Source organism: Melopsittacus undulatus, chromosome 2 (genome assembly GCF_012275295.1).
Source record: "Melopsittacus undulatus isolate bMelUnd1 chromosome 2, bMelUnd1.mat.Z, whole genome shotgun sequence".
In the NCBI taxonomy this organism is placed as follows: Eukaryota; Metazoa; Chordata; class Aves; order Psittaciformes; family Psittaculidae; genus Melopsittacus; species Melopsittacus undulatus.
Window position 1 is genome coordinate 43490933 of NC_047528.1, and position 72089 is coordinate 43563021.

At 39.2% G+C, this 72089-nt stretch overlaps 1 protein-coding gene across 2 annotated transcripts; it reads left to right on the forward strand.

Moving 5' to 3' along the window:
* The first annotated feature begins 6780 nt into the window (after positions 1 to 6780).
* NDFIP2 (Nedd4 family interacting protein 2) lies at positions 6781 to 53164 on the forward strand. Of its 2 annotated transcripts, XM_034074552.1 has the most exons (9): positions 6781 to 6893; positions 24915 to 25074; positions 26513 to 26640; positions 29941 to 30000; positions 33223 to 33310; positions 43098 to 43222; positions 45784 to 45850; positions 49354 to 49459; positions 51305 to 53164. In XM_034074552.1, exons 1-8 carry the CDS (start codon positions 6858 to 6860, stop codon positions 49455 to 49457), a joined length of 768 nt encoding a protein of 255 aa, XP_033930443.1. In that variant the 5' UTR covers positions 6781 to 6857; the 3' UTR covers positions 49458 to 49459; positions 51305 to 53164. The 2 variants fall into 2 exon arrangements, with proteins under 2 accessions (XP_033930443.1, XP_033930444.1); XM_034074553.1 differs by lacking the exon at positions 29941 to 30000.
* The last annotated feature ends 18925 nt before the right edge of the window (positions 53165 to 72089 follow it).

The window sequence follows — 72089 nt, forward strand, 5'->3', positions numbered from 1 at the left end:
AGGCTGAGTTAGCACTGCAGCTGCCTAGGTCTGGTTGACGATATGGTGGTTAATGGCATAGCAATGCTCTGTTTTTGTTTATATTCTGACTTAAGTTCAAAGGAAACTAAGCTAGCATTACAAGGAATCACTGCAACAGCATGACACTGTGTGGTTTTTACTGCAGTTGTATTGCAAACACAGAATAAAAGGGTGGTTCCTAATCCAAGGGGTTTATTATTTATGCAGAGCTTTATTTTATATACAAGAAAATCAATTTGGGCATAAAGCCTGCTCAGCAGCTGTATATATATAGGAAACATATATAATTATGAGCATGCTGAAAGTTATTTAGAACAAAACCATTATCAGTACTCTGCAGGACAGTGTCACAAGACATCTAATTTGAATTATCAGCATAATTTTGATACTGAAAAGATAATTTTTATTTTATAGCTTTCTCAAATAGATTTTTTGTGTTGTGTTATAAGCATTAGGAGAAATGCCAATACATCAGACTTACTGACCTAGCAGTAATTTACCTTGAACATATACTCAGCTTCTCTCTGTTCCCGTAGAACGGAGACCATGCATTACAGTTACTATTTTAAAGCAGTACTGGCACTACGAGAGCACAGAATTACTTCTGCATCTATTACTTGATCTTTCCTCTTCTAGTTGATTAAAAAAATGATTTTCAGATGACATCCAGTCCTTAACTGTTTGGTTTTTTTTTTTTTGTGTACAACCAATTTAAAAACAAAGTCACTTTCAGATTAATGGCTGAACAAATGTTTGAATAATCATTTTCCTAAGAAATACACATTAATCTTTCTGCTTAATCATATCTTATTGATAAGCAAAAAAACCCAAAACAATTATTGCCAAGATCAGAGGGGAAATGTTTTGTCCAAATAGGACTTCATAACGTGTTGCTTCTTGCATCACCCATCTGTATTGGCTTTCCATGCACAAACCCTATTGCTGCTGGTATTTTCTGCCATTTCCTCAGTTTATTTATTTTTTCCAAAAGACCTCAAGGGTTTGCGGATTTTTTTGTTGTTGTTTTCTAACTGGAAGTATTTTCTCACAAATTTCCCACATTCCTTCACAGTTTGGTGTGTATTTGCATTCTATAGATGCATTTCTGCTCTACTGTCATAAGTTTTATCGACTCTGCCTTCTCCTGCACATTCCATTCTACCCTATTTGTTAAATGGAAATTTCAAAGCCATATGGGAATTTTTTTTGTTTGTTAAACACTGTTTATTTCCATAGCAGCACATGTTGGCTATTGTCAAGACTATGTTTTTAACATCAGTTCTGTATCTGAAAAACTATACCATATAAGTTTTACAGAATTGCAATTGCTTCTTGGTTTTGTTGTTTGTTGGTTTTTTCAGGTAGTGCCCAACATTGGTGTTTGTTACATACAAGTATTCAGATTATTACGTTTTATTACAAGGCATTTTCAAAAAAAAAGTTATAAACTTACAGACTTTAAAGAAAGGAGATAGTTTTAAAGAGAACAACTTCAAACTGGCACACACTCATGTGTTTATGCCTGGGATTCTCCTGCTTTGTACTGACTTCTCTCAAAGACCACATGCCTCTCCAAAGAGGTAGGACTTAGCAGGTCTTTCCTACTTAGTGTCAAGACACTTCCCTGTCATCTGTGTGAAATGGTGTCAACCTTTGCATCCATTCTTCACAGCAACATGCAGTCTGGATCACATTATGTGGAAATATGAGTTTTTAAGAAAAATCTACTCTGAGAGACAAGCACATGCTGCCTCAGCATTTATTTATGGGCTCTGTACCATTTCCTCTAGATTCACAGCTTACTCTGCAACGCTGGCTAAGCACTTGTCTTCCAGTAGCAGCTCACATGCTCTTTTTTTTTGCAAAACCACCAAGCTACACTGAAGAAGCTGAGCATGCTGCTGCTAATGTCACCACTAGCTCCCTGAATTTGCCTTAAGTGTAGCTATGTCTGCCAGATAATGTTCCTTCATGTCCCTGGTCTCCTGCTTTACATCAAAAGTTATTAATGTAGGTTGTAAGAGAGGCAACAGAGACAGCGATCTGACCAAGCTACTGATCTAGACAAAGTGCAGCTACGCACTATGATGTGCTTGTCAGAATATACCTGAACTAGTTTCAAACTGTCTCTGTGACTAACAGGAAATAGCTGTGGCAGAACAGAGATCCACACAGACTGCAAAATCAGCCCTAGACCAAGGCAAATATTTGAGCGGTTTCCCACCCTGAGCTCTGTGTTGCAGCAATGACATTTAAAGCTGGTTCAGGTATATCAGCATGGTATTTGGGCATATCCAAGGACCAGATTTATAAGACTACGCACATGTACATACACACTGAACAAAGATATCTGATGACAATATAATTAAAAGTCTGTATTCAGCTATGAAATCTTAAAAGTAGTCCAGTATTCCTATTAATGATGCCTCTGGCATTGCCTATGTTGCCTAAAAAAGGTGAGAAAAAGATGAAGCAAAGCAAGCCAACCTCCTGCTGTTTCTTTCTAAAAGTTCAGTCCCAGTTGTTTCTTTAAGCCAACTTCCTGCTTAAAGTAGCTATCTAAACCCATGCAGAGATCAGGTATCTTGTGCAGTTTACATAACCAAGAACATGGAGTTAAAGAGTTTATAAACTGAGTTTGAAAACAGTGAGGTAAACAAATACACTCAGTAAATTCAGAGCCTGGTTTCATGTCAGTCAATGAATAAATTAGGTACATTAATTACATTAAGATTTACATTTGGAAAAATTTGTTTATATACCACTGAATTACATGTACTTGAGGTTTGAAAACCAATGCTTACAATACAAAACAAAGCTATCCTGAAAAAAAACCTGAAACCTTTTCTTTCTTAAGTATTTGAATAGACATTATATAGAAGCTTTTATTCTAAATGATTTACAAAGACAGCAGAATAAGGCCCTAAGCGTAATATTTACTTAAAAGAGTACAGAACTGTAGAATAACAGAAATATGCAGTATGTTTTTTTGTGTGTTTATTATGATAAAATGAACCTAGTTCTGGAATCTAACTAAATTCCATCAGAAACCTTAAAAAATTTAATAGGCTTATACAGGTGAAAAAATCTAAAGTTCAGTATAGTTCTTATTTGCTGGCCATTGTCTCAATAATGAATGAAAAACAAGTTTAAAATTGCTAAGTCTTCTACTGCTGGCTTGCGTACACTTATGTTCAGACTTGTCCGAGTTCAGATGACATCCTTCAAGTCAACTTTCCACAGATCTGAGTTGCAACAGCTATTACTACCAAGATTCTCTTCTTGGCTTGTTTTTGTAGTGGAGCAAAGTTGAAACTGTTGGAAACTTGCTGACCAACAGCAATTAAGTTTCTTGTTTTGTAAAACAAATCTGAAGCAATACTTTCTTTTAAATGCCATTTTGATACTTTTTTGTTTACAGGCTATTTAGAACACTATTTATGTTTCCTTAAATACAGATATTTTACAATAAACAATTTACTGTGTGATTACAGTGCTAACCATTACTGTCACGGCAGGCCTTTACGGTTTAAGAAGGTCAAACTGAAAAATTAAATCTTAAAACTAGTATTGAAGTGTTTTAGTCAACATGGGTTACTCTTTCAACAAGTCCTAACAGTTTGAAATACACATTCAGTTCTCACATTATATATATTTTGTACAGGTGAGTACAGGAGAGACATAGACACACTGGAGAGGGTCCAAAAAAGGGTCACCAAGGCAATGAAGGAACCAGAGCATCTCTCCTGTGAGGAAAGTCTCTGAGACCTGGGGCTCTTACCCTGGAGAAGGCTCAGGGGGGGTCTTATCAATGTATATAAACACATGAAGGGAGGGTGCAAAGAGGATGCAGCCAGGCACTTCTAGGTGCAGACACAGGAGCAGAGGCAATGGACAAAATCTGAAACATAGGAGGTTCCCTCTGAACATCAGGAAAAGTGAGTTTTGTTTTTTTTTTTTACTGTAAGAATGATTGAGCACTGGGACAGGTTGCCCAGAGAGCTTCTCATGTCTTCATCCTTGGAAATATTCAAAAGCCGATGGTCTTGGGCTTCCTGAGCAGGGAAGTTAGGCCAGAGGACATCAAGAAGTCCTTCCAACCTCAACTGTTTTATGATTCAAAGATGCCTTAGTGCTTACCATTACTTTGCATTATAGGTTAATATTGTGCCATAGTCACAACCTCTGGAACCGGACAGCTAAATTAAAATATAGAAATAGCACTGTTTTGAAAATACAAGGATCTGGCAGAAATTCAGGTCATCCTTTTTCAGCCTTCTACCTTCATAATGACACAGCCTCCTACCCAGTTAAAAAAAAAAAAAAAAAAGAAAAAAAAAACTACAATGCTCCAGAAAGAATAAGAACTAAAAGATGGACATACTTAAAGCCTAAATTAGTCACATTGTCTGTTTGGAGGATGTCTCATAAGTACACTTCCTGAAGATAACATTCCTGAAGAAAAAGAAGCTGGGTCCTTGAGTATCTCCTAAGCTGTATCACCCATTCAAAATTTGTCCCCAGGTAAGGAACTCCTTCTCCACCACACACCTTTATTACTTGTACTAAACCTACCCCTGCCTCAACTGACTCTTTTCCTAAGCTCTATGGAGTATTTTCTAGTTTCCCTGTTACAGATACTGTTTCTTGGCTACTGGCTTTTCTTCCATTAAAAGTGATTTGCACATGCTCAAAACTGAAAGTTACACCTCAATAAATGCCTGCACAATTGTATTCTAACATTTACAGACTGCAGTGCTATTTGGCTGCTATTAACAGGGGCCCAAGTTGGAGTTTCTAGGACAGTGTGCTCCACAGAGCTGAGATACAAAAAACCACTTGCAAAAACCATGGATGTGAGGTGACATCTTCAACCTTTGAGATCAACACTCTATTTCTGATTTGAACACCACTTTCCTGGGCTCAGATGTCACATGCAACACTTCAGAAATAGTTTACTTTGGGGAAGTTTGTTTCTAACAATATAGGAGATACTATAAGTTAAACCTATTACACAAATGGTCCAAATTCCATTTCCCATGAAATCTGGTCATATAATTAAAGACACTTTCCTTCTATTTGGTAACTGAAGCACAGTGCAGTACTCTGTACAAACTATTCTTAACCTCAGCATGACCTCTACTAATAACTGTTCCTTTTAAACCTGAATAATTAAACACAGAAACTTTCATTATGTAGAGAAGAGGAAACAGGAGGAAATCCTGATAGGAAAATAATAATATTAATCCATTTCTAACCTATATTTCTCTGCCAACTTTGATTCCTAACTGATAGGGCTTTTGATGCGTAAGCACAGTTCTTGTATTAGGCACATAATAAATACAAGCAACAAGAGTAGGCCTGAACTTCCCAAACTTGTTTTGTTTGGGTAGTTTCAGTAACTGCTGCATTAGCCAGATACGGGCTGCAAGCACACACAGAAAGCCTCATGCTTCTGCCTCCTCCTCCTCCCTCAGAATCCTGCATGCATTCACCCGCACCCTGTCTAGAAACAAAAGCGCAAGCTGGCTCCTCAGTTCTCTGCCCTCCTACTCTCACACACTGGAACTCTACTCCACAACTCTGAGCCCTCACCCAGATTACCTGTAATAACTGCCTGCACAAAAACACTTACCCTGCTGCACAGGTCAGCTTCCATACTGGCAAGCAGTGTATATGAAGGTGCTGATCTGGGCCGTGGGATGAAGTTTTGCATGTGAGACACCAGTGACAGCAGGAAGCTGCTTTTGTGCGAGCATTTACCTGGCAGATCAGTTATACTCCAGCTGCAGTTATACTGCAGCTACAGCTATTGCTGAATTGTTTCATATCACAGTTGCATGTCTGAGTTTTGGAAGCTAGGGACAAGTCAATCTCATATGATCTGCCAATATAGGTAGTGTTTTTCACTGGTTTAGCCCAGGTCATAAACATATAAGCATTCATGATTTTATGGAAGAAGCAAGAAGTCACATTTTCTTGTCAAACAACAGTGTTTCGTCTTCAACAGGACAGCAAAAGGGCTCATGACTCGTAATTACTTTAGGTAGTTACCCATTTAAAATCAGTACTATCAATACCCCCGATCCCTAAGATGTCTTCTGTGGCATTATCCTACTTCTTGTCCCAGGAAGGCGTCTAAGCAAGGTACGGGGTTTGGGACACAACAGCCTCATGGGATCGTACTGCGTAGGCAAGTGAAAGGGCTGATGCCCAGTCATGAGGTAGGCAGCACGTACACCACCCAGGAAGAGGTCGAGGGCAGCCGCCGGCACGGCCAGAGGGCTCAGCGCCTCACAGCTCAGCTCAGCACAGCACAGTGTGCACGCCCGCGGCAGAGCCAGAGCCTCCAACAGTCCCAGGCCTAAGGGATCGAGAGGAGGCACGAAGCCCCAGTGCCCTCAGCAGCGGCAGTGAAGACGGCGATGCCCACAGACGAGCGAGCGAAGGGAACACGGGTACAGGAATGACCTCGGGGCGGCAGACAGAAGAGCAAGAGTGCTGCAAAGACGAACACAACTCCCGAACCCCCCCCCTACTCCCAGGCCGAGCTCGCAGCCACCTGCGCGCATACGCGGCACGCAGCGTCGTGACGTCACACGTGCGGTGTGCATCCGCCGGCAGCTCCCCTGTCTGGGGGTGAGGGATGCGCCGGCTCCGCCCCCGGGGCGGGCAGAGGGGCGGCCGCAGCGGGGCTGGCCGGGCCAGGGCAGGGCCGGGCCGGGGAGGTGGCAGCTCCGGGGGAGCGGGCGGGGGAGGGGCCGAGGAACGCGACGAGGCGCGGGGACGGTGGGAGCAGCCGCGGCCGTGACGGTTCGTGTCGGCGGGCGGACAGGATGGATCACCACCAGCCCGCCAGCCGTTACCAAGTGGTGAGTGCGGCGTCCCTGGCAAGGCCCCGCTGGCCTTCCCCCGTATCCTCGGGTCGGGCTGGGGAGGGCGGCGCGGGAGGGGGAGATCGGGGTCTCCTTCCGCCACCCCTGGTTCCTGGCTCTCAGGCGTGGGGCTTTGTCGGGGAACGCCTGGCGCTTCTCCAGCTACGGCCCAACCCGAGAGCGGCCCAGTCCCCTCCCCGGGCGGCGGCGGCCCGACGCTGACAGCCGGGCCTTGCCCGGGTGGCGCGGCCCCGGTGGCCTTTCCCCTCCACCTTCCTCCCGAGGCTCCCGGCCTCTGAGGAGGCGTCGAGCCAGCCCTGGCTCCGCCGCTGGCCTGCACTAGAAACCGGCTTCGCCCGTTCCCTCCCCCTCCCTCTGGCCGCCCCTCGGCGGTTGGTCCCGGTCTGGGGGCGGCGGGTTTTGCCCCGCCGGTGTCGGGGGAGTGGCGGGCCTCTGGGAGAGCTCAGTCCGAGCAGGACAACGGCTCGCGTTTGCCCCCTGCGCAGCAGGGGAAGGGCAGGGTTCGCTCTGCCGGTGAGCCAGTGCGTGCCTGCGAGCCGAGCGGCGGTTCTGCTCTGGGACCTGGTTACTCTTCATAGCTCCTGGGTGCCTGGCACAGGGACAGCGGGTGATGCGTGTACGTATGTTGTCATCTTTAAGCCGTATGTGTTTGTGTACACAAACACGTGTACGTTGGTTTACTTTAGGTGAAGTGGAGGGGTTGTGAAATGCAGGAGACTGGTCTTCAGTAACTGGCTGTGTGCGTGTATATATGCACACGCACAGACGCAAGTCTTGCTGTAAAGAACAGTCCTCAGTGCTTTGCGGTCCATTGCGTTCGATTTCAATGTCCGTGCTTTTCTTCCTGAATTCTGGTACAATAATAATAATTTAGGATGCAAAGGTTGTCCTTCTGCCCGAATTGAGTGTACTGCTTGTTTCTAACAGCCATTAGTTTAACATTGGTTATTTTAGTCTTACAGTCATTAATTTAATGTCAGTTATACTCAAAATATGTAAGCTTTTTTGATTACTGGTCACAAAAAAATCATTTGGGTACAGTCAGACTCCTTAGAGGTTTCAATTTTATCTTTCAGTCCCTTGTGCTTCATGGCTTTGCTGTGTGTGTAAGGGTATACAGTAGAAGTCTGAAATCTCCGCTGATGTCTGTAATTCAGATTTCTACTGCAGTCTTCTGCTAAATCCTGTTTTACAGCTTGAGCAGTCCATGGAAGTCATTGCATTGACTTCTGTGCATGTATAGAGCTAAATACTGGTTCTTATATTCAGATTGTTCCTAGGTTATGATCTGAAAAAAATAAAAAAAGAGTAAATCCATTGTAATGGGTTTGGAATATTTGTTTTGGTAGGTTTACAGTGTGGTAAATCTTTGTGCTTTTGCATGATGATATACTGCGACTATTGTGTAGCTGATGATCACCCTACAGCTTCTCAGGCGTGACGTATGATTTGAGGACGCTAGTCAGTCTCCAAGTGCTTTATGGGTCAGTGCTTTTCAGCATGGTACTCTTCATGCACTATGCTACCATAACTTGGAATCAGCAGAAGTCCTAAGGTCACTCCACCTCCTTTGCAGCGGAGAATGGTAAATGCTGGCAGAGCTTTTTCTTAAGAGCTTACAAATGCTGTCTTCCCTGAGGCCTGAAATAACCTGCATATGACTTAGAAGGCCTTAAGACTATATGCTATTACACTTCAGACAGATACAAGGAAAATTTTAATTACGTTACCCAAAGGAGTGGGAAAAAATATGGTAAGATGAAGCAAAGAAATAATTTGCCTGTGTACTGTTTTTATGTCACATTTCATTTGGAACATCTAGCGATGGTGCTGGTGCCCAATTTTGGTGTGGCCTTCCAAAAGGGTTTATCTTACTATTTGAAGATAGAAGTTGGCCTACTCAGTTGCTTGTGAATGTTAAACTTTGCGGTCAATTTGTGTCATTGGATTTTGTTATGGAAGTGTTCCGTAAAGGCTTAGTAATTAGAGCATGTTAATTTCCATTGAATTTGTTTTAAATCACAGTGAAAGTGCTGACTTAGCCTCTGATTTACTCCAGATTTTAAAATACCATCTTACTGATTCCTGTTCCATAGGAAAGAGTGTGGTGTTTAATCTTCTGTCATAGCTGGCTTGCAGACATTGAGATTTTTGTGATGTTACTGACTTTGTGTGTTGGGTCAGAGAATGGAAGGAGTAAGGCAATTGTAGATAGAGTTGATTAGCACCTGATTATTCAAGTGTGTGATATTGTTATGATGCATTTGCTTCCATAATGGCTGTGATAGGTAGGAAGCAATAGATTATTGCAGATTGTTATGGAAGTGTCCTAATTTTTAAGGACAAAATACAGAAGAAAAATAGGACTTAATGTGTTTAATACTGGTGTTGTGAATGGTCCACCCCCCTAGTGCTGTTTACAAATTCTGGGTGCTGCTATGCTCACTCTATGTCTTTTTTTTGGTTGTTTTCTCATTAATGATAACAAATGCCTTCCCTCCCTCCCCCGCAATTTTGCCTTTACTTCTCACTGGTCTGTTTTACTTTATTCAGGGCAAGTCCTCTTCTAAATGGAATTATAGGCAATAGTACGTTATTATCAAAAGAATAAAAGAATTACTTACTGACTTGCATATCTGTTCCTGGCAGTGACAGTAGCACTTAGTGGGGTTGAAGAGCCATCTCACTGCTGCCTCTTTTTATTTGTGGTTTCTTCAAGCAACTTAAAGACTTTTCAGAATAGCAGACAATTAGCTTTGAGCTTTAGCACAACTGGCCAGTTTTATGGCTTCTTATGAAACAGAAAATGTCTAATCATAAAGCTAACACTCAGCTTCTCTTGCATTTTATCTCTGTCAGAAATAGCGCTAAAGCTTTGTTCTGCATTTTACTCTTCCTTGCATGCCTGTGATTTATTTAAAGAGCAGTATAAAAGTGTTGAAACCAGGCAACTGTTGGGAAGCTGGTACTTGGGTCTGCAGCAAAGTGTTGTGAGCAGAGAGCAGGAATTAGGTAACTGCCTTCCACGGACATGTGTGATCTGTACTTCTTTCTACCCCTCCTTCCTCGTCCCCTCTTCATAGGGCAAAAAGACAGCTAATTGATGGGTAAGAATTTGTCATGCTTCCCTGAAGGAATATGACACCACAAGTAAATTAGCCAACCTTTGTTTTCTTGCTTTACTTCCGTTTTTTTTGCCCTTAGTCACTTGCATGCTGCAGTCCTTTTGGTAAACGTGTCTTAAATTTTACATTCGTTCCAGGTGTAGTCAGCTCAGTTGTGTCATTTCCTTATTGTGTTTTTTTCGTCCCCTGTTCTGCTTTTTGGGTAAGGGAGCTGAGGCGTGAACTTTAGAAAAATTCACATAAAAATTCTTCAGTGCTCGTTCCTCTTATTCATTTTAGCTTCCAGCTTTTTGTTGTCTGACCTTCATTTGTGTATTATTATCTTGTCTAAAATGTCTGCTCCTAGTCCACTTTGTTTACAGAAATAGTGTTTTGAATCATGCTTTGTGAATTCTGTACTGGGAGCAAAAGAAAAAAAAGCAGCCGTTTTCTGCAGTGCATAAAACTTGGTAAGCAACTAAGTATTAGAAGTCAAGATTGCTTTTTTTTTTTTCTTCTGTGAAATGTGATTTTCCAGTTAACTGAGTCACGAGGAAAGACTTCACGTGCATATGAGGGATTTAGACACAGAAATAATATTGAATACTCCAGGATTTACATGCTGAACAGCTTAAGAATTATAGTCACCTTGCTGCTCCTCCCAGATTTTCCTGATTAAAGCTTTGGGTTATCAGTGTGGGGTCAGGTAGGCATCAGTCTTTGATTTATGGGGTGGTCAGAGCTAGGTAGGTAAGTGGTAGAATGGGTAGGTAGCAAACTGGGACAGATGAAGCCAAAGACAGCAGTCCACACATGTCGATTTAGCAGTCACTGAACTTGCCATGCCAGTGTAGCAACTGGGTTTGGTGGGATTTGTAAGTGATGTGTGATGTGCAGTCTTGTATGAATGTAAGTTGTGTTGCTGGGCTTGAGAGGTGAAAATTGGCACTGTAAACACTTTATTCCAGTAAATTTGCCTTCATGCTGCATGTTGTGAATAGTTTTACAGTTTAAAAAAGCTTAATTTTCTGTATCTCTGAACTCCATTGTCATTGACTCTACTCTTGCAGTGTTACCTGATTAGAAACCTTCATCAAAGTCGTCTTTGTAGATCTCAAAAACATGAAAGTCAGCCTACACAGGAAATGTGCACAAAGAGCAATCTCTTCCTCCTTCTTTCTTTTCATGGGACTGGCCTTAATAGTGATTGGCAAATAAAATAAATACTGTTTATTGTACACCCTTGGTATAAGACCGCCGTAGAATATATCTACCAGGCTTTATAGAGTAATTATTGTCTTTGGAGAACTCTTACGTAATCTGTGTTACTAAACAGATCGAGCTAGCTTACCTTAGGGAAATTCTGTTGCTTTCCACAGATGCGGTGGTGATGCTGTAACTGGAAGATAAAATCAGCATCCAGGGGACTATGCTTATAATACTGAAAAGTACTATGTAAAGATGCATGAAGTGATAAGTGTTACTGTTGCTTGCTTGTAACATTGCACTGATATATCTAGTGATATGAAGTTCTTAATTGTTGAAGATAAAATTTTGTCGTGTGCTGGCTTTTTGCACGTGAAACACCTAGTATAGGCCTTTATAGTTTAGAAGGGCAAATGAGGGTCTTCTGAAATGAGGTAAATGTTACTTTCAAATAACAGGCTCTCCTTGAAGCTTAATGGATTTCTTTTAATTTAATGATAAACATTTAAGATTTTGTATCTCTGTAACATTTTTATTTGTGACAAATTTTTCTATTAAACATAATGGATTTTTTTCTTGACAGAGTAGCTTTACTAGTTTTATAAATGCTTTTCCCTATTTTATATGAAGAATCTTGCCACAAATGAGGAAGACATTACAATTGTTGAGGTACGTTTGCCTATACAGTAGTAATGCAGTTAGTTCTTAAAAACTAGTATATTTTACTTTTTTTTCTACCTTTTCTTTAAGTTTCAAAGCACTTTCACGCTTTATGCGAACAAAGAAATAAATCTCCGATCTCTTTTTATGTGTCTCCTAAGTGAAGGTGATCAGTTACTATTCTTCCTGTCTATTCGTGCAAAGTGTTTGACACTGTCCCACACAACATCCTTGCCTCTAAATTGGAGAGACATCAATTTGATAGGTGGATCACTCAGTGGATAAAGAACTGGCTGGATGGCTGCATGCAAAGAGTTATGGCCAATGGCTCATTGTCCAGCTGGAGACCAGTAATGAGTGGTGTCCCTCAGGGATCGGTGCTGGGACAGGTCTTGTTTAACATCTTTGTCTGTGACATGGACAGTGGGATTGAGTGTGCCCTCAGCAAGTTTGCCGATGACACCAAGCTGTGTGGTTCTGTTGATACGCTGGAGGGAAGGAATGCCATCCAGGGGGACCTTGACACACTTGTGAGGTGGGCTGATGCCAACCTGATGAAGTTTAACCATGCCAAGTGCAAGGTCCTGCACCTGGGTGGGAGCAATCCCAGGCACAGCTACAGGTTGGGCAGAGAAGAGATTCAGAGCAGCCCTGAAGAGATTCAGAGCAGCCCTGAAGAGAAGGACTTGGGGATGTTGGTCAATGAGAAAATGAACATGAGCTGGCTTCAGTGTGTGCTTACAGCCCAGAAACCAAACCGTATTCTGGGCTGCATCAAAAGGAGCATGACCAGCAGGTCAAAGGAGGTGATCCTGCCCCTCTACTCTGTTCTCGTGAGACCTCACCTGGAGTATTGTGTGCAGTTCTGGTGCCCTCAACATTAAAAGGACATGGAACTGTTGGAACAAGTCCAGAGGAGGGCTATAAGGATGATCAGGACTTTGGATCACCTCCCATAGGAAGACAGGCTGAGAAAGTTGGGACTGTTCATCCTGGAGAAGGCTGTGGGGAGAACTCATAACAGCTTTCCAGTACCTGAAGAGGGGGTATAAGGATGCTGGGCAGGGACTGGTCGTTAGGGACTGTAGTGATAGGACAAGGGGTAATGGGTTAAAACATAAACGGGGGAAGTTTAGACTGGATATAAGGAAGAAATTCTTTACTGTTAGGGTGGTGATGCACTGGATTGGGTTGCCCAGGGAGGTTGTGAGTTCTCCATCCCTGGCAGTGGTCAAGGCCAGGTTGGACAGAGCCTTGGGTGACACGGTTTAGTGTGAGGTGTCCCTGCCCATGGCAGGGGTGTTGGAACTATATGATCTTGAGGTCCTTTCCAACCCTAACTATTCTATGATTCAATTCCAGCCCATTGTAAATTAGTGGTTTAACTTTGTGTATTGCTATCACTGTCTCAGTTTTGGATCTGTTTTGGGGGGCTCTGGATATAACACCCAGATCTGCAACTGATTTGCAGGAAGAAATGCTGGCTCACTTGTATGAGACGAGTAACAGAAGCTGCGGTAGCTTTCTGGTTCTTTATGTGGGCACAGGTTGTGGCATGTGGGCAGTTTCTCTTTGGTGTGGGCACAGAGGGACCTGAGATAGTTTAGATACAAAATGGTTATGTAGGGCACCACTTCTACTATACTGAACAAAATAAAATGAGTAGTGAAACCCAGTAAAATGTACCTGTGTTACTGCACTTGGGTATTTCTCCAAAGGTCTTGGTAGGACAAAATTTAAGGTTGAATCTTTGTGAAGGTAGTACAGGAGGACAGGGTAGGAACAGAACTGTCTTTTCTGGTGGAAGCAAGCTGTTGTGTTTGAGCCTATCTTGTGAAACTGGGATTTTTAGGTTCTCAAAAAGAGGCACAAAACCAGAAGTTACCTGATATATGCAGTGGCAGTAACTCATGTGTTGTAAAAGGACAGCTTCTGGCTGTGGCATGCATACATGCCACACCTAGTAAGTCTTCTAATCCTGTTAAAAAGGGCTGAAGTTTAGTAACAGGAATAAAATGCCTTCAAATAGCAGGGTTCTTAGCAGAAGTTATCTGTGATGTAGCCAAGCTAGATGTGGCTTTCATGCTACTTGGAAAAAAAGGGAAATTCTGAGCTTGTTCCTATCTGAAAACTGTGTGAGGAGCCACCTTAGGATAACCTCAGAAATGAAGACTGTGTTAATACATAATACTAGTAGCAGTCTTATCAATGAGGAAAATATGGTACTTCTGACAAAACTGCTAATTATAGGCTTATTTTGAAACTTTCTTCCCAGTGACAGTGTTGGCAAAACAAGGAAGATGTGACAACTGGTAATGTCATCTCATCTAACACTGTGAGACCTCAGTGCTCAGTTTACAGTTGTAGATTTGAATGTTGTGTTGAGCTTCATAGCCTCAAACCTCTTTCTGTACTTCACGTGCATCTTCTGCTTTGGAGAGGGGAATAAACAAATTGATGTGTACCATTACACCTACACTAGGTAAACCCTTTTCAAACAGAGAAGAAAAATAATGCTGAGAAATGATAAAGAAAGCAATGAAAAAATTGGCAGGTTGTTAGATTGGAGAGGCACTGCCAACTCTTCCTACTGAAACTGAGCTACTGCGCAACCAAGGCTGTGGGCTTGAGCTGCCTCAGGCTTAGGTTTCCCACTTCCTGGACAAGTACTGTCATAGCTACCTGGTTTTAGTAAAATGGGTACCCCCTTGGCCAGCTGTGTTTTTAGTGAAAATGATTAACTTCTGTTTTGTGCTCAAGTAATTTCAGACTTGTAAAGCCAGGGCTCACAGCACATGTCAGGATGTGGATGCCTTGCAACTTTGAGTTTTACAGTGAAAGTGGAAAGTACATTTCCATTTTAACATTTAACAGTTTATTCCACTTAAGCATAATTTCCATTATCACAGGCTAAGAGTAGCCCAAAACTGATATAGTCTAATTTATTGCTTGTTCACCCTGTAGCCAAAATATTAGATACTGAGTCACTCCCCAGTCGTGTGTCAGACTGTGTGTCCTCTGGCTGTGCTTGGAACAGACAGAAGGATTTAGAAAACAAGCCTCCAAACTTTGGGTGATAGACATGAAAAAATCTGGTCGATAACATGTGTATTACTTTATTTCTGTTTGTAATCCCATTTTTCTGTTTACTGAGTTACTGATCAAGGTGCTTGGCTGAGATTCATCACCTTCCTTCTTGTAAAATGTGGCTTTCTAGTAAAGAAAAACAAAACAAAACAAAAACCCAAAATGGTAACCTAACATATTCATAGTTTGTCCATTTCAGACTTTAGATAGTTTAGCCTTTAGCCATTTTACCTTGAGATAGTAATTCTATTAATGTTGCCTCATAGTGGGAGGGGTAAGAATCATGTCCTTGCTAAAGATGGATTTTTGAATTATTGAATGTGGTTTTTGCTTTTCCCTGATTAATCTGAAAAGATCATAGAATCCTAGAACAGTTTGGTTTGGAAGGGACCTTAAAGATCATCTGGTTGCAATCTCCAGTGTTGTGTTAGGGCAGCCTTGAGGAAATGTTATTGATAATAGGATGCTGACAGTATCACTTATCTCCTTATTGCAGGAAATAAGATGGGTCTTCTTCTTTGTGTGTTTTTTGTTTGTGGGTTTTGGGTTGGTTTTGTGTGAAGTAGCACAAGCTTGTGTTTAAGCACTGCTTTGATAATGATTAGTGTAGTTAACACTTGCCAACTTTGAGGAGTGAGTGATGCCTATGGTAAAGGATGAGACAACTGGGACAAAGAGTCCTGACTGGTACTGAGGCCAGTTGCCCATTCCAATTATAGTACTTGGAATCAATTGTCATATTTTGTAATTTAAGGGAAACAGTATGTAAGGTATTTTTAAGGCATGTACTGAAGCATTAAGGCTCTTAATTGAAACTCCAGAGTTGTGGTCATAAAATTGACTTCTATCAAATGTGTAGAATAAATTATTAGGAAAAAGACTTGCACAAGCTTAAAGAACTGTTCCAAATTCTAGAGTGAGAATGCATAATTTGAACAAATGAGCTGAAGCCATGCAGTTCTGGGCCTCAGCTGACGGTGAATGGTGTGGCCCATGTTCCTTTCTTACGTAAGTCAGTTCTTGCTTCTAATTGTGTTTTTAAATACTCCCTATGGTTTAGAGGTAGCACTGATTGGTCATTTTGTGCACTCTTCCAAAGAGGTGATCTTCCTGGACTGCTGCTTTTTCTGTTGTTTTGGTTTTGTTTAGCTGCTTGCTGGAAAGTGCCTTCTTCCAAAAGTGTGCATCATCTGTCTAGCAACTGAGAGGTTCAGAGAGTTGTCCTTTGGGCCACAGACTTTGTAGGTTTGCTTTAAAATACTTGCTTGGCACTCTTAACAGTAGGCTTGGAAAAATTTGATACTATCTGTTGAGACATACACATATATTCTTTAAAGAAAGGGCCCTTAATGTTCATTGCTGTTGTGTGAGTTGTATTTGTCTTTGCTACTAAACTTTGTTAAAGCTATGAGTCCCATAGTGGAAGGAAGAGAAAGAAGGCAAATCAAAAAGAGAATTCTTTCCATCAGAGCCTCTTCTTATGCATGTGATGCACAGTAAATGTGCTCAGCTGGTGTTGTGTATGTGTGTAGGTTTTTTAAGCCTTTGAAATTTCTGTCTATTTCTGTAAATTGAGGAGCTTCAGTACACTGTTTCCAGCTACGAAGAAAATAAGTTATACTGAGAAATTCAGGCATGATTGACCTACTAATAAGAGTGTATTTTGTCTTACTGATTTATAATATCTACTGATTTATTTAATGTTACATTTTGGGCTCCTCTGTACTGTGAAGTGGGAAACTGTTCTTCACTAGCTTTATTCACAGACGCAAGCAGTAAAGCTTTGTGTTGTCAATGAAGTTGAGACATTTGAAGTTTTTCTTGACGTTTTCATGCAGAATTTTTAAGGACATTTACTTATTATCTGATACAGGAGGCACAAACTTGAGTCCTTTCCTATCTGCTTCTCTTAAGTCAGGGACTTGAGGTAAAACTGTATGTTGCTTCTGCATTTCAGTTTCCATGATATTTCTCCAGGAAGAAGCTCCTCTTTTTTCTTTATCCCTCCCTTGTGAAATGATTTTGCTATTTTTAGCATCCTCCTGCGCTGTCTTAGTTAGGGAGTTCTGTGCATGAGCCCTCCTACTGTACTTGGGCCTTTAAGTGAAACATGCATAATGTATTTAGAGAAATATTCAGCCTTTCCAATCAACATTGAATTTTTCAGCCCAGATCGGTGTCGACTGAAATGGAAGCTGGAACTAACTGTTGAATATTGAGTTGCTCTTCTCCACTTCCTAATTTTACAGGTTTTCCTATCCTGCTACTTTTAAAGTTTACATGTTTTGTATGTTCTGTGCAACTTTAGAGTGACTGAGATCTATGTTCTGTACTGATTCTCTAAATCTGCTGGTAAGTGAAGATATGACCTTTTGACTTGAAGTTCTTGGAGCTGTCACTGCTGGTTAGCTGAAGCTGTTAGTTAGTGGCAGCTGCCAAGCAAATCCTGATGCAGCATTATCTGTCATCAGGAAGATAGTGGGAATAGACATGAAGCATTACAGTATGAAACCTGGAACCTGCCTGCATTTTGGGCACTATATGCAGTTTTGGTCTCTTACAGGAGGAGCTACAGAAGGTAAAGAGAAGCAGACTTCTGACAAATTATGTCTGAAATATGTGGTGGGTGTTGGAAGTGATCATCATTTACAGAGTCACCAAGGCAGTGGATAAAGCAGTTGTGGAGCTGTTCACCAAATTGTTAAAACAAATACTAAAACTGGAGAGTGCTTAGTGAAGCTTGGTTTAAGTAACAGAAAAGAAAGTGCACAAGGAGAAGCTAACATACATGGTTTGTTAATACACAAGATAATTGAGGCAGATAGTACTAGCAGATTCAGGAACATAAATTCAAGCACATGAGATTTGAAATGGATACAAATGGGGTCGGTAGAGATGTACACTTTACCGGTTGTAACAGCTGTGAATATCAGGGGAGTCTGGGGAAGATAGATGGGAAACACGTGACTAAGGCTCATGTGCTGTCCATGTACCTCCTGATGGAGATGGAACACTTCCATAGATGACTGCTGGTCTCAGTAATGTACTTCCTTTTTATTAATGGATCTCTCACTTCTAAGCAGAAAGCATTCAAGGATTCAGAAATGTTATACTTTGTTTACAGAATTTACACAAGTTCTTCAACATGTTCTCAAGTTACCATTTGACAAACAGAAGGCTACATGGTATGTGGTAATCTCTTGAGTAACTTCTGCATTCTAGAGTAGGTCAGAGTTGCAGTACATCATTGTGTACAAGCTTTAAAGTAAGCGTTTACTAGCTCTTTTTCTAGAAATATGTTTTTATACTCATGCTTGAAGATTTGAAAAATGTTGGTCTCGGCAATAGTCTTTATTAGTATTTATAGACATAGCGTTTTTTTGTTGACAAATTTCACAATTAATTCCTATAGTAATGTAATAGCAAAAACTCTTGGAAACTATGCCAGGTTCATAATTTCACAGTAAATATGAAGAATCTTTTTGGATCATGTCACAGTTCCAGTATTCAGCATTATTTCTGAATAATTTAGAAATAATAAAAAAAACCCAATAGGTTAAAGATCCATAGTTGAACAAAACTGACTGGAGTGATTTATGAAGCACATGTAAAATGCTGTCACTTGCTATGGATCATTTATGTATGAGGAGTCTCACTTTGGCAGAAGGGCTGTTCTATTACAACATAGAAGTTTGCCTCCAGAGGTTGTGGGTTTCCATGGTACCTAATCCTTATTTAGCAGAGGCTTGGTATTTCTACACAGCTGTGGAATGGCAGCAGCCTACTTTTGTTCCGCTTTCCTGCTTCTAGTGCAGCTTTAACACTTTTGACCTTCTAGCATACTGACTACTCTTGAAAACTTTCTGCAGAGATGCATTAAGAAAAAAAACCCAACCCACTCCCATGTCATGAGGGGCTAATGCTAGATCTGGGTACAGTATAGCTTATGCTTGCGAAGTTATGGGATGGTGAGGAAAAAAATGATGTGGATCTTGTCTATACAGTCAGGAATTCTGATCAAATTTGATAACGTAATTTTAAATACATGAAAGCAAAAATTAGCAAATAGTTGCTAGACTTTTGTGGTTCACTGGCATGTACTTCAGTACTTTATAGGGTTGATTACTTAGATCTTCCGTATTTATTAATCTTGAGGATGATGTTTCTTTGGAGTGTTGCGGCTGTGGCCAGGACTATTTCGGGAGAGAATGCATTTGGTACACATAGCTGCCTTCCTACTAGCTGGTCTGCATGGACTTGTGGTAGGTTGGTTTTACGGCAGACAACTGAAGAAAAAGGCTTGATGATTTTGTAAACTACCTTATTGATAGAGCATAAGAACTGATAGGAGAAAGCTAGTAAGTTAAAATACAGTGTGGTTTGAGGGGTTTGTTTGTGTATTTGTTTGGGGTTTTTTGTTCTCCTCAAGAATTCTTTTATTTTACAAAATTGTGAAATACTTTTTTCAAAGGCTGTTGTGGAGATGCATTTTTCCTGATAAACAAGAAAATTAAAACAGTTACTTTGCATAAGGATTTATTTATCTCTTCTGTCCTTGAAAGTCTTACCTGAGTGTAATTTTCACATTATTAATTCTAATTTTGATTGTTCAGTGCCTGCTAGTGACCTAAATTAGGGGTGATTGATCTTAGCACTAGAATGGTGTTTATGGGTTAATGGTATGGGTGTTAGGGGGTTTTCAAAAAACAAAATGTAATAGTCCATAGCCTGAGCTGTGGAGACTATGAGGTCTCATTCAGAAACAATAGAGGGGGTAAACAGAGGTCAAAGCTGACACTAGCATGAAGTATTTTTATATCGGGTGCAGAATTAAATTTTATTTCCAGATTTCCGTATGACTTTTCCCCTTGAAAATCCCAAGATTACTCTTTTGCTATTTACAGATGAATAAACCTATTTTTAGACTACTAAATCTGGACAAATGCAAAATGTGGTTACAAAACAAGCGTTTAATACACAGCTTGTATTTGTTCAATTGATATTTTTCTTATGTAGGTAGAGAATTCTGCTTTAAAGTCTCAATCTCAAGCCTTGTTTGCAGGGAGCAGTTTAGTACAGGTTTACAAATCGCTACCAGTTGGCAGGTATAAAAGGCCTTTGAATTTTTCAGGAAATGAAAATATTGGATGTGAAGCAGAGAAGTGAGAAGCTTCCTGAAAGCTTAATGAAGGTGATGACAATTTTCTTTTTAACCTACTGTTGGTTACACCTGTGGTACTTACAACAGTAGAATTTCTGTGGAATAAATACCCTTGTACCAGTATGGAAGATGTCATGGATCTAATGCAGAAATGTTAGAATGCTTTTTGTGCATTGAACTGGCAATCTTGAGATGAGTCTGTCTTCAGTCTCTCTGTCACTGGAAACTGCAGTAAGTGGATATTTTTGGTTGACCTTTAGGCATAGTCTGAAAAACTGACTGTAGGAGACCAAAGTGGTAATTTCTACAAAGTAAGAAGATGATGAACCTCTGTTGCTCAGAGCATTACTTTTTGTGGAGGAAGTGTATCAACTGACTGGTTTGCATGCAAAGGTTAAACTTTCATGATCTACTTAGTTGTCTCCTCACTTTTACTCAAGGCGCGATGTTAAGTCCAACATTACAGAGTTCCGATGTATTGTATTTGTTTTAATGTTGTTTGGAAGAACCCGTGAACTGGCATGAGGTCAAAACTGGAGGAACCAAACTTCTTGAGAAAAGTAATCTCATTGCAAAAGCTGGAAAGGAGGACACATTAAAAGTAATTTACATGAAGCCTCAGGCAGGACTGTCACTACTAAAACATATGTAAAAGCTTATGTAAATGTCAGGCATCATCATGATAAACTAGTGATAAAGGTATAAAAAGAAACAGAAAAAGAAAGCTGGCTAGTTGTTTGGAGTTTTTTCCCCATGTTGTGACAGTATCTTCTGCATAATTTTATGCTTCACTTAAATTATATAAATAGCATGAAAATAGTGTATGTTTATAAAGAAAGTCTTCTAAAGTGCTTTCAGTGTGCTGTTGAAGTTAATTATGTTGCAATGATTTTATAATGTATTGATTTGTGTGAATCAAATGGGAAAAGAGCAGCTTTTGAAATGTGCGTAAAATGAGGTAACACAAATAGTACTGTTTGTGTTACACTATGACTAGAGCATGTGCTGCTTTAATGAACTTTATATCAGAAAAATTTGTTCTAGCCTAATGCATGTATGGTGCAGGTGATACAAGACTTGCTATGCCATTTTCCCCTGATTTCTTTTTTTTATTGGCATATTTCAGTAACTTGCCTTTATTGCCACTCTTGACCAGTTAGGTCAGACAAAATTACTATCTGCAGGTAAATGAAAAATGTGAAGTAGAGAATGAAATCTTCCGCCCAGTTTAAGTTTTCATTTTGAAAAGCTGAAACAGTAGAAGCATCTGCATCAGTCCCCTCAGCAAAGGCTTCTGCCTTTCCTGTGGTTCATGTTCTTTGTATGATACCAGCTGGTTTAAGGCATTGCATCTGATTACTTTGGAAATAATTACACAAACAAAATAACAGACTTAAGGAAATAAATTACAGGAGGAGGTGCAGTACTTCTTTAAAGAAAGTTTTAATAATTTATTTCTCATATGTATATAAAAATAAAGCTAGATGTATTCTCCACAATATTTTGGTGCCGAAAGGTCTGACATTATTTTAACTTCTGGAATGAAAGTGAATCCTTGTTTTATGGAGCTTTTCCTTGGAAAGAAACTGAAGATAATATAGGGTGGAAATCATATGAAGGAAATGAGTATTTCTTTCCTGTATTGTATGCTCTTTAGTAGTTACCATGAGATTTTGAGTCATTAGTGGCTGACGGCCATTGCTCCTTGATTGAACTTTGAATTTTAAGTGTCCAAACGTAGATATATCTTGAATATGAGCATCATGACTTTTGAGCCTGAATGTGCTGTAGTTTGAGGTCTGTGAAAGCTGGGACTGAAATACTTGTATAAACAGTTTAAGTGTACTGTGTCTGTTAATGAAATGTTCCCTTTCTTTTAATTGTAAAGCTCCATATAGTCAGCTAGATACCATGAGAGCAGAGTAAGATGTGAAGGCAGAGGATGTCTTTGTGTCCTGCTATTAAAATGTGAGGGTGGGTCAGGGGAAGGCACTAATTTACAGTTGTTTCAAGTTTAATAGGTCCTGGCAGTTGTTCTGATGGTAATCTGGGCAAAAGCATCTGTATTACTTGTTGCTGTGTAGTGGTTCACTGGGGGGCTGGAAGGGTAAACTGCAAGTTCTTGTTAGCCCTTTAATTTAAAAAGTGGGCAAAATAGTAAGTGTGGAGGGAGGTATCTTAACATTAAAAATGTAGAAATAGTATATTAAGTGCTGTTTCAGGTAACATTTATGTACATAGCATAAGTAATTCCTTGAAACAGACGTTTTCTGTTCTCTTTTGAGTGTTTTTAGCTTGGTTTCTATGGCAGTGAAACCTGTGCAGAGTGTCAGTCTGCTTCTTCCCCCATCTCTAAAAATAGCTTCTAAATTTACCAGCTAGAATAAGCCAAAATTAAATGGGAAGGGGGAGGCTCAAAGGTAGTTGGATTTCTACTGGTTTCCAGCAAACTGGTGGCTGCTCAGAGGAAAATCAGTGCCCTGTGAAGACAAGGCTGAGTTGTGGTAAGACAAAAGGATAATAACCACTGCTGTCTACCCTGCTGGCACAGCACAGTTTCCAGTTCTCTGGGCAAGTTTTGCTCAGGTTGTGGGGTTTTGTTGTTTTGGTTTGTTTTTTACCCCAGTGGACTCCCACAGGATGCGCTAAAGTTGCTGCCTTGAGGAGAGAACAAGGCACTTGAACTACCTGTGTGTTATTCCGACTGTAAACACTAAGGCTGCTTAATCCATTTCTTGTGATTTTTACAGTGGGGTATTCTGTAAGAAGTCACATTTTTAACTTGCTGCATTAGGATAACCTTGATGCCTTTCAGAATTTCCGAAAGGTCTGTACAGTAAAAGGCAGGATAAATAGTGATGCTTGGTCCCTAAATATGATCAAGCATTAGATAAAGACAATGTGACTCATATTATCTTTATATTTATGTTTACAAAATAAAGACCCTTTGAATGTACTAGAGGACATAATGGGACTCTTTTGTATGGAACCCTTAGGATGGAATTTTTATGTTTTGTAATTGCAATTGCTATAACCATTAAATGACTTGTTAACTTCGTTTTCAAAGACAAGAAGCACGTAGTTTTCCAATCTTCATGTTACCTCCACCATTTGTAACTGTTCTGAAATTACTGATAATTTGGAGAAAGGCAACTTTCAAGAAAGCATGTAGAAGACACAAAATTAATTTCCTCTGTAATGGCAAAGTAGTTTTTGAGCAGAAATATGCTCTTTGACCAATGAGCTGCTGTGGATCTCTCTGTGCCTTCAGGATACTGACAGCAGCTACTATGGCTTGGAAGGGAAAAAATGTTGCCGTGATTGAAGTGGAGGGCAGAAGGAGAGGAAGAATAGAGTTAACAGACAGAAATCCATTAACTAGGCTTTACATCCCATACTTGACCAGGTCACTGTAGTGAGTTTGCTAAAGCGACACACGGATCCCAGATGAGGGTGGGTTTACCAGCCATTAGTGTACAAGAACAGCAGCAATGTTCTGCTGTCTGTCTCTTTGCTACTCAGTTGACAGTTTTATTTGAAAGTGGTTTGATTTTGGCCATATCCATTGCAATGCTAGATATTTTCTTGTGCATGTTTGTACTTAATTTAGAACCGTAACATTGATAGCTCTAAAATTGTTTTTCTGATCTGTTCAACCTTTTTTAGTGTTTTGTATTCTCACTTGCTTTCTGTGTTCCTAAATATATTAGGTTCTTTTGAAGTGGTTTTGTGTTCTTTGGCCTTAACTGCTCTAAATGGCTATACGTATTTCTCATGTCACTATTTCTTCTGGATTACTGATTAGCCATTACATGACCTGATTGCTCAGTACCCAGAACTCCTCAATAGCCGCTATCAGTTCCACTGAAGGTGACATCTTCTTAATAATATATGTGTGTGTGTATTGTGCTTGCATGTATATATATATGCTTACATATGTGTGTGCATATATGCATAGTTTAGAGATAAACCCTTTAATCTTTAAACTGTAGTTCTTTGAATACTGTGTTTGGAGGGAGTCCTGAAAAAGACAAGAAATGCTTTAGCAAGTAGCTTTATTACTTAGTCTAATTTGACACACTTGAAGAGGAGAGTGTAGTAGAAGCCATATGAAAATTACATAAAGTTGTTCTATTGCTAACTTCTTTTGAAGCATTTTCTGTTTTCTTGTACTGTTATTTTAATTTACCTGCCTACTGTTGAAATGTCTTCTATGCATGTAATTTTTGCTGTTATCCTTAATTTTTCATTATTCGTTTTGTTTTAAAGGTTCTTGATAAAACTTCCTGTGGCAAATGAGTAACAGGAGTCTTTTTTCTCCATTTATTCACTGCTTCCTTTGTCGTGAGGTTGTAACTTTTCTTTGGGGTGTTGGAGACTTAACAGCAGGCAACATCAATACACATTTTATGAACATATTTTCGAAAAAAATGCAGTGGTATTAAAATATTAACATAATAAAAAGTATTTTATAGGCAGCATTTTTCCATGTAGTAAACATTAAACCCCCCAGATTGTGAAGACTGGAATCACTGGTGAGAAGATATTTAGTTCAGGGGTGGAAGTGGGAAGGGAGGTGGGAAGGTCAGTTAAGATAGTCTTTAATTGTTTGTTTAAAGGGATTTAACTGGACTACTTAAAGTAGTCACCTGCTGTTTTGTAAATGTTTGTTTTTTGAAGAGTAAGCTTCTCTCCTTTTGAAGATGTTTCTGCACGTACTGGGTTGTCATGGAAAGTATTCCCTGAATATGTCTGAAATTTGTGTGTTTTTCTTCTAAGCTTCACAATGAGGATGACCCCCCAGAGCCTTCAGCAGCTGAGCAGCCATCTACGTCTACAACAGAGACTGCACAGACACCCCAGACAGCAGCTTCATCTGAAGCAGATACTTCCCCTCCACCGTACTGTAGCATAGCTGTAGAAGCAGCTGCAACCTCAGGTATTTTTTTACATAGCAGCTTATCAGGGAGGAGTGTGTGTGAATCAGAGCTTGGGTCAAAGTGCTACGATGCTGCAGTATGGTTTTTGGTGGGGTGTTTTCTTTTTTTCCCTATGTGCACATAGTTGCAGCAAAAAGCTCTGCTTTCATGCACAGTCCTTTGTCTGGTTATTTCAAAAGAAGCACACTACTAAATTACGGTGACTATTCCAAATTAGTAGGCTAAATGGATGTTCATTAATTAGTGTAATAGGTTTTATTTAAGTCTGCGAGTAGTTCAGTTCCACATTTAATCTACATCTTTGATTAGTGGTCCATTATTATACCTCAGTAGCAGTTACCATCAAAACCCCAAACCAGCAAAGCACTGAATTGTCAAAACTCAAACTTCTTAAGTGTGTGCCATCAGTCGTTGAAAATATTGCAATGAAAAAGATTCATTTTGCTTTAAAGCTCTTGATAAAACTTCTTGTGGAAAATGAGTAACAGGAGTTTTTCTCTGTTTATTCACTGCTTCCTTTGTCATGAGTTTGAGACTTTACAGCAGGCAGCATCAAAGTCCCTGTTCAGGAAAACTGCTTGAATTTGCCTCTCCCATGTGCCAGATAAATATTTTAGAAGTAATCTCCAACCTATTTTTTTTCATGTTGATTGAAGAAGCAGTTTTCTACCCATGTTCTTTGAGACAGTGTTTGCAAGTTTAAAGCATAGCTATGCAGAACTATCTATATATAATGTCCTTGTGTTGGTCTGCTGACAAATCTGTTACCAAGTGACCTCTGCTGATATATCTTTATCATGTAAGCAGTCTTGTTACAGACTACTGCTAGCTGTAGGAGAAAGCTATTTTGTTAATAATTCTATTCTCTATGATGATGTTCTCCTATTTCAGTATATAAGAATGAATTCTGTGGTCCGTTTTGATAAAAGGAACTTTTTTAAGAGTGTGGTGAAATTGAAATCTCGGAAAAACTGATTTTCACAGAACTGGAGTTACTATCAAAGTCATTTTTATACAGCATGATTATTACTGGACTTAACTAGTTGATGTTGACAATTAAAAGCATTTTCTAGGATATTTCTGTGCATGTCTTTTGTATGATTTGGAAAAAGCCGGAGGTTGGAATGCCTAGGGATGTAACTCAGATAATGATTTCTTTTTTCCATAAATTTTTTGGCTCCTTGTAGCATCTAGCTTAAGGTTTCTGCCTTAACCTAGCAACTAAAAGCACCATAAAATCATTCACTATTTTATTTCATTAAAGATTTATTTTCCTTTTTTTTAAAAAAAAATTTACAGGAACTTGAAATACAAATCTCAATTTCAGCCTCTGTTGAAAGAAAGATTTGTTAAAGCTCAGTAATTATGTGTATATAAAATTTAATATTCTTGACATCTTTCTGGCTTAAAAATGCATTGCTTCTTTATTTTGAACAGAAACACACAATGAATTTTATCCTGTACCACCTCCATACAGTGTAGCTACCTCTCTTCCTACTTATGATGAAGCAGAGAAGGCCAAAGCTGCAGCAATGGCTGCTGCTGCAGCAGAAGTTGCCCAGCGAGTAAGTGATAAAGTTCTACTTTATTTCAGTTTTGTGAAATGTTAGGCTAATCTATTTCTAACAAATAACCTCTTTATTAAAGTAATAGTGGGCTGATGATTTAAATGTTTTGGATGCTTAAGTTTTGTATAGATAGTGCCAATTAGTTGTAAAGTGTTATGAAAAGTGTATTGTTTCACTCCTTTCTAAGGCATAGCTGGTGTCTAAACAGCTTTAAAAGCCAAATTTTTCCCCGGTTTTAATAGTTTGCCCAGTATTTTGTCATCTTTTATTTAAGTAGTCATTGCTAATGTCACTTTGTTGATTTATTGCTCATATTTAGGGTTTCAGATGTTAAAAAAAAGCCAAAAACCAACCAAACAAAAACAACCCTCCACAAACCAAAACCACCCTGAATTAAAGGAAGGAGAATTATAACAGTCTGGAAGGGGTAAAGCCCCAGGTAATGTAGATGTTTTAAAAGGATCCATGAAGGCATTGACACTGAAGTTCAGAGAAATGTTCCAAGTACTTAAAAAACGCAACACAAACCTTCCCACATACTATGAATTATGCTAAACACTAAATTAAGTAATAGGTATATATTCAGTGTTTATAGTTTTATAAGAATGAACATTATAAAGAATACAGTCTTCAAAATAGAAAATTGGTATTGCAATTAGTGGCAACCGTTAGCTTTGTAGGCAAAGTTCTTCCCTTTTTTCTCCCAAGTTTTGGAATATGGAAATCCTGCTGTTTGGTAGTATTGGATGTAATAATCTACACGCAAATTAGGCATCCAGTGCTTTCGCTAAAATTCTCTACCTTGAGATCAAATGTGACTGCATTTGAGATGCATTTAAAATCTTGATTACAGTGTGCTTGTGACTGTGGAAAAAAATTCTGCTCACTCAGCAGGAGGCTGTTCCTTCCTTGGCTGCTGTGCAGTAATCACAGTACGCAGCACTCACTGTAAGGTATGCACAGCTAAAGTTAAATTGGATTTGTGTATCATCGCCAGTGAAGGCAAATGTGTTTACTAAATGCAGTAGGGAACCAGAGACTTTTAAATGGTTACTTGCCAAGTTTCTGCTATGAGGTGATGATATCCAAATGTAACCTTTTAACTGCTTTAATAGGAGCATGGGTTCTGTGTAGTCTGACTTTACTGCTTATCATATAAAAAATCCTGCTGAAATGCTGGTCTGAATGGAGCACTTAACCTAAAATGATAAACCTTGAAACTTACTTGGAACATAGCAGCCTAAACCTTAACTTTTAGGATACCATTGCCAGTCCTGTGACGCTTCAGACAGGTCATGTGCAACTCCCTCGCAAGATTCTTGTTGCGTTAAGCTTTCTGCATCTAGAACCCTATGAGATGGAAGTCTCAGACATGCAAGCAGTCTTCCTTGACCTGAATTTCAAAGGAAAACCAGAATGAAGGACAATTAAAAAAAAAAAAACTAAACAAACCAAAAAAGGACAGTAACTCTCAACCTCTCCAGTTTATGTGTTGTGGGAAGACAGTCTGGGTTTGGTTGTGCAAGAAGGTAACTGGCTCAAAGTGAATACAGAGGTCAGAGAGGATGGGTGTAAGTCAAAATAAGAAAAGACAGGTGAATGGAGAGCAGTGTTATGGAGGGAGTACATAGAGATTTAAATGGGAAGTGTGAGGGAGGGGACTGTGACTGGTGGAGGAAGAAACCCAGGTGGGGACAAAATGGGTTACTTAACGGAGCTGAAACTGGTGTGTGAGAAAAGAGATTTAGGGAAGGACAGGAATGTGGAGTTAAAAGTAAGAGAGTTGAATATGGTGACAAAGTGAGAAATAAACTTTTTTATAGTCTGCTTTTCTGAACTTGACATCCAAATACTAGATGCTGACACCACAAGGATATTGCTCACTTCAGAAAAATCATTCCCCTAAAGCAGAGATTGGCTAAGAAGTTACAGACTTATGGCAGTACTAAGTTAGTATCAGAAGTCCACTCAGTGTACCATACAGCCACATCCTGCTGGGAGCTAAAGATCTTAAGTTTGATAGAGTTTCTGCTCAGTTTGCTTCTGTGTATTTTTATTTTTGGCTGCAGTTGCTGTTGTTTTTTTGTTTGTTTTTAAGCACGTGGATGCACACACATAAACTGTAGTAAAGAAATAGCATTAAGGTTGCAAAGCTGAGATTTGGGAAAAAAGAAACACTAAAGTTGAGTTCCAGTTTCACAAATGATATTAAAATTATGTGCCAATGTAGTTTTAATTAATGCCATTTTAATTACCTTACCACATGATGCTGCCATAAAATCTCTGCCTTATTTAATTCCTCTGATGGATTTACACTAGGGTGGATTAAGGCTGTGTATAATAAGACTGTCTTCATCTGGCAGATGACTGGATTAAAAAAAGGGTGACATTATGGTTAGAATGGTGGTTTGCCATCTTGAGCAGAAGGATTTTGATCCTTAGCTCTGAATACCCATGGAGGAACAGTTAAGTGACTTAAACTTTGCACTACTGGTATGTAGTTGATTGTTTTCTCACTTTCATTGTCATGTAGATCCCAAGCAAGGACAGCTGCAGACAGTATGTGACTTGTATGTTACCTACATTGCAAAACATAAAGGTTATAATTTTTTGAGTTTTTATTTTCAGCCTCATGAAACCAGTGCTCTTAAGATTGTGAACTCTGCTGTGCTTACCTCTTCACTACAATAACCTTTCCTAGCTGTTCACATCAATTATCCTTATGTTAACTTGAGTAATAGGTGAAGCTGATAATTGTTTCATGATATAATCCAAAGTGTGCAGTAAAAAAGGCAAAAACCTCATTGAGCAAAAGAGAGGAAAATTATATAAAAAGGCAGACATTTAATAAACAGCCTACTTTTTTTTTTTCTCCTGAATCAAGTAGGGATCTCAAAAAGCATCAATGTGATCATATTAAAGACTTCATCATAAGCCCTAGGTTACAGATTGTATGAACAATCTAAACTTCACATTTACCAAAACTTCTAATTCTTGTTTTTGTAGTTCTTTGTGTAGCTTATCTTACAAGAACAGATTGTATATAATCATTTATTTCAAATGCCCCCAGATAGTTTGGTGCATCAAAGAAATTGTAGCAGTCTTCTGTCATCAGTTAGTTACCTAGGCTTTCGGTGTTTTCCTTCAAATTCTCAAGGTCAGTTTTGAAAGGTCAGTTAACACAGGCAAAAGTATTGCTAACAGTTAAATGACTTGTTTGTATGTTGCAATGGATGGCTTTTACTTAATGCTTTGCGGTTGCATTTGTCTTACGTTTTTCTGTTTTTACATGCTTAGCACGCCCAGTTTAGGGAGTCTAGGAGTCTGTTTGATGAAATATTCCGCAGTCGTCCAGAGGTATGGTATAGTTCTCTCTAGTTTAGACTTTAACTATGAATTTTTCTGCTGGCAAACCAATGCTTCTGGGGTTCATTGTGCCTTTCCCCCACCACTATTAACTCTGTATTGTTTTGTATGCTGAATGGGGTTTATTGAGTAATTTGACCCTTTCCTCACAAGTTTTTTTTTCTGTATATCCACTCCATTGAAAAGAGTTATGTCAGTCTAGTTATCCAAGGGGTTCCTGAAAACTTGGGTTCTTTACTTAGTTGAAAGTAGTTTTGTCTCACTGTACACCATGCTAAGTTTCAATTTGAAAGAAGTTAAAAAGTATTTGAGGGAGAATCCTCTTTTTTTCAGAATACTACAAAGAGAGCACTATAGTTTCAGAAGAGTTAATAGGTTTGACTTCAGGAGATGATGTGTATCATTTGATGTTCTTTTCCTTAGAGCAGTTGCTCTGTGTGACATGCCATTTATGTTGATAATGTATTTTTGTGTTTAGATCTTTCTCTGATCATAGAAACAGCAAGTTTCCTGTTTATACAGATCTCAGCATATTTAGCAAGAAATACTGTCTATGATCCTTAACCTGGCTAAAGTTGTCAAAAATCAATATGAGATACTGAAATAATATAATGTATTTTATGAATTTGTGTGTTTTGTTATATGACATTCTTCTAATTAAAAAAAATCTATAATTATTCTCACTGCTAAAAATATCCCTAATAAAATTATTACTGCGGAATAGCATTTAGTTCTGAGCATCAGCAGAGGGGACAGTCATTCTTCATTGTCTGTGTTCCTCTATGAATGGTGGCAAGCAGTTATATTTTGAAGAAAGACTGGGGCAGTTGACACCAGCTAGATCATATGAGAGCACTGTGAAAGACAGGCAATATTAGAGGGGCTTGAGCAGTGGCCAGTTAGTGTCTTCCCTCTACAGGACTGATCATAAAACTGTATAATACTAAATCATATAGATAGAGATTGAACAGGATTTAAGCGCAGGAAACAATTTATGATACTTTTCATATGCCAATTTTTGGAGACAGTAAATAGAACTCAGTTTAATACAATTTCCTTTTGACATGGACTAGGATAAATTACAACTTGCTCACACTTACTACACTAGTGCCTACTTGCAAATGTCTGCTTTCATGTCTGTGGGATGTACATTGACCTGTGTTCCTCACATGTGTAAGCCTTAAAGAAACCTGTGCATATAGTGAAAACTGCTAAACTTGTTATTGTAGTTAAGCAAAATTTTCTGAAGCAACATTTTGCATAGAGCATAGTTCACTAATTGGTTTGGAAATGCCAGTGTGAACAGTTCAGTAGTTAGCAGTTTAAAAAAAATCCAAAAATTATTTTAAATGGAGTTATGGGTTTTCACAGACCTTCTGAAGTTAAAATTCAGTTTTTTTTTTGTTGTCCTGGAATGTTTGTGACATATTTTAGAGATAAGCACATTAAAATGCAGCTTTTTGTTTAATGTATATTCAGCTCCCCCTTTTCTTCTGACCCCTTCTCCTCCCCCCCATCTTGTAGGTGCAGCAGAGTTTGATTAAATAAACTAATGCTTTCACAGTGACTTAAGATGACCATTTAGGGACATCTGGAATTATGTGGAGTTGAGTTATAGCCCCTCAAGATTGTTCAGCTAGCTTTTTGTGCTTTCCTTGGAAATGCATATGTTAATAGCAGTATTTTTAAAGTAAGTTATCTAGTACAGAGTCTTGGCTAATTAGTCTAAAACAAGAGCACAGCTGGAATTTCACGGCATGTTACGAAGTTGGCTGCCTTGAGTTGGTACAGCTTGTTCTAGCATAATTGCTATACCCTGGTAAATTACTTTGCTGTGTTGCCAAAGGTGAACATGTCAGTTATACGACAGGGCTTTAGATCACTGTGACTGTTTAATGCCCTTTTAGTTAAGAGCTTAATATACAAGGCATCTTTGCCCATGGCAGGGGGGTTGGAACTAGGTGATCTTAAGATCCTTTCCAACCATAGCCGTTCTATGATTCTATGATAACATTTGCCATAGTGACTCAATAATGTGTTAAAATCAGACATCTTTTCAGTAGTAATTGTGATGGGTAAAATAACTAGATAAATCTCACTTGAACTGATTTCCTTTGATTTGATTTTTATTAATATGACATTTCTTCTCTTAATTCTCATACATTATGATTTATCGGAGAAATATAGGAAAATAACGTTACTCAGGAATTTTACTCAAGGTTTGTTTTGCTGGTTTTTGGGTTTCTTTTTTAAAGACCAGAATACTGTCAGTAGCAGCAGTAATACTTAACTTGTATCATACTACATTGTTTTGATGTTCTTCATTTAAGCATAAAAATGCTGTGTTTCACTGGTTTTACAGTTTCCGTCAGGCTCTCTTTAGTAGGTGCTGTCATCATAAAAACCTTTACGTTTGCCAGTCTACAGTTGCAGCAATCTTTTAGTTACGCATGTAACTGCATACCTAAGATCTGCCAAGTTCTTTTGAAAAATCAAGTACGGAGAAGCATCAACCCCTCATACTTTCAGTATTTTAAGATCTAGTATTTTGACACGATGGGTGAAATCTTTGGATCATTTTGACTGACATCCTTGCTTTTGTTTGACCTAAGCTCAAAAAGTGCATGGTACTTTAGACTTTTAAATGCTTTTAATCTTTTCACGCCCTCTAGTGTCCCTAGAGATTTTCTTTTCTTTGCATATGGGTTTGGTTTTTCGTGTGCGGGTTATAGGATAGTCAAGTTGTTTGGTGCAGTGCTCTTGCATCAGCAGTTTATTTTAAGATACTAGCCTTACTCTGTATTTTGGGAAACATTAAAAGACTTTTCTGGCAGGAAAAAAATAGAACTCCCTATGCAATGACTTCCAAAAAAAATGTAATAGTTTGGCTGCATGTAAAGATAGCTACAGTAAGAAGAGGTTTCTTTTGGTTTTGATTGTCAAAGTACTCATATGAAATAATTTCTAGCTTAATTTGGAAATTAATAGGCAATATGTACTTATCTTCTACAGAAACATATACAGAAAAAAATTGGCTCTGATAATTGTTTTATCAATACGAATTATTTTCCTTTAAACTTCCTTGATGTGGACGTGTTACAGAAATGTCAATTTTCTTCTTTTAGCTTTAGAAACATAAATAATACTTTAATCCTACAGATAGTTATTCTAAAATAAACTTTTCACTAAATTATCACTAACCTGTAAATCCAGGAAGAAGAGTATCCACCGCGGGATGATTTCAGTGATGCAGATCAGCTTAGAGTGGGCAATGATGGCATCTTCATGTTGGCATTTTTCAGTAAGTTATCTTGTATCCCAGACCTACTGAGGTATATCTTAATTGTACCTTTTTTTCTATGGAATATGAAAGATAGCTGCGATAAATTACATTAATGTATTGTAATTAATGGATTTTTTTTTTACCTGTATACAGATTTAAATGCTTCCTGTTCCAGACTTAGCAAATATATTGCACTTTTTTCTGTTATATCTGCCACAGATAAGGGAACAAAGTAAAATCACATAAATGTTTTGAGGCATAGCAAGGCTGCACTGTTACCTATGAATTGAGGAGTTCTTGCATCTTCTAGTTGAACTACCAACTTGAATTAAAGGCTGGATCATGGAAATCTGGCAATTGACCTTTTGAGTGGAAAAAAAAAGAGTTGTGCCATATAAAGTTGGTGATGCTAGTGTAGAGAATTAGATAGCTGTGGGTGGATTTTTGGAACAAATCCAGCCATGCCCATTTTCAGGTTGAACTAACTACTATCATATGAAAATGTCTTTGGTAATGTCCAATTACAACCAGAACTACATATAACACTTCTTCAGGTACTGTGTGTGCACTGTGCATGTTTTGTAAGTTATGTACTGCATTGAGCAAAGTTAAATTTAGCCACTATGAGTTGCTTCTAGGAAGAAGCTGCTTCTGTTTTGCTAATTGTGTATTTCTTCCTAATTTCTGAGGATATTTTCCGTTTCTGAAATAAACGTGTTTGGCAACCTGGATGGAAGCCAGGGATGGTGTCAGGGGTGTAGCTTTTAAGTATTCATCAGAATGAAAGCTGGTTGAGATGCACTGAAATCTCCTTTATGTCCTTCAACATAGATCTCGCCTTAGTTCTTCTTTCTTTATTGTCTTTCACAACCTCTTTATTTAACTGTTACAGGTGCAGGTTACAGAACTTTAACAGAATGCTTTTTTCATATTGGCCTATGATGTACTGGGACAACGGGTGTTTGCATCCTTGGGTAAAAATATGTGTCTGCCTCTCATAACAAATACATAAATACATGTATAGGGTAACAAATGAGTTTTGCAGTTTGACCTCTTTCTGTAGCTGGACCATAGAAAACGTATATATTCTTGTGTCAAAGGCAGGTATGGCTTCATTTCTTTTTCCCTTTTTTCACCCTATGTGCTTGTAACATTTTGTGTTTAACCTATTTAGGTTCTGCATTGTCTAAACTTGCTCTTACTTTTAAATCCTGGATCAGACTTTCATTAGCACTGTGCTTGGAGGTCAAGTGTGTTATTGGCTCTACCGTGTTTTAAGTTTGTAAAATCAGTTCTCCAAAGCTATGTGCTCAAAACATCGTGTCCACCTTCAAGAGTGCAGAAATTTCCTTGAAAAAACTGATAACTTTCTCTTCAAATAGCTGTTTAGCTGGGACTGCACAGAGCACTGCTTTTACACATTTAACAAAATACTTTGTAGATAATTATTTTTTATTATTCTGAAATTGTTACTGCAAACTTTGCTTGCCTATGCATGAAATGTATAAAATGAGTGCTTACACATTGTAAGATACTTATGCAGGTGTGTGCGTAATTGGGATCTGTGTTGGCTGTTGTGGATGAAGGTTACATATGGAAATTGAGAAAATTTACTTGTTGTTTGTGTTCATGGTATGATTTCATAAAAACCCTGAGCACTTAGCTGTACTATTAATTTTTAGTAGCCTCTCATAGGGAAACTTGAGAACTAACTGGAAAATGAGCTTAACTTCACTAGAGTAGATCGTAAGTAATGGGTGATGTATTCCTGTCCCTCTAATAAAGGAGATCTCCTCCTCTAATAAGAAGATAAAAGCCTTTGTTAAGTTGATGTATGTAGAGTTAAGAGAGCAAGAATTAAAATGAAATTTACAGTATGGCTACCTTTGGGTTGCTTTTTCACAGGGGGATATGTTTAAATTCTGCAAGTAGAAGTGGCACATCACAGATAGCCTAGAGTAAGCTCCCTTAATTAAAGTGAAGGAGAACAGTGCCAGAAATTGTTGTCTAGTGAGAAAAGCGTGGAATGAATGACTTAATTCTACATGTGCTCCCCCACCTCCTCCCGTGAGTGACTGTTATGTACAGCACTGGTAGAAAGATTTTGGGGGGAGGGTGGTCAGGGGCAGGCTGCCTTTGTTTTAAATATAACATCATGAAGTTAGCATTTTTTAATTACATTTTATTCAGTTGAAGTATAATAAAACATTTTGCTGAGCTTACTGGTATATTGCAGCCTGGTCTAGTGGGAAGTGTCCCTGCCGATGGCAGGGGTGCTGGAACTAGATCACCTGTAAGGTCCTTTCTAACCCAAACTATTCTGAGTCTATTGTAATCAACTCGTGATATGTAGCTACCATCTAGTGGTAGCTGCCCAACTTGCATGAAATTGCTGTCTTGAGGCCATCTAGTGGCCACATTTGTTTGTTTGGGGGTTTTGTTTGCTTTAGGAGCTGCGAGCATGAGTTACAAACATGTTTCCCATCTAAGTTATAAAGTACTGCTCTGTTCAGCATAACTAAATAGAATGAGCCAATATAAAGCCAAAGTCCTTCACTTGAACAAGGGGAGTTTTTCCTTTAGCATCTGATTCAGAAACTTTAGAAAAGATTAGAAAACAACCTATTGTATTTCTTATATATGGTAAAATCACATATTTAAGAAATTGGTGTTGCTCATGAAATCAGTCATTATGTTGATCAGCAAAGAATCTGCTCTGTAATGGTCAGGGCTGGTGCTTGTCCATTTCTGATTTTGAGGTAAATTAATGTATTTATTAGTTAACATGTTAGTGACGATATTAATTTTGAATTGAATGTGAAATGCAGCAAATATTGCTATTGGACAACTTAATATGTTTTTTTCTATTATGTATGTTTAACTCTTCTATGCTTTATACAGCATAGTAGACTCCAGAATATCAGAGGAATTTGTTAATAGATGAGTTTCTCAATGATTTTTTGATTGATATGCACAACAAAAAGGAGGAAATTCTGTGCTTTTTCTTCATTTTGAACATGCCTATAATTGTGATAAAGCAAGTAACTCATGACTCAAACGGTTTGATTTTCATGCTGAATCTGCCTATAGTGGAAGTCTTTTGAATCATCTGATTGTCTCATCCTGGTTCGTTATGTGAAGGAGGTTTTCTGTGTAGTGATAAAAGGCTTATATGGTTTTCCCTTAAACATAAAGGAGAGCTTGAGAAATATCAACCAGCTTTTTCACCTGTGGGTCCCAGAAAGTATTACAGGCCTCATCTGGATTCTCTGAAACCATGGAAAGGAGTTTTGGGTTGTCCTTACAACTTGGAAATAATGGATATTAATTTGAATCTCATAGATAAGTTAATAAGGAGGAAGAAGTGGAGAAAAGTGCTTGATGATACAGCCGAAGTTTAAGTTATCATACAGAGATCTGATTTGTTCTTTTTGAACAACATCTGGACAATTTAAACACTGTATACAACTCTCACCAGTAAATCTCATGATGTGGATAAAAATGTACATGCTATCCTGGGTGCTGTATTAGAACATATAATAGCCATACCAGAATTTCATAAATCAATGTTTATACACTTTTCAAAGATGTAAGATGCTTCAAACAGTCAGTAAACTGCACACAAGTTAGGATATCTACTTAGGGCGGTTCAAGCAGGCACAAGCTGGAAGGCAGAGTTGTAGCACAGGCTCAGGTTTAGCACAGCCTTGGTTGTATGCCTCTGTGGGAGTGGTAAGCATGTCTGAATTTCTGGTGGGTGGGTCCTTTTGGATGTAGGAAACCTGACTTCTGTATATCCACATCACGAATATTACACCGGTTTCCCCTCAGTCCTGTAGGAGAGGGGGAGGGGAAGTAATTTGACTGAAATTGCAAATGGTGGAAGGAGATGAAGGAGCTGGTTTGGGTGTGCTTTTTTCTCTTTGGTTATCAGAGGTGCCTGGCTGACTTTCGTACACAATCACTGAACTTATTTCTTAATGTAGAAAAAATTTTGCATGGTTGCTCCATACATATTGAATATAATGCAAAATAATAGGAACAAGGAAGCTTCTAGATGGGCATTAGGAAGAAGTTACCAACAAGGGTAATGGAGCAATAGAAATAAATTGTCTAGGGAAGTTTTTGAACATTCATCACAGAGTAGAAAAAAGAAAGTAATTATTGGAAGTTGATAGCAAATGCTTCTAGTGATCATCTTCAGACTTAAGGTGAGCTCTTCAGGAAGGGGCAAAAAATGTGTACCAATTTAAAAATGGAGTAAATTCTTTGAAGGAATGGAAAGAATTATTTCTAGTAGTGCATGAAGATGTCTAAGTATTAAGTTTATTGCTGTATGCTTGGTAAACCCAGGCCAGGTAGGAAATCCTAAGCTCTTTGGTGTTTGGTGTATATTAAAATAATAAGTCATTGGACAAGCAAATTGGGGAATAAAGGGTGTAACTTAGCATGGTTGTTTTTTTTTTATATAAATATATATCTATAGTTGCCATTATAAGCTTATCACAGCCACTGCTAAAATCTGGAACCAACCTTAATCTTCAGACCAGTTTTGTTGGCTTCTTTTCATGGTACTGGATATAAACTTAAGACAGGTGATTAATGTGTAGCTGTGGAAAACTAAGTAAAACAAATCAGCAAATGAACTGCAACAGCAGTTGAGGAAAACAGATTTTAGTATGCTTGTCATTATTGTTACATCTTCTGATATATTGCAATATGTATTACTTAAAACCTTGCACAAGATTGCTTAATAACTTGACAAACTAAGGGGTTTTTGTTTACTGTAAATTGTGGGACTGTAATGAAAGGATGTGTCTATATTGCTTTGCAACTGAATGAGCACTGACAAAAAGCAAGCATGGATTAATAAATTATTAATGACTAAGTACAGCTTTCTACATAATCTTTGCCTTGCCTCTGCAGTTATTTGAGAATGAAGAATGGCAATGTCAAAACCAAGTTAAATTATTTTACTCCAGCTTCTTTGGAATTGCTGATAGACAAAAGACTTCTGATTTCTAACTTTAATTTTTGATACAAAAAATCCAATGCTGATTGCTGCCCCTTCAAAGAGGGCTTTTGCTGTGGATATAGCTGATGGATAGCCTCATTTTGCATATCGGGTTTAGAACATCCAGTGCTTTGTATTTTGTCTGGATTATCTTACTGCAAAATATAAGGAGAAATACAAGTACAGTGTAGTTGTTGTGAGTGCTATATTTGCTATCAGGAAGACTTTTTATTAAAAAAGGCCTTTAGTCTAACCCTCCTTCTCCCAAAAAGCAACTTCTTATCTGTTTTTCATTGAGTTTTGTTATAAGGCAATAACTCTAGTGGTTATGCTCTCTTTATGTGAATTGCATTAATATAGACCTACTTTCTCCTCTTGCTGTCTTCAGGAATGTATAAACTCAAAAATCTTACATTTTTCAGTACCACTTCTCTGTATGGTGTTAGAGTAGCAAAGAAAGATACCGAAATCATGCCAGTGGCAGTCAGTGTGAGTTTCATTTAAATGTGTGAAACTTATAAAAGAAAAGAGGACAATAGTTGAAAGTTGGGCTGAACTATGAATCTAAATGCTAGCGATCTCTGTCGTAGGAAGTGACTGCTGTTGCAGTGGTTAGTCTTGCAGTAGGACTCCAGAAAACGAACACAGAACCCAGCTGCAAAGAGAGGATGGTCAAATGGAAGTTAAGAATGCTTTTTTATTTTAAACAAGAATTGGTGTTGGGACCGGTCTTGTTTAACATATTTGTTGCTGACATGGACAGTGGGATTGAGTGTGCCCTCAGCAAGTTTGCCGATGACACCAAGCTGTGTGGTTCAGTTGATACCCTTGAGGGAAGGAATGCCATTCAGAGGGACCTTGACACCTTGGGCTGATGCCAACCTGATGAAGTTTAACCATGCCAAGTGCAAGGTCCTACACCTGGGTCGGAGCAATCCCAGGCACAGCTACAGGTTGGGCAGAGAAAAGATTCAGAGCAGCACTGCAGAGAAAGACTTTGGGGTGTTGGTTGATGGGAAACTGAATATGAGCCAGCTTCAGTGTGCGCTCACAGCCCAGAAAGCCAACCATATCCTGGGCTGCATCAAAAGAAGCGTGACCAGCAGGTCAAAGGAGGTGATCCTGCCCCTCTGCTCTTGTGAGACCTTACCTGGAGTATTGTGTGCAGTTTTGGTGCCCTCAACATAAAAAGGACACAGAACTGTTGGAACAAGTCCAGAGGAGGGCCACGAGGATGATCAGGGGAGTGGAACACCTCCCATATGAAGACAGGTTGAGAAAGTTGGGGCTGTTCATCCCAGAGAAGAGAAAGCTGCATGGAGACCTCATAGCAGCCTTCCAGTATCTGAAGGGGGCCTGTAGGGATGCTGGTGAGGGACTGTTCATTAGGGACTGTAGTGATAGGACAAGGGGTAACGGGTTAAAGGTTAAAACGGGGGAGGTTTAGATTGGATATAAGGAGGAAGTTTTTTACTGTAAGGGTGTGTCCTGGTTTGAGCAGCAGTAGTCATTTTTTTCCTTCTTGGTAGCTGGTGCAGTGCTGTGTTTTGACTTTCGGGCTGGGAACAGTTGCTGATAGCAAGCATGTTTTGAGTTACTGCTCGGGTGTTTGGTTTGTCCAAGGCCTTTTCTGAGCTCATGCTCTGCCAGGGAGGAGGGGAAGCTGGGAGGAAGGAGAGACAGGACACCTGACCCAGGCTAGCCAAAGAGGTATTCCATACCATAGCATGTCATACCCAGGATGTAACCAGAAGAGACCCGGAAGGGCTGGAGCTCTGGGGGGATGGAGGAGGTATCGGTTGGTGATCGGTCGGGCAGGGTGGGGTGAGTTATGGGTTGGTGGCTGGTGAGGTGTTGTATTTGCTTCACTTGTTATTGGCTTTATCATTACTATTTGTAGTAGTAGTAGTGGCAGTAGTGATTTGTGTTGTGCCTTAGCTATTAAACTGTGCTTATCTCAATCTGTGGGGGCTACATTCTTTGGATTCTCCTTCCCAACTCTCCAGGGATTGGGGGAGCAAGGGTGGGAGTGAGTGAACGAGCTGTGTGCAGTTTGGTTGTAAACCACGACAGGGTGGTGAGGCCCTGGAATGGGTTGCCCAGGGACGTTGTGAATACTTCATCCCTGGTCATGTTCAAGATCAGGCTGGACAGAGCCTTGGGTGGCATGGTTTAGTGTGGTGTGTCCCTGCCCATGGCAGGGGGGTTGGAACTAGATGATTTTAAGGTCCTTTCCAACCCTAACTATTCTGATAATAATGTGGTTGTAGCAGCTTGTTAGTCTTTCTATTTCACTTTTGGGTATGGCTTTCTTTTTCATGAAAGCATGTATTAGTGTCAGACCAGGAGCATTGTCTGTAGGAGAATGTTATGGGAAGCTGAAGTGTTACAAAGGATGAGGTCATCCCTTTAACTTCTGAGCAGTGCCATTTATATTTCACAAAGTGGGTGTATTGCATATAAATAGTGGATGTTGATATTTCTAAAGAAGATAGTAGATACTTCCTCTTACTAGTCTCTCCCCCTGTCCATGGTGTTTTTAACCTTAGCTTGATGGAAAAACTTACGAACAGTGTTGGAACATGACAATGCCTTTTTTTTTCGAGAGTTGGGCAAATAATTCAGTGTTAAAACATACATCTAATACTTATACAGTGACTATAGTTTCTATTTTGACTATTCCTTTAGAAGAAGGTTAAAACTGCAATTGTGTTCAACTTTGATTTCCCCTCTTATGATGGGAAATCTATTTTTATATATATATAATATATTATTTTTTCATATATATAACTAATCTTAAGTATTCTGGGAATTCTTTAAATTTGTGTAGTCCATTAGAAACATGTCTATTTTCTGTATTTTTTAGCATGCCTGTTACTGGAGTCATAAAGTCACTCTTCGTAGCTTGGAACAGTGGGGAGAAAGGCAGAGAGCAGTAGCTGTTATGCTGAGACAAGAACAGATATGAAATAAAGAACAGCTTTTGAAATGTTCCTCTTAAAAGGAATTTTGAGAGCTTGAGATAGGGAAATCCTGTGTTAAAAAGAATTTATCAAATACATTACTTGTATTTTGGAAAGATAGGTGAATGTTAGGGTCAAAGTGTCATTCTGTAGTTCATACATGAGCAGCGTTGTCTAGTGGAAGGTCCCCTTCCTGTGGGGGGAGTTGGAACTAGATGATCATTAATCCCCCTTACAACCCAGACCGTTCTATGATTCTATTATATGCTAGTTTTGATCAGCAGTTATTCAAAGTTGTTTGCTGTGGGCCTTTGTTGTTGTTTTTTGTTAAGATTAGTAACTAGGATAAAGGAAGGCTTTCTTATTGCCACCATCTGTTACTATGGCTCTGTCCAAAGAAAGACATTTTCTCACTTCTACGAAACGACTGTGTTGATGTAAGCTCTACCAAAACCTTTCCTGAAACTTCTATATCTTTACATTTTATGGAATCCCACTGCAGTTTACAGACAAATTTTGCATTGGTGGGCGAATCATTACATCTTCATGTGGATTGCTGAAGGCATTATAATAAGGTTTTAAATTAAGAAAAAGAGGTGGTTTGTAGATAATCCTCCAAAATTTACTTTCATTTAAGAATCACAGAATCCCAAGAAACCTCTTGATCAGTTTTCTGTTCCTAATGTTTTCCTGTAAGTGTTCAAACTTGTAGTGAAAAGACAAACTATTTTTCTTTTAATATGGTGATTTAATGCCTGAATTTCATATGGGTTTTGTTTTATCCCTACTTTTGGGGTTTGAAAACATTCAGGATTTGTGTGCAGGGGTTTTGTTCTTCTGTCACCCTTCCATTCCTCCTTGCCTCTTCAGTGTTTTTCATGTTTACTGTGGGCTTCCCTAATGTTTTCAGTTTTCCACTGTCTTGCGCTTTTCAGAACTCTTGAATTGTCGTCTTCTCCCAGCATTTTTGTTTGGAGCAGGGTTTGTGTGTGTGTGTGTTGCTTTTTAGTTGCCCTCACCTACTTCCAAAGCTGGGATATCACTAGAGTTGGGAATTCCCATACTTTGACCTAGTGCACGCAGACCAAAATCAATACACATGATCTTGTTGATTGCCAAGTACATACGAAACTTTAACTTGTAAAACTACTGGGAGTGTAAAAGTGTTAGTTGAAGAAACAGTGGTAGTCCTGCTAAATGTCCTTTTTGTTTCTTGATTTCTCAAGCTTCTGTGTAAAACTTCCAGGGCTTCTCGTGTCTTATGCTTGAATATAGATCTAAAAGAGAAGACAGTAACCAATGAACTATCAGCTTCTCAACTTACCTTAATTTCTGTACTATGTTTACAGAGCAAGAGCGGATACTTTTATTCTGTTCGATCCAAACTGGATAAAGCTGAATATGCAGCCTTGATACATGCACGTATGTGTGCATATAACTATATTTTTGGTTATAAAAATGTAGCAAGGTTTTTTTTCTTTGTTTTAATCCAAGTCTTGTATGTTACAGTCCTTTGTTTGCATTTACCCTTCATGTCTACTGTCATCTGGTTAGATTTTTGTAGCAGTGTAATACTTCCTTTTATGTTGGAATTTTCTCTTGTTTAAAGTAGTACGTTCCAGCCTGTTTACCATTTGCTTTGTTATTAAGTGACTATACCATGGGGGATGTCTGGGTTCAAAGTCAATCTCTCAAAGCCTGAATTACCGGAAGGGAATTACTGACTGTGTAAGCATGTCCTTATTAGTTTAAAAGTAAAATTAATGTTAAATCTGTTTGCTTAGCTATAGAGATTAACAGAAGCTACTGTTTTTCTTTTATTTTATAGTGGCATTTATTTTCAACTGGATTGGATTTTGTTTATCCTTCTGTATAACAAATACCATAGCTGGAAGGTATGGTGCAATCTGTGGATTTGGTCTCTCCCTGATCAAATGGATTCTCATTGTTCGGGTATGTTTCATGATTCACACTCTACAGACTCTGTTTGTAGAACAAAACCATAACAGCTTATTCAAGGATATATAATAAAAGCCAGTATATTCCAGTGCTTAGCAGAGTGCCTAGATTTTTCCCAAATTCCACTTCAGTAGAAAATTTACTTCTTTATATTCATATACACTTACTAAAGATGAAGCTAATCTATTTTTATCTGACATAGCATTTTAGGTTCATGTTTCCACTAAAATAAAATGCAGAATGACTCATTCTTTGCGTAACTACTTGAGAGCCTACAGAAGAAGTGGAGCAAGTACCTAAAATGTCACTGTTATTTTGGTGTCCTATATGAAAGATTTATAAATGGCTTATCTGGGGGAGGGAGCTGTTCAGAAAAAATGTCTTCCTTGTACCTGATTCTTTTATTCCTTGTAAGTTGCATACAGAATCAAGTCAAAATTGAATATTAATTTAGTTACATTTTTACCATCCAAGGTGCTCAGTTTCTGGTATTTTCACTAAAAGACTAAATGATTTTTCAGAAAGGTAGGTTAGCCAGATGGAAGTTACTTAGCTTGATTATGTGTGTGCTAGATGAATCACAATGATTCTTTCTGAACTTGAAGTCTGTATGTCTGTGAGTCACATAATTTAAAAACTCATCCTGTTTGATGAAGAAAGAGCTCTTGGATCACTTACTTGTTACAGTGAAGATTATGACATTCCTGTGTTGTCTCTCTTTCTAGAGACAATAGCAGAAAGCTCATAAAAGTGTATATCACCTTTGTTTTGATGGTGATACGCAAGCACGCATTTGTGCACAAAATTGTTCTGTTCCTTTGTTTCAAGCTCCTCCAAAGGCTTGTGCTACCTTTTCTTAACTTAGGATCAGTAGTACAAAACTTTATAGTGTTTAAGCAGCCTGAGTTCCTATATGCTCTCTGTGCCAGTTTTTACTGTGGGGTGGGGGTAGAGCTGGGGAGAGAACAAAAGCACAGTTTTGCCCTCAGGGAGGTTTTGCAGCCGTGGCTGCTTTTGCCTAAAGAAAGTGTAAGAGTAATGCATATGTGCCAGTTTTGGATTACTGGTTTTAGTAAATCTTCTTTCCAGTTAAATAAAATTGTAACTTTAAAAAAAAACAGACATATTGGGATATATGTTTAGAGAATTAAAAATACTGGCTATCAAGCCAGATGGGATTAATAATGTTGTCAGCTTCTTGGGAATCGAGTATTCATTTAATACTGTAATGAAGAGTCAAAATTAAAATGCTTACTCTGCTAAATATAGAAATGGCAGTATTTCTACAGGGATAATGTAAGTACCAATTCTTCAGTTCAACTTAGGGATTCTGTTTCTTGCTACTTTTTTTCTTGGATTGCTCATATAAATGAAAACACTGCAAGATTAAAACTCTAAAGAATTCACATGATCTGGCAAAAACATGTGGATCTTGGTGCACGGTTACTTGAAATAAAACCAAGCTATACCTAGAGTTCTCTAAATGTCTTGGATTTTTATCTGGTTGCATGTGTGGCCCAGTCTCTTCTCTCTCTCTCTTTTTTTTCTCTCTCTTTTATTTAAAGTGAATTGCATACCTTAATTACTTGATTTCTTGGTTGATACTACTGAAATGTCTTAGAAATGGCGAATGGGAAGCACTGTGGCAGGTTGAAGTAAATATACCGAGTGATAGCAGGACAGGAGGCATATGAAAAGTGTGCAAAGCTATTAAATAGTTATTTTATTCCTTTTGGCAAGTTTTCACACATCTCCCCATTCCTACTTATGTGAGTTTTGGAGACATTGATTAGCCTTTTTATCAGTGAAGCATGCAGTCTGGAGTCTGGTAAAGGCACAGATACCTGTCTCCAATGCCATCACACCCTGCCCTCCAGCTGCCTCCCACATCACAGGGAGGACAAAACTGTCTGCCATGGTCACTAACAGGAACAGTTGAAATGCCACTTCAAGGTTCATTTAGTTGCGTTCAGCTCACTGCTGGGAACTGAATGCTGGTTTGAAAATGAAAAGACTTTAATGAGTTGGGGGTCTTTATGGGGCTGGTATTCTTGGCAGCGATTAACAGTAGGGGGTATACAGAAGGTCAAAAGCTCTTCTTTTGAGGGGTCAGCAGAACATCCCTGTCTGATAAGATTAAACTAATGTGGCTTTTCGTGTTAATATCTAAAGCAGCAGGCTGCTGTAATGTGTTTAGGATGCAGGCACTGGGGGGAAAAAAGGAAAATCGACAAGTGGCGATTCATTATAGTAAAAAACGTCAGATTACTCTGGCCAGTAATACAAAGTTTTTAATACATATATATGCACACATTTTTATATACACACACACATTCTTTTTTAGAAATTTTAAAATAACTTTGCCACAGACCAACTAACACTGGAAGCGTTACTTGTATGTTAAATTGCTGCAGAAATACAAGTTTTGCATTTCAGTTGAATATATTACTTGTATTTAAATTTGCTTTTTCCTCTGTGCTTCCTACATTTGCATAATGCATTAAATATGTCTTAATCATCTCTCATACTGCAGCTAAGCTTTGTATGAATTTCAGTTTTCAGATTATTTTACTGGATATTTCAATGGACAGTACTGGCTTTGGTGGATATTTCTTGTACTTGGTAAGTGGTGGTTGAAAACATTTCTGTTTTGATGTAGAGGTATTTAAAGATGAATCATGTTATTGTAAATAAGAGTTCTGTAACATGTTTAGCTGTGTGTTTTTCTGAAGCTGCTGATAGATTTGTGTGTTATTTTTATTTCCATAGTATTCACAAGTTTATTGGTTACCATAGTGGTGTTATTGTATGAGCTGCTGCAGAGTATTCAAATAACCTGAAGCTCAAAAATTTTTTGTTCATATGTAATTATGAGCATACCTGAGACTTGTAGTTTGCGCTTTTTAAGCTGCTTCTACTGCTTTGGGGTTGTAGAACTGTATAATGAAACTTCAGCTTTATGTAGAGAACATATTAAAAACTGAGGGATCTCTAATACTTGCATGTATAAACCTGAATGGTAAGTATTAAATTTTAGGAAACGTGACTGATCCTACGAAAGCAGTCTGCTGTCCTGTACATAAGTCGCAAAATGTCCTTTTCTAGTACTTTGAAATGCATTCTGTGTCAGTAGTTACTCAGACGAAAGAATGGCTTAATGCTTTCTGATCACAGTGCTCCTGTGATGTCAGCTTGCTTTTAAGAGGTCTGTCTGCCCATGTTCTTATATACCTCAAAATCTCCTCTTCTGTCTGTTTTTAGTTAAGATATACCAAACCCCAACCACTGTACCATTTTTTTCAATTGTGCATTTTATAATTTGAATATGGAAGCTGGAGTGATTTTGTTTCCCAGAAGTGAATGCCCCTATCCATTTTATTTTCTAGCTCTGAAGCATAGTTCAGTAGGTGGCACTCTTCCCTTTGAGTCAGTTGACTCGTGGCTAGCAGCAAATGTTAGAATAAAATGTTGAGTAAATTTAAAAACCAAACTAAGAAAAAAACTCACATAGTGTTTGTGACTTGCTGTTTATCTCACAAGAAATGCCTGAAATCTTAAACTATGTTTAAAACTTTGCCTTTTAGTAAGGTTCAAGGGCATTCATCAGACTTCTTAATACTCAGCTTGCTGTACTGTTGTGCACAGTTTGACACATTACAGCATCAGTCCCTTGAATGCTTTCGTACTCTGAGGTGATTGTATTTAACTAAGAGGTGAAATGATTCTTCAGGTATGAACCTTCTGATGCCTGAGATTGAGATTTGACACTTTTTTCACTTGGATGAAAATAGTGTGTTCTTCCCCTATCTTTTTCCCCCACCGTGTTTGTAGCAAAACCTGTGCATTTGTAGTTCCTCTTTTTACTGTCTTTTCCAGCACTTTTTGAGAAGTTAGCTCTCTTAGATTTGAGAAACCCTTATTTTCAGTCTTAACTGAAGTTTTTTTATTTTTATTTTTAGTTTAATTTAACTCTCAAATTTGTAATATATCATGGAATAAAAGGCATTGTGAGGCATGCAGTATGCATCCAACAGTCAAGGTTGGCTTCTCTTACAAATTTTTGCATGAAAAAAAGCCAGCAGTGTTTTTAAACTGATAAAGTGGATATAATGAGATTGCTAGAACACCATAGAAGTATTTAACCCAACAGAACTACTTAGCAGAACATGGAGGAGTATTGTCAAGTCAGGAGAGCACTGCCAACCAGATCTGTATTTCATTGTTTCAGGTAACCTTCCCATTAGAGTACACAAAGGAGCATATCCTGTGTCTTTTCAGAGGTGAATTAACTGAGTTAGATTCTTTCCTTTTCATAGTCCTTTGACATACTTGAGCCCGCGTATTGCCATCTTCTCCTCTCTTCTGTCAGCATCTGGAAAAATCTGCTTGTACTTCATGGCAAAGTGAAGTGGTCTACTTCCAAGGAGCTGTCATGTACAGTTAATAAATTGGAGAGAGACAATTCTAACTTTAAAATTTAAACATTAGCCAATGTTTCTTTAGAGGAACACAATGGAAAATGGGGTGGTATTTTTTGTGTTGTTTTTTTTTTTCTCCTAACTAGAGAAATATAAAATATGGGTTGAACTTGGACTCATTTTCCAAATGTGTGTAATGCAGAAAATATGCTTTCAAGTACCGTAAGAGCTGCCTGCCCACCTTGTGCTGTTTCAGCTGCTTTTCAGTTGGACATGGGACTATCTCTGGTAGCATCGGGGTAGCAGCTTTTGTAAAAGACTTTTGATGCAGATCTTGCTCCTTCCTCTCCAGACAGAATTCACTTTAATCACAGAAATTTATTTTGCTTAGGTCAAAGTTCCACTGATTAGTACACTGTTTTGTGTTTGTTTGGGGTTTATTGGTTTGGTTTGGTTTGGGGAGGGTTGTTTTTGTTTTCATTTGCATGTCTGTTTTAATGGGGCTTTGGTTTAAAAAAACAAAAAAAAAAGGTTAAAAAAAATCACAAATAAAAATCATTTAGGGATGAAATGATTATAGGAAAAAGTCAGTATCTCAGCCAGGGCAGCAGGAACAAAAAGTGCATCAGGTAAAGAAATAATCAGTGTAACCAAAGAGATTGCTTATTAAGATGCAGGAGAAAAGGATGAAATCTTTTGTTAAATTTGTTAAGTTTAGCTTTTTATTTGAACATTGGAATCTTAATACATAGGTGTATGTATCCATATAAACATATATGTGTTAATTAAAGAAGGAGAATTGATCTATAGGCTCATGTTTCTCTCCACTGGATGAGGAATTCATATTTCAGCCTCCCACTCTTTGGGAGGATTGTTTTATCTCTGTTGGATTCTTCTTGATCCAACTGATGAATGGAATAATCTGAAGTTTACTTAGTGGTGGAAAATGGACCAGAGAGCTGTGTCCACTGTGCAACAATGTGTTTTTCTAGGTTTGTTCATGTGTCCAATGAATCTCTGAATTGTTAAAATGATGCTGACAGCATCATGTTAGTGAGTTCCATTGTTGCAGTGATGACTTCTGTGTGACTGTTCTGTATGGTTCTTCTCATCAGAATGGAAATATTCTTTCAAATTAAGTTTTAAATATTTAAAAATCATTTGAAATGTGGAGTTGACAAAAAAAAGTAATCATAAAGTGTTTAGTAATTTTCTTTGAATTGACTGTTGTTCTTCCTCTTCTTGGACAGGTATTTTCCTCACCAGTTAAATCTCAAGCCATAATCTACCCTAATTTATTATTCGCTTGTTGCTACAGCAGTCTGTACTGTCTGTTTTGTTTTTGTTTTTCTCTCCCCCTCTTTTGACTTGCAAAACCTTTATCTTAAATATTTTAAAGATATGTTTTGTGGTTTGGGTATTCTACTAACACACTGGTAACTTGTTTTAAAAGTTCTACTTGAAAAGAATGTGCAGCATCTATTCTTTTTTCCCCCCTTATTCTTTTGAAGGATTTTCATTTTTAGCAGATGATATCCTTATGTCAGAAGATAAAACCAGGAGACTTGCCTGTTGAATTTGTGAATGACTCATAAAGACCTTGCTTTACTTTGTCTAGTCTAGATTTTTAATGACTTAAATAAGAATACTGTGAGAGTGTGTACTTAAATTGAAATTCTTAATTTTGTGGATTTTCTACATTTTCAGGACTCCTCCTGTTCTTTCGAGGCTTTGTCAATTATCTCAAAGTCAGAAATATGTCTGAAAGCATGGCAGCTGCTCACAGAACAAGGTTTTTTTTCTTGTACTAAAGGTAAGCAATTTTTAGTGGTAATATTATCTTTCCCAGGAAAACAGAGCGGAATGAAATACTTAAATAATCAAACTTCTGTCACCTAACAGAAGTTGCATGGCTTTTGAACGTCTGTCATGAATGTTGTGTATATTCTACATGGACTTGGAAATATCTGCTGTCTCTTGAAGTCATGGAATTTTAAAGTAAATAGAGCATCCTTGTTGCCTCCAGTCCTCCCTGGAACTAGCATTCAGTAACAAAACTGAAGAGGAAACTGTTGTTTTTCCTAAGCAAGAAACAGTATCTGCTGCCTGTCAGAATACTGTCCTTTGTCTTGAAACACTAGCTTTAGTAGTCAACCTCTTGTCAGCAAGTTAGGAAGTGCTAATCTGCCTGCATATTAAATCTGATTGACATGGTTCTGAACATGCAAACAATAGATGAGTTTTCACAGGACTGGATTAAGACAGTTGTGTACAAGTATGATTACTGTGAATGCAGCAGTGTGCTTTATATATCCTTTAGGTAGTTGACTAATCAGTCTGGCATATATCCACTCATTTTTTTTCTTTTTTTAATACTTTTTATCCTGTAGCTGGACATATTGGACGTCACTATGTCATTTAAACCAGGGATCTCCATCTGTGTTCAGCTTTATTTAAGTTGCGTGACAAAATAAATTTAAGCCTGGAAATTAGTATTGCAGCATTTACATTACTCTGCACTCTACTTAAAAATGCTTAAATACTGCATTTTGACTTAACTGAGAAGCTATATTTGCTGTAATAAAGCAGGTTTTCATAGCTTTTCTCCAGTATTGCTCACAGGATTGATATGAAATAACCAGGAACACATTATTGAAGCCTGAAAAAAAAATTGAGACACTATTTGGCTAGAAAAAAAAAACTCCTTTTGTATAATACAGTGATATTTAAAACCAGCTGATGGTAAGTATCTATGCTATAAAGTATAGTTCTTGATAATAGAAGAAGTCCCTTAATGTAACTGTAACATAGTATTTATTTCTAATGGGCTGTTTGGTCAAAATTATGCAGTAAGTTAAAGTTAAATAACTGGGACTTAAAATGCCTTTTAGTTGCCAATTCAGGTTGCTTACTACACAGCAGCATTTCCTATTTATGGTAGTTACGTATTCCTCCTTTTCCTTGTAATATGGTAACCTCTTTAGAATACCAAAATTTGTAGTGACTAGAGGGAAAATATCTGTTAGCTTTCAGTACAGTAAAACTTAAAAGTACTATCTAAAAAGCAATTGTTAGGACTAATTGGTATTTGAAAATCGTAGCTTAAAGAGAATGAGAGTATAGGATAATGGGGTGTGTGACTGCTCTCCTGCAGTTACAGCTCTGCTTTGGACTAAACACTATCTAATTCAGCATTATCTGAAGTTAATGAGTTGTTCTGTCTGAGTTCAACGTCTTTGAAATTTTCTTTACCTGTAAGCATCACTGAGATGCATGGGCTGGTAAGGTCTGTGGAGTTGACAGAGCTGGACACACAAATACTACTCTTTTTTGAGGCATCTTTAAGTATTGAAACAAGGAGTTCAGATTAATTGCTATCACACTTAGATTTCCTTGTTCTTGCATAGACAGGTAATTCCTCTACAGTGACTATTATTTTTAATAAATAACAAATATTAACTCTACAGGTACAAAATATTTTCAGGTGCTCTTTTGAAATGACAAAAAACCAACAGGTATTGCTTTTTTTTTCCTCTGACATGAGGGAGGGAAACAGGCTACTGCTGCTTTGCTGCTTCTAGGTTTAACATCAGTTAGCAATGCTCCTTCTAGTGAATCACCACAGTGAACTGAAGTACAGCTCTTTCTTTATCTTCAGACTGCATCGAACAGACATTCCTTTCCTATACCAGTGTGACGCTTCCAGATGATGTGTAACCCTGCAAGTTAATAGGATAGAAGACTACTAAAACCAGAAGACAAATTAGTGAAGATACGGCTTCAAAAACAAATGACAGGATGGTTTATGCTCAAATACCAGTTCTGATCATTCTAATAAATATTTATAATTGCTGCCTTTTGTTTTAGCACATTTGTATATGTGCTTGTTAAAAAGTATTCAAGTAAGAACAAACCATCTGTTACTATAGATTAGGTACAATCAAACTCGGTTAATCTGTGCTTCTTGTGTCTGAAAGATTTAAGTGGTAACTTGTTTCACAGCGTGTATGTACCACTGACTTGTTGATCTGAACGTTGAATACAATGAAATGCATTAAATGATTCAGATTAACCCGTTTAGACAGGGGTTTTTTAATATAATTTAGATTCATTTAATGATTGTGTAGAACACTTTTCGAGTTTACTAAACCTCAAAATTCCTGGTTACAAACTTGCATTTGCCAATATTTTATCAAATTCAAGCCAATATACTGGTTTGCTTAAAATGATACTCCACTTTGAGTCCCCTGTAAATAACTGCATAAATGACTGTTTGAATTGCTTCTTAGGAAATATGTCAAAATATATTTTGTAACAGCATATTCTCTAAATTTTGTTTAATCTTATAGCTATATACATATTTTTTGTTAATTGGCTTGTTAAGGGTATAGTTACTATTAGATGTAATTTTGGAGGTAGAGGCATTGAGTTGTTTGTCTCATCCTAACTTTCCTCACATGCATTGTTATTAACTGGTTTGGGCTTGAGCCTGAAATATGTTATTCATATGCATGATCCCATTAAAATCATAGAGTTGTTTCAGTTGGGAAAGACCTTTAAGATCATCAAGTCCAACTGTTAACCTAGCACTGCTTTGTTCATGTTAGCAGGGCTGGACAGCCTTACATGTTTAGTCCTTGGTCATGCAGTTGAATCCGCATAGGTGCACCTTTGTTCCTGAGACAGAGTATAACACTGGTTCTGTTTAAGAAGTCTTGAGCTTAGTATAAATACAATGCACACACTGAGGGCTTCTCAAAAGAAAAGTCATGTTATAATTCTTGTTTATAATAAATACTTTGCCATTTCCTGAGAATAAACTAATTTAAATGTAAGGTAATTTTTTAAATAATCTACAAAGAGGTAGAAAAAAATTATCTTACTTTTAAAGCTCTGAAGGTAGAAAATGTGTTGCACCTCTCCTTAAAGTTCATTTAAGGTTTACCATTAATTTCTTATAAACATCATCTCTTTAAGGGGTACTGCCTGCTGTTCATGCATGTGTGGTTTCCTTTAAAGTTAATGAAATTTAGGATTCTCCTTGAGTGGGAGAATACATCTCTCAGTCCTTTGGACAACTGGAATCTCGGTTGCAAAAATACGTTAGCTGTTGGTTGCACCTTTGAGGAAAAAATTACAGATACTTCCTCCACTTTTTCTTTTTATATTAGAATTTTGCCTTTTTATTACTAACTTTAAGAACAGTGAGGTTTATGTTGTTTTAAGCTAGTGCTGTATTCAGTTTTGTATCTATAATGAATGTTTAAAATATACATATATAAACTGGTCATGTTATTAATATTCTTGATCTTTCAGAGATACTGACAGACTAAAACTTTAAGGGCACCTCCACTTCCCAGGTTTTTATGGAAAGAATAAAATTTAGCATTATGTTCAATATCGGATTGGGATTTCCTTCTAAACTCATCTGTTTATTTCTGTGGGTTTTTGCATTCATTGTCCATACAAAAAGGAAATGGATAATAAAACATTGCTTTGTTTTGCTAATTAAGACTTATACTTTCTGGTGTTTTCCTGTTTCATATTGAAAAATACACATTGCAATATTTGTGTCAACATGGAATTCTAGACAAATCAGTTGCCAAAATGAGTACTAACCAATACTCTCTGCTCTTCTTTTCATCCCATTTTATGCAACCAGCTGTAAGGACATTTCTTTTTAACGAATTGGTACAACTGTGTGAAGCAGGTAGTATTGATTATTTTTCTATGTTTGCTAATATCAACTAGTGCTATTTCCCAACTTATCAATTTTCCCAAATTAAGTAGCAGTCTTCTGATGAAATTGTTTGCTCCACTGCATTTTACAGAAAGCTTCATACAGGTACATGGTTTCACTGTGTTTTGTTATTTTTCCGGACTGCTGGGGAAACCTTATTTGGACAGAAAGAATATGTAGGGTTAAAAACATACACATGTTATCTAATCCTCTGTAGTTGATGCAGCAGTTTGGTAGCCTGAAATCTCATCAGCAGGAGGAAGGGAATTGGGACACTGTTTTCAAAGACTGCAATCTATTCCAGATGTGTCAAATGCTGCATATTTTCCTTGCTATTTCCTGTGAGCTTGGTTAGGAGCAGCTGGGCTCTGTGGTTTAGAGACACCTGGCCAGCTTTGCTTTGTGTCTTAGTTTGGGGGGAGGGGGGGGTAAGGGGGAATGGGAATCTCCGGTATCGCAGTGAAGTTGACTGTAAACAGATTTTGTGTGAATGCAAATAAGACTTTGAAGTTTGGGGCAAAAACAGTTGGAGAAGGGAGGTGGGGAGAGAAACTGCCATTTTATTCAAGCAACTGGTATGATCATAATTTCTTTAGTTTTGTCATCTACTTTATTCATGTGGACACCACAGGAAGATGGACAGCTTGAATATGATTCAAATAGCCTGCGACTCTGTTAATGCGTTTCAGAACTGATCCATCGCTCACACTTCCACCCTTCTTATGGAGTGGAGGTTGTGACCAAGATCTCACTTAGCTGTCTTACCTAGAGTACTGACACAGACCTCATCCTGCAACATATTTTAACCTGGTTTCAACACCCTACTCTTTCTGGGTCTGCTTCTCTCCCTTTAAATGATGACAGCAGGTGAGAAAAAAGTGGTTTTATTAACATGCTGTCATAACACCAGAAAGCTTTTAATCTCTTTTCTGCTTTTTGAGAATGTTTTCCCATAGTACTGCAGCTTAATCTATCCTGTGTGGTTGTTTGCATTGTTCACTTCAACAGAAAGCTCATCTCATGAAATTAGTATCGCTTTCTTGACTTCTGAAGTGAAGGAAATAAATATATCTCCATAGGGAAAAATATATTCCTGTAATCATGCTAAAATGTGATTAGCATATCATAGAATCGTAGAATAGTTAGGATTAGAAAGGACCTGAACATCATCTAGTTCCAACCCCCCTCCCATGGGCAGAGACACCTCACACTAAACCGTGTCACCCAAGGCTCTGTCCAACCTGACCTTGAACACCAGCAGGGATAGAGCATTCACAGCTTCCTTGGGCAACCCATTCCAGTGCTTCACCAGCCTCACAGTAAAGAATTTCATCCTTATATCCGATCTAAACTTCCCTTGTTTAAGTTTTAACCCGTTACTCTTTGTTCTATTACTACGGTCCCTAATGAATAGTCCCTCCCCAGCATCCCTACAGCCCTCCTTCAGATACTGGAAGGCTGCTATGAGTTCTTCACACAGCGTTCTTTTCTCCAGGATGAACAGCCCCAACTTTCTCAGCCTGTCTTCCTATGGGAGGTGATCCAAAGTCCTGATCATCCTTGTGGCCCTCCTCTGGACTTGTTCTAACAGTACCATGTCCTTTTAATGTTGAGGGCACCAGAACTGCACACAATACTCCAAGTGAGGTCTCACGAGAGCAGAGTAGAGGGGCAATATCACCTCCTTTGACCTGCTGGTCATGCTCCATTTGATGCAGCCCAGAATAGGGTTTGGTTTCTGGGCTGCAAGTGCACACTGAAGCTGGCTCATGTTCATTTTCCCATTGACTAACACCCCCAAGTCCTTCTCCGCAGGGCTGCTCTGAATCTCTTCTTTGCCCAACCTGTAGCTGTGCCTGGGATTGCTCTGACCCAGGTGTAGGACCTTGCGCTTGGCATGGTTAAACTTCATGAGGTTGGCATCAGCCCGCCTCACAAGCGTGTCCAGGTCCCTCTAAATGGCATTCCTTCCCTCTAGCGTATAAACCTAACCACACAGCTTGGTGTCATCTGCAAACTTGCTGAGGGCACACTCAATTCCACTGTCCATGTCACCGACAAGTATGTTGAACAAGACGGGTCCCACCACTGATCCCTGAGGGACACCACTCGTTACTGGTCTCCAGCTGGACATTGAACCATTGACCACAACTGTTTGCATGCGCCCATCCAGCCAGTTCTTTATCCACCAAGTGGTCCACCTATCAAATTGATGACACTCCAATTTAGAGACAAGGATGTCATGTGGGACAGTGTTGAATGCTTTGCACAAGTCCATCAACTGCTCTAACCCTGTCCATCTGTTCCGTAGCCCCCCACCAAATTGGTCAGGCAGGATTTCCCCTTAGTGAAGCCATGCTGGCTGTCACCAAACACCTTGTTGTTTTTCATGTGCCCTAGCATGCCTTCCAAAAGAATCTGCTCCCAGATTTTGCCAGGCACAGAGGTGAGACTGACTGGTCTGTAATTCCCCGGGTCATCCATTTTCCCCTTCTTGAAAATGGGGGTTATATTTCCCTTTTTCCAGTCATCAGGAACTTCACCTGACTGCCATGATTTTTCAAATATGATGGCCAGTGGCTCAGCAACTTCATTTACCAGCTCCTTCAGGACCCATGGATGGTTTTCATGAGGTCCAATGGACTTGTGCACATTCAGGTTCTTAAGATGGTCTCAAGCCAGATCCTCACCTACAGTGGGCCCAAGGTCTAGTTTTACCATCTGTGTCTTTACTTAGCAAATCCTTTCCATTTCCATGTCCCTTTTCCTTTCTCTGTGCACCTGCTGTGCATCCCACAAAAAGAGGCAGAGGGCCGCTATACTGCGTGTTGTATGCAGTTAATAAATAAACCACCTGGCAATTATTAAGTTGCTTTTTTTTCTTTCTCTGCAATGGTGGTTTATATTTTCATACCTCCCTATGTTACAGGTAAGCCAACTTTTTAAAATCTATGACTTTCAGACAACTGGTAAATGTTAAATCTACACCTGCTACAAGTATTTTGTATGCAAGTGGAACTAAAGCAGCAGCAGAATATGGTTTAAGTATTGTTTTCATTTATCTCCCCAAGTGCCCACATGACCAACTTGAAACATTTCTCTGATACATAATTGTTCATAAAGTATAGCAAATAGCACTGGCTCCCCAGCTGTTGTTCTTTTTCTGTTTGTAAAATAAAAAGGTATATATTAAGCAATCTTAAAATGTTTTGGTTCTTTCATCCTGAGGGATTTTTACGGTTATGCCCACTTTTTTACATCTGTTCTTGTGGTCTTCGCTCTTAATTTTTCTTGTGGTTATAGGAATACTGTGTTTGTGGGGGTATCCTTAGTGTAATACGAGAAGTTGTTCATTGATTTGTCATTATACGTTGCTGCGCAGATGCCCATCCTTCTTAATTTTCTAGGTTGATGTAGTTCCATGTCTTCCAAATCCCGGTTTCACATGGACAGGCTGCTGCTATAAGTTGTTCATTAGTAAGATAACTATAAAGCATGCTTCACTTGGGTATGTTCATTAATTGAGGCTTGTAGTTCAATATAATTGCAGTAGCCTTGCTGGGCTGCTGCTGTAGGAGTTGGGGAGTGTGTGCTTCTGGAGCCTGAAGTCTCAGGTGTAATTTTTCCATTAGTGGTGACCAGGTGTTTGAGCAAAGTCTGCAGTGCTTGCTGGTGGAAGCCTTACTGGAATAAAGCCAGTGTTAATCATCATGTAATTGGGAACTTGAGCACTTGCGGGACCATTGCTTAGCTCTTCTTTGGTCTCTGACTGACTTGTAGGTAGTGAATTAATTTGACAGTATCTCTTGCAACTTTCACTGGAAGTTTTTATATGGATTTTCATCTTGGAGGATGACAAGCAGTTTTTGATGCGTCAGATCTACCTCTATGCCTCTCAGAACAAGGATCTTCTGAAGCCAGCCCAATCAGTTCACTTCTCCATATACACAGACTAGTGGAAATAAATTCTGCAGATTAAATTGATAAGCCAAATACTACTATTTCTACCTCAAATGTGGATCACATCCCACTTAAAAGCTATTACTTTGAGAATAGTATGACACTATTGTTAAGCAAAACCAGTAATTTTTATTGTAAACAATTATTGGCAGCCAGTTGTAGTCTTACTGTACTTTGAATTTTCAAGTTTAGCTGTTTTTTTCCTGAGGAATCGAAATTTTGGGGTTTTGGTTGCTGGAGCTTTTTTGGTAGGAAAATTGCAACACTCATTCCAGTTCTGCTGGTGTTCATTGTAACATGGGCATATGTTAAATGCAAGAAACACTGACAGCATAATCCTGTGATAAAAAAAAACATTATTACGCATTCAGAAACTTAAATTTGCTTCTGAATTCTGACTGAAAGCTGATGTGATGTGTTGGACTTGGCAGGTTACGTATGGCTTGGCCTGACTCCTCCTACGTAAGGATGGTGAGTGTGCCCTACACTGTGTGCCCTGGCTGTGTCACGAGTTCAAGATGAGAGTGCTGTGTATATAGCAGAGATTCACTGTACTTCCACAGGGGAGGAGGAGTACTTGGACCTTTAACTCTGGGTTTGCATCAGTTGGCATAGTCAATGTTTCTGGTGAGATGGTGGGAGCATGTCTGAGTGCAGTGCTTATCCCTTTTCTCCCCACCTGACCTGTCAGTTTGTGCATCTATGTTATCTGTGAAAAGGGCCCTTAGGTTTTCTTCTCTTCCTGAAGACAACTGGAATAGTAAACTCTCCCCCACTTGGACAGGGAAAAGGAGATCCCAGCTGAGTGTCCAGGAGGGCATTTGGCCAGCAGTTGTTAGTGTAGCTGGCCCCATGGAAATGCCTCTGGCTGTTCCCTGACTTGTCAGCAAGGATGCAGTCTGCAGCCCTGTCTTGGATTACACAATCTGCCTCGCACATGTAGCTTTCTCAGCTGTTACAACACTGAGGTGTACATTAACGAAGAAATCAGTGTTTTTAACTTTGTATTTCATCACAGATCTCATGATGCTGGGCAGCCTTCTTACCATTTCACTTATGGATGGAAAAATGCATCCCTCTCAGTGTGCATTTTAAAATCTCATAGGTGGATGTGATGTGCTCATGAACGCTTGGTCCTGGTCTTGGATGGACCTCTTTATAACTGCCTGGTACAAAGCAGTCACTAAGATTATCAACTGGCTTCTTAATAAATACCATTTTACTCATAAAATTTGTTCTTTTTAGAGAAACTCTTGCTGACTAGAAATGTTCCCTATCTAGTAACAGCAACAGCTGTAGGAGGAGCGTAGCCCAGAACACCCAAATGTGTCAAATATTATTCATACTTCAGTGAATAAAATATTTCAAGTACCATATTAAATTTTTCATGTTGGAGTGTTTTGGGTTTTTTTACTTACTTCTTTTTTACATTTCATTTGTATGAAGTTTTTTTTTTTTCCTTTGGGCGATGTAAACAGCTAAAGGGTGAACGTGGTAGTTCCCAAAGGCTGAGTCATTTAATTTGGTTGCTCTTAGAGGGTCATGCTGCTTTGAACTGTGAATGTGAAAACTACTTAGGGAGGTTTCAGAAGTGATAGATCATCAAGAGAAGCTGTGGCTGCCCCATCCCTGGCAGCGTTTAAGGTAAGGTTGGATGCAGCTTTGAGCAATCTGGTCTAGTGGATGATGTCCCTTCCCATGGCAGGGGGCTGGGAATTACATGATTTTTAAGGTCCCTTCAACCCAAACTATTCTATGATTCTATGAATTTAGTAATTCCTACATGTGCTGCCAGCAAATGTTATCCAAAAACATTATTTTTTGTATGTTTGTTGTTATTTCCCTGTGGCTTTTGTGCAGTCTTCCTCATAGTTATATTTGGGTTATATATCTGTAGTATTTGATGTCTGTGATCCATGCCTTTCAAGTGACTTACTGTATTTTATGTGCATACACATTTCCGTTATATCAAGAGAAAAGATGGGGTGGGGTGTTGGGTTTTTTTGTTTGTTTGCTTGGGTTTTTTTAATCTAGGGAGGTTTGGTTGTGTTTTGCTTCAGAAGTGTCTGCAGACCATTTACTGCTTCTGCATCTCAGCTCTAAACAGTAAATTTCAGTGATAATGGTAATTGTTTTAATCTTCGTTTATTTAGGATTTTTTTTCCTGTATGATTTCTTTTTTTGAGGTGTTTGTTAATACTTGTGCAGTGTTTAGTGCAGTCTTACTCCCCATCTTTTTTAGAGCTTCTAATTTTACAGCATCTGTGTTACAAAAGGGGTTAAACAGCTCGTGTGATTTAATCCAGATCTGGGGTTTGTGAAATGCATAAAATGCAGTCCAGTAGTGTTTGTGCTCCTAATTAATGCAGAGTAGTTTTGCCCTTCAAATGAAAAATGCCACACTGTTAACTCTCAGCTATCCAGTGGCAGCTTATATTTACATGATGAATCAGTGAATGCCACGGGCATGGCACCTGCACAGGTCTTGTTTGGCTCCCAGCGCTGTGCTCCTCACTTCAGTAACAGCAACTATACTGCTATGACCTTTGATTTAGATTTAAGTTTGGAAAAGCTAGCACAGGCTCTCTGTGTCCCAGATCCTGATCTAGAAAGGACTTTGCAGCTAACTAGGTACATGCAGAGCTGTCTTTGGTTTCCTAGGCTGTGTCTCTAGTATCTGGGCTACTGGGAAATATTGTGCAGAAATTTCAGTATAGAGCCATGTCAGCTTGGGTCTGACATGGCTGGCTGCAACTTGGGTAAAACAGATTTTGTCAGGCTCAAACGTACGCCTTTGGGCCAGTCTGAGCATCAGCAACATGTTCTTAAACACATCTGGAGTATCCATATTAGCTAGATATTTTTTTTATAGTAGTAAGAAATGAGTATCATGCTGATGTATATAGCATCTAAGTTCCTTTACGAGCCCAATTTTAGCTATATCGTTTGGGCGTACAACAGTTGAAGCTGAGTTCCTGATCTCAGGATTATTTCTGTGCTTGGCATAAATGAAAATACCCTTCCCTGAGTATCCCAGCTCCTATCTGTGTGCTGTAGCTTTCCTTTGGACCAGTACTTTCCACACTCATTCAGTCATTCAGGTTGGAGGGGGATCACAGGAGCTAATCTGGTGCAGGATCCTGTTCAAATCAGGGCCAGTGCTGAATTCGGAGCACATTGCTTAAGACTTTTTCATCTGGGTCTTGAAACCCCCAGAGCACAGCAGCTTGTCCCGGTGCTTCATTGTCCTTGTTTGTCGTCATCACTGGCTGAGCTTTGATGAGGGATGTGCTCAAGTGGCTCCTTCCACAGCACCCTGGAGCTCTGAGCTCTCTCTTGACAAGTGAATCCTGGCAGGAGGAAGGATGTAACTCAAGCCTCTGGGTTACTGAGCAGCCCTGGAAACTGCTCAGCTGTCAAGTGACAAAGGGGAGAACACAGTTTGAGAGAAAGAGTGTCCAGTCTGATAAACTGCCCACATTTCAAGCCCTGAAAAAGGGTGGTGGGCCTTCCACTGTTTTCTGCCAGCTTGTTTAAGCATCTTAGCGCTCAGAGCACTGGATGCTGTGAATTCTCTTAATCCTTCCCAAACCTGATGCTTCCATGAGGCCTTTTCTCCATACGTGGTACGTGAGTGTTCTCCTGTGATTCCTGTTTCAGACTAATTACAGGCTTAAATATCTGAATCTCTTGCAGCAGGACTCCTGTCTTCTAATTTCATCAGCCTGAAAGTTTAGTCCTCTAGTCTAAGCTACTCACCAAAGATTACTTTGTAGTCAGATCAAGAGATGCATCTGCAAATGATGCTTTTTTTCCGCCCAAAGCCATATGTCCAAAATGGAGTCATCTGGATGAGCACTGAAAAGCTTTTGGACTGCACCTTAAAGTACCTTTTAAAATACATGCCCTGAAGGTTCTTAAGAAAACAATAGCTTTTGGTCACACTGGAGCTTGCTGAAGAGTTCCTCATTTATAGGAAAATTGCTTTTCTGTCTTTGAAGTTCAATTGAGCAATTTGTCCCAGCTTTCAGTGTTCTCTGCTCTTTGGGGACATCTGTCCTGTGGCTAAGGACACCACAACTCCCAGAGTTGCCAGTCCCCTGGGTTCTCTCAGGATCCTGCCTTGAATTTGGCAATAGGCTTGAGTCTGTGGTGTTTCAAACGGAATGGTTTGGACTTTGTGAAATAATGTTTTCCTAAAAACTTTGTTTCATAAGCAAATAAGGATCAGCTGTTTGCTTCCTTCTGATCCAAGGACTGTGGAGACATAATGAAGCGAGTATGCAAATGTCTCTTTTTTCCATAAAACATTCCATTGAGCTATGTGTCTCCTATCCCCAGTATTTTGGCATTTGTCGTGATTAAAGCAGCTAAGTTTTTTACAAAGACCAGAGAAACCAATTTTCATGGCAAGAATCCCTTTTGGTATGCTTGTGAGGGCTGCATGTTTTCACAATAGAGCTGGCCAGGTGTGTCAAGAGTGCCATGCAGTGAGGTGCTGATCAAGATCTGTCATCTTCTGAGCTTGTTTAGCTAGTTTATTAACAGTTTTTGTAGCTATTAGTTTGGAATTGACTGCTATTTCAGTAATCTGGAGATTTTGAAAGGTCACCCAGGTGCTCTGAGACCTATAGCCCCACTTGATTCTTGAATCCCAGCGTTCAAAAGCAAGAACTCTACCAGTTCTGCATCTTGGCAGTTTGGCAAACCTGCTGCAGGAGTGCTGCCCAGCAGCTACACAACACTTTCTAGAATCAACTATGAGTTAGGGTTGGAAAGGACCTTAAAATCATCTAGTTCCAATGCCCCTGCGATGGGCAGGGACACCTCTCAGTAGAACATACTGAACCATGTCATGCTAAACCATGTCACACTAAGCCATGTCACCCAAGGCTCTGTCCAAACTGACCTTGAACATCGCCAGGGATGGAGCATTCACAACTTCCTGGGCAACCCATTCCAGTGCCTCACCACCCTTACAGTAAAGAATTTCTTCCTTATATCCAATCTAAACTTCCCCTGTTTAAGTTTCAACCCATTACCCCTTGTCCTATCACTACAGTCCCTAATGAATAGTCCCTCCCCAGCATCCTTATAGGCCCCCTTCAGATACTGGAAGGCTGCTATGAGGTCTCCACGCAGCCTTCTCTTCTCTGGGGTGAACAGCCCCAACTTTCTCAGCCTGTCTCCAAAATTCTGTTGACCTCTCAAAATCTCAAAATTACTTTAAAAGTTAATCCCAAAATTTGCACTGTCGTAAATTACACCAGTTTTCAGAGACAGCCTGGGACTCAGTCCACTGCTAAATAATCTTGGCTGCAGAAAGAGACCCTAGGCCCCCAGACCAATGGTGCAGTAGCTTACATCTACACCACTGTAAACCAGCAGACCTGCAGCAGGCTGCATCCATGCTGCATGTACGTGGCCTTGGCTGTTGTTGGATGCTAAGACAGGATGTTATTTTGCATTTATGTTTTAGTTCAAAGCACCTGAAATGTGGCCTACATTGCAGCTTTGCAGACTGGTGTTTTTCTAATGTGAAACAGATGGTCTGCAACAGTGCTCTGTGGTTCCGAGGCTGCTGAGATAGTGTTCAGAGGACTGAGGCAGTAGGAGAAGAAAGTCAAACTTGGTGTAGTCTTAGCCATGCTGCTTGTCCTCTGGAATTTCTTGCCAAAACTGCATCCGAGTTCAGACATGGGGAGACAGCCAGAGAATGACCTAACAGCTAAGCAGTGCAGAAGACTGGGGCTCCAGTGCTTATTTTCAGTGCTTCACTCCTTCACTGAGCAATATGGGAATAACCATAAACCCTATTACAAATCATGATGCTCACATAAAACCCTGCATGTAGCCCCTCCACTGTTTCAGGAGTTGCGTAGATTCCCTTTCTCAGCTCTGGTAAACTGATTCAGTTGCTCCAAACTGAGCAGAATTTGCTTGTGAATTGAAAGGTTATGCCTGAACATTTTAGTCTGTTGTATGAAATGAGGAGTGATCCAAAACACTGCAGTTAAGATAAAGGACTCGAGGGCCATTTAATTGTGGCCACCTGGCTACCACCACCTGAAAGCTCAAACCTGCCCTGTACCCACCATACAAACCACTATACAAATTAAAATGCTGTGACAGGTAGCAGAAAGTGCATGTTAATATTTATTCTCTCCCTGTTAGTGCAGGAGTGCCTCCTCACTCCTTACTCTGGTCCGCATCCCATCTTCTGGTGGGCCAGTTTCCATACAAAGAAAGGGAGTTGCAGCAAGCTTAAAATATCCCTGGGTCCCAACAAGTATGAAAGGTGTGTTACCTAATACACTTGCCCTGCCCAGCCAAAGAGACCACATTTTGGATAGTTTCACAAGCTGTAAGGTTTCAAACCCTGCCAATGTTAGCACATAATCTTAGCTTTGCGTTTGGAAGTGGTCCCCTTGCTTCGGAAGAGGGGGGGGTTAAGAAGAGAGGCCTCTCTCTGTAGAGCTGGGGTTTAGTCTCATATTTTAAAATCTCAAATAGTGGTTTTGGTTAAAAAGAAAACACTTCAAATGTGGATCATTTAATATTGTAGTCAGGTTTTCCTCCTTTGGGTTTCTGTGAAGAGGCACAGAAAGGATTGCAGAGCTCTGGACACAAGGGTAAATGATAACCGGTCACTCTCCAAGAGTGTGGATGGGTATCTGGAAGGTAATGCTGCACCTGGGCTTTATGTTTGTGCCCACCCACAAGGCTCAATAAAAACCTTTTTCTTCTTTTCTTTTTCCCCCCGTTTTCCATTGTTCTATTGAGGGGAGGCTTCCTGAATTCAGCCATATAGACTTTTAATGAGTGACCTATTTGCGTGACTCCTTTCCACATTGGCAAATAGCATGGATGAGAGGGAGTTCCTCATGCCCTCTGCACCACGGGCACCCTCTCCTTCTCCCTGCTCGATGGGATCCAACTCAGGCAGCAAGAGCTTGACCTGAACTCACTAGCCACAGAATACTATGGCTGTACACTGTATTTCTGCACCTTGTATCAACACCAACAAACTAGAGACCTTGCAGTGAAACTGGTTGTGTGTACTGTCTGCTCTGGCTGATAAGAGATTTCTCATACCTAAAGTAAACAGCTCTTCCTAAATGCTGAGGCTCACACCGTTGTGACAGTGAAAAAATAGCATTTGCAGCCTATAGTATCCTTTCTGTCATTGCTTTTGAAAGGTGTAGTGCATCTGAGCACCACAAAAGTGATGGGTTTGGATCTGGCATGTCATACTTTACAAGGAGAGATTCCCAGTGTCAGTCTGGATGGGGCATAACTGTGTTCGTTCCTGCCGCTTCTTCCTCCTCCTTTGCCTGCCCCTCCAAGGGTTGGGGTTTTCCTCCAAACACTGGAAACTCTGTGATTAATTTTTCCATACAAAGAAAAGACACTTTCTTAAAATAGTATTTATGGCATGTTGGTATTCTTTAGCCTTGATGTATTCCAGAAAAGTGGATTGAGAACTAGAACTGAAGAGAGAAAACCCCAAACCTGGATCAAAATAATTAACAAAAGCGATTGAAAATTGTGAAGTTAAAATGTGACATTACATGTTCTAAAACCCAGATGACTTCATACTAAGCAAGAAAATACAGCAAAAAAAGTTCCTCTTCATATGGTATTCCAGTATATTGAAAACCAGAATTACTGCTCAAGGTTATGCAGTCAGGTGTTTTTTGTGAATATATTCCTTATTTAACTTCTGTAGACAACTCTGGTCACAATTTGTCTCATAGGCAGTTAGCTAAGACTTTAGTGACCTTTAATTACTTATCTTTTGCTTTAATAGAAGGGGGTTCACAAGCTGCACTGGCAACAGTTTAGTCCTCCATCTCTGACAGACTTGAAAGATACTGGTACTGCAACAATGAAGATGAAATGTGTACATTACACATGTTGTAAAGAGACAGGATACATAGAAGAATAAACAAGCATCAATTAGCATCTGGTTTCAGCTGAGTCACAAGTGGGTTTCATGCTTGGACTTTGTTCCATTTTAGTGTTCACATACAGGCTCTCTGAGAGACCAGATGCACATGACTGCAAGCAGTGTCTGTCTTTCATGTTTGCAGTGCCCAAAAGGCACCATAAAAAGACAGAAAAAAACGTCCATATTTGTCTTGAAGTTCACTTGGAAAGTGAAAGAAAAATGCCCATTTCAAGTCTGCAGCATTGCTCCTTCTAGTGATTTCCAGTGAGCTGCCTTGTAGGCCCATTTGCAGCTCCATAAAGTATAGTTATTACAGTTTGCTTCCCAATATTACGCCTGCTATTTCTCTACAGTAACTAATAAAAAGAAAAAGAGCAATAGCCATTTGAACAAGCAGCTTTGAAATGCCAAATTTTGGTTGCAATGCCATTCAAGGTTTGTGTAAACATCTTCAGCCGGAAACTTGAATTCAAACATCGGTTAATTCAGCATGTTGGAAGAGATAGTTTATTTGTGTGCGTCCCAAAACCACTGCATATTTTGGCATGGGAAGGGAACAGCAGCAAACTAGTGGGTCAGGAGTGAGGTCAGCTGGCACAGTGGTGAAGGAAGCTTGTGCAATACCTGCCTGCAGTTGGTTTTGCTGTAGCTGATGCTAATGTCCCTTGCCACGAGGAGCTCTGAAGTCACCCCCAATTCAACAACATTAACAAAACACATGGTGTTTTGTAGACATTTGTATAACACTGTAAACTTTAATCAATTTTATTAATGGAATGTGCTTTATCAGTGGCAATGGGAATTTGGATCTGAGGGAAAGGAGATCGATGGGAGATGGGGAGTTATTTTTGGAGTGGAGGGAAGAGGATCTCTTTTGTGCAGCGAGATTCATTCCTCTGGAAGGTCCCCACCAGGTGTTTTGGTGAAGTCCTATGGAGGAATGTGCAGTAATAAATGGAGATTCAGTGAACAAACCAGGAGGCAAGGATAGATTTATGTCCTTGGCAGCTCGAGCCAGTCTCCATATGTTGTTAACATTAGATGGCGAGAGAAATTAACTGTATCATATGCTATAGCACAGCCTGTATTTTGAGCCTCTCCTGTTTAAAAACAGCTTAAAACAAATGGAAAAGATAAAACGAGAATTTTCCTCAAGTGAGAACAGATGGCAAAGTTTTCAGGCCCTGGAAGGCAGAGGGAGACTTCTCCATGGCCAGGAGGAGTTGGGACGAGGAGCACTGTGTCACCTCTTTCTGCCAAGAGTGTGCTTTTTGTCGCAATAACTTACCTTTTGTAGCCAGCCACCTTCTTTCTTTACTACGGTTCAAAGCTGAAGACATTTTGGGCATAAAGTTTCTCGACAGATACTCCTGAGGACACTTGTATTACATTGCATTTTCCAGTTCCTTCTTCGGCAAGACTTAGTGTCTGTAACGTGGTAACGTCAAGCACCTTGGCCTTCTTCCTTTGTTATATATCAGGAAATGTGGGAGTTTATTATTGATTTTTGTGGCATCTAAGTTGCTCGCTGTCTGCCCAGACGGCACCTCCGGCTGTTCCTGGGCTGTGGTGCCAGCAAGCGAAGGAGCTATACCAGACATTGGCGGAACCCAAAGGTACCCTGCCACTGGTGTCCAGAGCCTCCAGGTAGAGCTGGGAGGATGCTTTTAATATAATTAGCTCAGGAACTTTGTGGTTTGGCTCTATGCTCAATTAATTTATTAAAGATGTAGGCAGACTCAAGTTCCTTAAGAGCCTTTCTTGCAGTTATTTTCTTTTAAGATGTGAGCTTTATAAGGGTCTGAAACAAAAAACAACCAACCAAACAAACTCCACTTCCTGTTTTGTCCAAGTATTTTGTCACTAGAGCACCTGCCTGGGGAGGCTTTTATTCTCATTTCACCTGCAGGGGGTTTTTTAGTTTGCATCCATTTGAACCATGACGATTACCCCCCAAAAGCAGTTTCCCCAGGTAACAAAGTGTCTGAGGGCTATTTTTATAATCTCTGATAATGACTTTTTCTTCCCCAATAGAAATTTATTGGGTCAGTGAAATAACAACATCATTAACTTATTATTCACTGGCTTGCTTTACCTCCCAGTAGAGTGCCCGAAATGGTAGGCCTTAAAGTCATTTCCCTCTCTCTTTGTTCAATGTATATTTAGTAATGACTTTATACAAAGGGGTGGAATGGCTCCGGGAGGAGAGCTTGACAGAGCCGGGCTGCTTTGTCAGGGTGGGCAGGATCCTCTCCCGAGAGATGGATTTCACATCCCAGTAGGGAAAGACAGAGGTTGAACCAGTATCTCCCAAATCCTGTGTATGGGCTGTTGAGTAAAAGCACTACTACCTTCACTTTGCAAATGATGATGAAGCGCAGCCGCTTGAACGTTTTGTTCAACAGGTTTAATGTCAATGAGGACACCCCTCTTCAAGTCCCATTTACTTTGGAAAAAAAAAAGCCTTAATTTTTTCCAGTGTTTTACTTAAGTGAAATGGAAAAAATCCCCCCTAAAACAACCCAAAGAATTTATTGACATATCTATAGCTAGCTGGGCCTTGCAGAGAAAAGGCAGAGAGGGAAATGCAGCTGCAGCTTGATCCCTGCAGGGCAAGGAGATAGCTTTTCATTTTCCGTCTGCTGCAAGATGATGAATTTCGTTTCATCTGGAAAACAGTCATGGCTATAGGATCGCAGTTCAGCTCTGACCTTCCGGGCAGTTTGTATCACTGTGGAGCCTGGGGGTTTGGTTGAGTTTGTAATCACTTTTGCACCGCCTTACGCTCCGTAAACACTTTGAAGGCTGACTTGCAGCTCCAACTGCTAAAGACTTCATTTTTCAACGTAATCTGAGATCTGAAGCATGTTTTGCAGAAGGGTTGAACTGTGGGCTCTCATGAAGTGTACAGCAGAGGCTACCATCACTCATGCCTGTATTTCTAATTGCTGACAAACCTGATGGCAACCAAATCACTTTGTAGCCTCTGCAAACGCGAACAATGAAATACTAGACCAGCCAAACATGATGGCATGACTACTCATAAACTACCGTGTCTGGGGGAATCTAGGGTAGATTATCTAATGTCTCATCAAAACTTGTAAGGTGTATCCAACAATACAGAATCTGAATTTCTCAGCAACAAGTCATCAAATAATTCAACAATTGGCCAGGAAGTTAGTTGTTTACACTAAAACAGCTTTCTTTCAAGACTTTGGGTGTGGGTGAAGCATAATATTTATTTAAAGATGAAGATAAAAATTTACCATGCACACATAATCTTGAATGTACATCTCTGATGTAAATACCTTCTTATCCCTAATGCCTCTGACTGCTATAATTATGTATTGCACTATTTATACAACCAGGAAGATAAGAATTAAAAAGGAAATCCTGTACATCATCTATATCGAGGCACACAAAAGTGCCCAAAGCATCAGAGCTTTTGTTTTTACATGGACTGTGTGCATTTTTAGCAAACAAAATGGCTTCTAAGCACACATATTTTCCTCTCACCATGTAGTTTCTAACAGTTATGGTATAGGTTATGTCTAGAGAAGATCAATCAGCTTGCTTTCCCGGTCTTTGTAGTAACAGTATAGTAGAGGGTTGTGGGTTTGGCACTCTCTCCTCTACCTAGCTTGACAGCAGGCATAGGCTTCCTGCTGCAGTAGCCCAGGAGCAGTTAATGGCAAAGCAATTGCTGCCGCAGGGAGATGCTTAGCAGGCCGGTCCCAACACGGTGTACAGCTCCCTTACCAAGGGTTTCAAACCTGTTGACTGGGAAGACTCTACTTGCCAGGACAAGATCTTTTTACACACAGCAAGAACAATCTCCTATTGTCTCTGGGGATAAAATGGTGCCAATAAAAGATAACTCCTCATGCCAACATGGTGATACATAACTATGTTAACTGCTTCACCACTATACTTAACTATGAGGTAAAAGCCCCTGAGAGAGGTGGGTGGTTTTGGTCTCGCTCATCTGATTAAACAGAATGCAGCAATTTTTCAATTTTACACTGAAAAAAAATCCCCAAACACTGCATTCACAACTCCCTAACTGTGCACCTATGAGTATTACCTTTTTTTTGCTGTTTGTTCTTACACCCTGGCTGAGTGTCTCTTTAGTAGGGCAGGAGCAAAGGTTGAAGTGTCCCCTGCTACCTTTGCAGCTTTGCGGGGCTGTGTCACAAGTGAAGCACCAGAGCAATTCCCAGAAGGGACCCTGGATCCCACAGACAAGTGTGCTCTAGATAAGAAGCTCTGAAAACTCCCAGACTACCCAGGGGAGGAACTGGAGGACTGTAGGATCCTCAGGATTAGGTGCTGCTGGCCAGTATAGGCTTTCTGGATCCTTTGGCTACATGGATATAGGGAACTACGAGGAGAATTTGGTGGTCTGAATCTTGCTCTGTGCTTTCACCTGATTTCCCCTACACAAATTGATGACTGTGCTGACAGTTTTTAAACAAATCTGCTTTTCCTTTGATCTCCCATTGCTCTTCCTGTCCTGCTCAAGCCCATTTTGTAAATTAGCTGGAGGAGCAACAGTATTTTTCATGCTCACAGTATAGGCATTGCCTTTGAACAGTCCTCAGACGTTTGTTGAGGGCTGCTTTACCTTGAACCATTCCAGCCCTTCCTTCTGTATTTATTCCCTCCTCCACTGCTCCAACTTCCCTTCACTAAGCTCAAACAAATATATCTTAACAATCAGGTAGAGAAGCAGTTTACAGTCTATATTGTGTGTATGTATATGTACAATACACGTATGCATGTGTGCATAGTGTATAATTACACACAGAGTATGTATTTATATATATATGTATACGCATATATAAAGTATTGCAGAATAGCCCCAAATAGATGCTCTTGCATTACAACCAACCAGCCACTCTTTCAAAATCTCTTCTTTTTTAAGTTTGGATGTGCTCATTGTGGAGGCCTAGCCCCATTATGGGGCTTGCCCTTTTCCATTGATTACATGGCACCAAAATGTAGAATTGAATGCAAGCCTAGGTTCATGCTGAGAAAACCCTGCTAACTTAAGGGAGAAGGAATTAGCTGGTTTTGGAATTTTAATTTGATCCCAACTGTATTTCAACTTTCTTTCAGAAATCTGAAAAGCATAACAATCAGGAAAACCATACTACATAGATCCATGTCATTGAGTTAAAATGTTTGTTTGGAATAAATAAATGGAAGTGCAAACCACTGCAAACAATCTGGTTGCAGATTGTTGTCAAAATTATATACACACATGTATACATTTTCATTTCCTTCCTCTCCAAGATAAATTATCCCTTAAGCTTCTCCTGTGGAACACATGTGTTTCTGGAATTTCAGGAGGCTAAAATGTGTGGAAATGCAACATGTGAAATCAGAATTACATCTGGTTATGTACTTTTTGACTCCAGCATGGCTCAGTCTCTTGCTTCCCAACAATGTTTAGATTAAACCCTCCAAGATGAAAATTGATTCTCTTTGTGTCTCTGAATTTGCAGCCATGAGAATTTAAAAGAAAAAAAATAAAAAAGTCAAGAAAGAGAGACTTTTTCTGTTTTAGCCTGTTCCTGTGTCACTCTGCATCTTCTCTAATTGGTAAAATCAGCTGTTATGATAGAGGCAGCATCATAAATAATAAGTAGCAAGCTGTCCAACTAAGAGCCTCTTTCTCACGCTATTTCCTGCAGAGTCAGATTGTATGGATGCCTGCAAATATCTAAACTTGGGGCAGTATTTGAACATCCCTATTACCTTTCTGAGCTTTAGTTCAGCTCTTTGATTTGTTCTCTCAAGCTCCTTAAAGCTCCTTCTCCGCCAGTTTGGATGATGTGTAGGAGTTGCTGATGAATACACTCATTATCTAATACAAAGTGGCATAAAACACTCATGCCATGAACTCCGCCACACAGCTATACCCTGCTGCAATTCTCTGATTCATGCTGTACGAGATTAATAGCATTTATGTTATTCATATATCTTGGTTGACCTTGATCTGTTAGAAACTCCCTCCTTTTTATCTCTGTCCCATACTGGGGAGGTTTTGTCCCACATTAACAATGGAACTTTTGTACTTCAAAGCACATTCCCCCCACGCCCAACATCCTGAGTTTTAATTTTCCTTACATATATAATATCTGTTCCCTTCTCTTTCCCTCTCATATTCTTACCTATGTTTAATGACTGATACTATCTCAGGAGCTGCAAACTTCTGTTTTATTTTTTTTAAATCATCTTAAGTTAACCCTTTGGAAGCTAATTGCAGAAAAAGATTTAAATTCTACTGGAAGAAATAAAAAATATGCTCTAAGAACAAACAGTATTTGTAGCTTTTAACTGTAGCATTTGTAAGGCAAATATTGTCCTTTCAGCTAGGACAATACATGAGAAGACATGGGGAAAAAGACGATACAGGAGTTCAAATAGGGGAAAAAAGAGACCACATAGTTATAGATGTGATTTTTCAGAAAGTGCAGTTCTTAAGTTTCTCTTTGGGCTCATAACAACTGGGGCATGTTTCTGCCTCTTGTGTTACTTTTTATGGTCCCCTACTTCTGCTCCCTGCTACAGCACACTGCTCCCCACTCATGGTGATGCGAGAGAGCCTTCATCTCTGAGAAAATTTGAGTTGTGTAGGAAAAAGCATCCCGTTGGAAGTGGGTGTCCACGGTCTAAGAGAAGGGAACAACGCTAATAAGGGTCTAATATGTTTTCAGAGTCTGCCTTTGCTGGTTGCAGCCTCCCACTACTGGTGATGCACAGGGAGGTTGAGGGATGAGCAAGAGC

Coding starts and splice junctions, on each gene's coding strand:
- NDFIP2 (XM_034074552.1), top strand. CDS start 6,858: ATGGATCACCACCAGCCCGCCAGCCGTTACCAAGTG. Junction 6,894..24,914: donor CCGCCAGCCGTTACCAAGTG/GTGAGTGCGGCG, acceptor TTTTCTTCTAAG/CTTCACAATGAGGATGACCC. Junction 43,223..45,783: donor AATGGATTCTCATTGTTCGG/GTATGTTTCATG, acceptor TATGAATTTCAG/TTTTCAGATTATTTTACTGG.